The sequence below is a fragment of the Pan paniscus genome, chromosome 10 (assembly GCF_029289425.2).
Source record: "Pan paniscus chromosome 10, NHGRI_mPanPan1-v2.0_pri, whole genome shotgun sequence".
Lineage (NCBI taxonomy): Eukaryota > Metazoa > Chordata > Mammalia > Primates > Hominidae > Pan > Pan paniscus.
The window spans coordinates 38,840,215-38,912,303 of NC_073259.2; the positions used below are offsets into that span (position 1 = coordinate 38,840,215).

Below are 72,089 nucleotides of genomic sequence, written 5' to 3' on the forward strand. Positions count from 1 at the left end.
TCGAGGAATTTATCCATTTCTTCTAGATTTTCTGGTTTATTTGCGTAGAGGTGTTTGTAGTATTCTCTGATGGTAGTTTGTATTTCTGTGGGATCGATGGTGATATCCCCTTTATCATTTTTTATTGCATTTGTTTGATTCTTCTCTCTCTTAAGTTAATATTTCCCCCACTTTTTATATGATAGTCTTTGGAAAGAAGTCACTCTGAGAAACTTTCATTTAAGGAATGGAAGGTTATGTTCCACCTTCTTGGAGGTGTTGTGTCAACATAAACTACTCGGAATTCTTCTCCATGGGATTTTTTTTCTTCTTTTCCATGTATTTATTCAGTTATTTGTTTATATCACTGTGAAATACGGCTATTTATTTTTATACTGTGTGTTGTAAATGAATGCTACTTTATTTTGTTACTCAGTATATTCCAGCTTTGGCAAAAGACAGCTCTTTCAGTTGGATCCTGTGTTCCTTTGATATACAACCATCATTTTTTCATTGAGCACTTTCTCAGTTTCTGGCACAGTTATAGGTTCCAGTCTCATCCTGTTCATTTTTTTTGCCCCAGTTCTAGAATGATTTTAGAAGTCTTTCCAGAAAAATTTAGAAGCCATTTAGAACTTAGAAGTCATTTCTTTAGGGAGTCCTGGTTCCTTTTATTGGAAACTGGTAGAAGAAATCAAGATATAGGTGCTAAATGTGCTTGCTGCTACTGAGGTGTCATTGCCTCTAGGCCCTCTTAGCTAAAAGAGTCAGTAAATGCATACTTATGTATATACATATATCTATAAGCATTTCTCTATGTAATGATGCAATATCATATGTTTATATAATTATATATAAAGCTAAAACTAAGTTCATACTGATGTCTTCAACTTTAATCCTTTACTGCATGGATTATTCCAATCTTCTCCCCTTGGTTATCTATTACCTCTTATCCCACCGTTCTAAGTTCTCCCATACTAGGTTCTCATTTTGGAAGTCTCAGTGTTTAATGATATTATTCTTCTTAGTTGATTTTTACATTTGGCACAATCACATTCAAAATCTTAGCTGAAACTGTGTTTGTGGATGTGTTTTCATGTGTATGTTATGTTAATTTGACTGACATTGAGAACAGAGAAGAACCATGTTTTAGGATTTAGGAATATATCTTAGAACCAAGGGCTATTTTCTATGTGAAAAACTGAACTAACCCTCCTGTAACAAGCCCAAGTCTGTGTTGATAGGATCAAGATAATCTGCCAATTTAACTGCCTGCCAGTGCAGAAGTCAACATTTTTAGAGAACAATTGCCATCATTCAGCATGTTTAAATATCATTTATTCTAGCAATTTTACCCTAAGTATATACTCAACAGAAATATGTTGACACAAACGTCAAAAGAATTGTACACAATTATTTATAGAAGTGTTATCCAAAGTAGATGCAAATTGGAAATCACATCAATGTCTATTAACATTCGAATTGATAAGTAAACTGTGACATATTTCTCCATTGAAAGCTCTACAGGAACAAAAATCATATAGCTACACATTTACATATATATGTATATGTATTGTATATACACGCATATATGTATGTATAGATATATATACATATATACATATACGTATGTATGTATATACATATATGTATATACGTATATACGTATATATACATATATACATACATATATGTGTGTGTATGTATATATATATATAAGTTTCATAAACACAGGAAGCAAAAGACATCGGCTGAAAATATGATTTCAGTTATATTCATTGAAAAAGACAAAAGGAGGGTGGAGCCAAGATGGCTGAATAAGAACAGCTCTGGTCTACAGCTCCCAGCATGAGCGACGCAGAAGACGGGTGATTTCTGCATTTCCATCTGAGGAACACAGCTCCTCACCAGCAACGGAACAAAGCTGGACGGAGAATGACTTTGATGAGCTGAGAGAAGAAGGCTTCAGATGATCAAACTACTCCAAACTACAGGAGGAAATTCAAACCAATGGCAAAGATGTTAAAAACTGTGAAAAAAAATTAGACGAATGGATAACTAGAATAACCAATGCAGAGAAGTCCTTAAAGGAGCTGATGGAGCTGAAAGCCAAGGATCGAGAACTACGTGAAGAATGCAGAAGCCTCAGGAGCTGACACGATCAACTGGAAGAAAGGGTATCAGTGATGGAAGATAAAATGAATGAAGTGAAGCGAGAAGGGAAGTTCAGAGAAAAAAGAATAAAAAGAAATGAACAAAGCATCCAAGAAATATGGGACTATGTGAAAAGACCAACTCTACGTCTGATTGGTGTACCTGAAAGTGATGGGGAGAAGGGAACCAAGTTGGAAAACACTCTGCAGGATATTATCCAGGAGAATTTCCCCAATCTAGCAAGGCAGGCCAACATTCAGATTCAGGAAATACAGAGAACGCCACAAAGATACTCCTCGAGAAGGGAAGCCCATCAGACTAACAGCGGATCTCTCGGCAGAAACTCTACAAGCCAGAAGAGAGTGGGGGCCAATATTCAACATTCTTAAAGAAAATAATTTCCAACCCAGAATTTCATATCCAGCCAAACTAAGCTTCATAAGTGAAGGAGAAATAAAATCCTTTACAGACAAGCAAATGCTGAGAGATTTTGTCACCACCAGGCCTGCCCTAAAACAGCTCCTGAAGGAAGCACTAAACATGGAAAGGAACAACTGGTACCAGCCACTGCAAAAACATGCCAAAATGTAAAGACCATCAAGGCTAGGAAGAAACTGCATCAACTAATGAGCAAAATAACCAGCTAACATCATAATGACAGGACCAAATACACACATAACAAAATTAACTTTAAATGTAAATGGGCTAAATTCTCCAATTAAAAGACACAGACTGGCAAATTGGATAAAGACTGAAGACCCATCAGTGTGCTGTATTCAGGAAACCCATCTCACTTGCAGAGACACACAGAGGCTCAAAATAAAGGGATGGAGGAAGATCCACCAAGCAAATGGAAAACAAAAAAAGGCAGGGGTTGCAATCCTACTCTCTGATAAAGCAAACTTTAAACCAACAAAGATCAGAAGAGACAAAGAAGGCCATTACATAATGGTAAAGGGATCAATTCAACAAGAAGAGCTAACTATCCTAAATATATATGCACCCAATACAGGAACACCCAAATTCATAAAGCAAGTCCTTAGTGACCTACAAAGAGACTTAGACTCCCACACAATAATAATGGGAGACTTTAACACCCCACTGTCAAAATTAGAAAGATCAATGAGACAGAAAGTGAACAAGGATGCCCAGGAATTGAACTCAGCTCTGCACCAAGCTGACCTAATAGACATCTACAGAACTCTCCACCCCAAATCAACAGAATATACATTTTTTTCAGCACCACACCCCACCTATTCCAAAATTGACCACATAGTTGGAAGTAAAGCACTCCTCAGCAAATGTAAAAGATCAGAAATTATAACAAACTGTGTCTCAGACCACAGTGCAATCAAACTAGAACTCAGGACCAAGAACTCACTCAAAACCGTTCAACTACATGGAAACTGAACAACCTGCTCCTGAGTGACTACTGGGTAAATAACGAAATGAAGGCAGAAATAACAACGTTCTTTGAAACCAATGAGAACAAAGACACAACATACCAGAATCTCTGGGACACATTCAAAGCAGTGTGTAGAGGGAAATTTATAGCACTAAATGCCCACAAGAGAAAGCAGAAAAGATCCAAAATTGACACCCTAACATCACAATTAAAAGAACTAGAGAAGCAAGAGCAAACACATTCAAAAGCTAGCAGAAGGCAAGAGATAACTAAAATCAGAGCAGAACTGAAGGAAATAGAGACACAAAAAACCCTTCAAAAAATTAATGAATCCAGGAGCTGGTTTTTTGAAGAGATCAACAGAATCGATAGACCACTAGCAAGACTAATAAAGAAGACAGGAGAGAAGAATCAAATAGAAACAATAAAAAATGATAAAGGGGATATCACCACCGATCCCACAGAAATACAAACTACCATCAGAGAATACTACAAACACCTCTACGCAAATAAACTAGAAAATCTAGAAGAAATGGATAAATTCCTCAACACATACACCCTCCCAAGACTAAACCAGGAAGAAGTTGAATCTCTGAATAGACCAATAACAGGCTATGAAATTGTGGCAATAATCAATAGCTTACCAACCAAAAAGAGTCCATGACTAGATGGATTCACAGCCGAATTCTACCAGAGGTACAAGGAGGAATTGGTACCATTCCTTCTGAAACTATTCCAATCAATAGAAAAAGAGGGAATCCTCCCTAACTCATTTTATGAGGCCAGCATCATTCTGATACCAAAGCCTGGCAGAGACGCAACCAAAAAAGAGAATTTTAGACCAATATCCTTGATGAACATTGATGCAAAAATCCTCAATAAAATACTGGCAAACCGAATCCAGCAGCACATCAAAAAGCTTATCCACCATGATCAAGTGGGCTTCATCCCTGGGATGCAAGACTGGTTCAACATATGCAAATGAATAAATGTAATCCAGCATATAAACAGAACCAAAGACAAAAACCACATGATTATCTCAATAGATGCAGAAAAGGCCTTTGACAAAATTCAACAACACTTCATGCTAAAAACTCTCAATAAATTAGGTATTGATGGGATGTATCTCAAAATAATAAGAGCTATCTTTGACAAACCCACAGCCAATATCATACTGAATGGGCAAAAACTGGAAGCATTCACTTTGAAAACTGGCACAAGACAGGGATGCCCTCTCTCACCACTCCTATTTAACATAGTGTTGGAAGTTCTGGCCAGGGCAATCAGGCAGGAGAAGGAAATAAAGGGTATTCAATTAGGGAAAGAGGAAGTCAAATTGTCCCTGTTTGCAGATGACATGATTGTATATCTAGAAAACCCCACTGTCTCAGCCCAAAATCTCCTTAAGCTGATAGGCAACTTCAGGAAAGTCTCAGGATACAAAATCAATGTACAAAAATCACAAGCATTCTTATACACCAATAACAGACAAACAGATAGCCAAATCACGAGTGAACTCCCATTCACAATTGCTTCAAAGAGAATAAAATACCTAGGAATCCACCTTACTAGGTACGTGAAGGATCTCTTCAAGGAGAACTACAAACCACTGCTCAATGAAATAAAAGAGGATACAAACAAATGGAAGAACATTCCATGCTCATGGGTAGGAAGAATCAATATAGTGAAAATGGCCATACTGCCAAAGGTAATTCATAGATTCAATGCCATCCCCATCAAGCTACTAATGACTTTCTTCACAGAATTGGAAAAAACTACTTTAAAGTTCATATGGAACCAAAAAAGAGCCCGCATTCCCAAGTCAATCCTAAGCCAAAAGAACAAAGCTGGAGGCATCACGCTACCTGACTTCAAACTATACTACAAGGCTACAGTAACCAAAACAGCATGGTACTCATACCAAAGCAGAGATATAGACAAATGGAACAGAACAGAGCCCTCAGAAATAATACCATACATCTACAACTATCTGATCTTTGACAAACCTGAGAAAAACAAGCAATGGGGAAAGGATTCCCTATTTAATAAATGGTTCTGGGAAATCTGGCTTGCCATATGTAGAAAGCTGAAACTGGATCCCTTCCTTACTCCTTATACAAAAATGAATTCAAGATGGATTAAAGACTTACATGTTAGACCTAAAACCATAAAAACTCTAGAAGAAAACCTAGGCAATACCATTCAGGACATAGGCATGGGCAAGGACTTCATGTCTAAAACACCAAAAGCAATGGCAACAAAAGCCAAAATTGACAAATGGGATCTAATTAAACTAAAGAGCTTCTGCACAGCAAAAGAAACTACCATCAGAGTGAACAGGCAACCCACAAAATGGGAGAAAATTTTTGCAACCTACTCATCTGACAAAGGGCTAATATCCAGAATCTACAATGAACTCAAAGGAATTTACAAGAAAAAAACAAACAACCCCATCAACAAGTGGGTGAAGGATATGAACATACACTTCTCAAAAGAAGACATTTATGCAGCCAAAAAGCACATGAAAAAATCTCATCGTCACTGGCCATCAGAGAAATTCAAATAAAAACCACAGTGAGGTATCATCTCACACCAGTTAGAATGGCGATCATTAAAAAGTCAGGAAACAACAGGTGCTGGAGAGGCTGTGGAGAAATAGGAACACTTTTACACTGTCTGTGGGACTGTGAACTAGTTCAACCATTGTGGAAGTCAGTGTGGTGATTCCTCAGAGATCTAGAACTAGAAATACCATTTGACCCAGCCATCCCATTACTGGGTATATATCCAAAGGATTATAAATCATGCTGCTATAAAGACACATGCACACGTATGTTTATTGTGGCACTATTCACAACAGCAAAGCCTTGGAACCAACCCAAATGTCCAACAACGATAGATTGGATTAAGAAAATGTGGCACATATACACCATGGAATACTATGCAGCCATGAAAAACGAAGAGTTCATGTCCTTTGTAGGGACATGGATGAAACTGGAAACCATCATTCTCAGTAAACTATCGCAAGGACAAAAAACAAACACTGCATGTTCTAACTCACAAGTGGGAACTGAACAATGAGAACACATGGACACAGGAAGGGGAACATCATACTCCGGGACTGTTGTGGGGTGGGGGGAGGGGGGAGGGATAGCATTAGCAGATATACCTAATGCTAAGTGACGAGTTAATGGGTGCAGCACACCAATATGGCACATGTATACATATGTAACAAACCTGCACATTGTGCACATGTACCCTAAAACTTAAAGTATAATAATGATAAAATAATAAAAAAAGAAAAAGACAAAATAAATTATGGGTATGAAAATCAGAAAATGAGTTAATGTTAGAATGATGGGGAGGAACTGTGATTGGGGCAGCAAGAGGGAGTACTGTGGGGTCTAGCAATGCTGTATTTTATGATCTGGATAGTGGTTACATGCAATTATTTAGTTGGTAATGATTCATAGGGCTTTGTACTTATCGTATGTTCCTTCTTTTGTATATATTATAGCTCAATCATGAATTCTTACTAGGCAAGAAACACTCCACCACTATGAGGAGTTATATGCCCAGTAATGTTTAAAGTTCAGGGATTTTTTATGAACGAAATCCTGGCAGTCCTGCAAATGCTTATTCTTAGCCAATGCATCTCCTCCCTCAATACACACCTATATTTTGGGGAGAATTTCATTTAACCCATTTACCAGGAAGAAAAACAATTGAGCTTAGCTTGTAGATAATCTTTGAGTATATGCTTATCTAACCAGAAGTAAGTTAATAACCATGTACATAAAGTTTTCTTTCTGTGGATAATAGTCACTTTTCTTAGCTAACTACTCTGTTGTTTACTTAATTGGGAAAATAATAAAAACAGCCATGCTGATTCTTTAAGATGTTATTTACAAGCTCAAGATATGTACTTTGACAACAATACTGACTTTGACCATGATGCGGGCCTACTTTGTCCGAGAAAGTGACCCATCCTAAGAACTTGTTTTGGCATCATATCTGTAAAGCAAATGGGAAATATTTGTTTCTAAAACAAATTTTATTTTATATAGGGATAGGGGATATGATTTTTCTTCCTGTCATGTTATACCAGTACCAGTATTGATGAACTATCTATATGCTTTTCCACTGGCAACTTATCCCACATGAAACGTTTTTGATTAAGACATGTCTATTTCAGCAAAATAAATAAGGCAATGGCTTGGTGCCACATATATTCACTAGTGTTGTCATATACCATAACATATGGAAAAATTTGTCCTTGCAGAATGATGCATTGTCCTATTGAATATCAAGAGGATGGGTACATTATCTTCAATGTTGCCTTGTAGGAGATATACATAATGTTATGAACAAATAGCCTACGTATGCCCTAAATTTTTCATAGATAATATATGGGTCAGAGAATGAAGAATTAGAAGAAGGTGGCTGTGCTTTTCATGTTTTGCAACAATGACTCACCAACAAGTTTTCAGTTAGTGTGATGGTTAATACTGAGTGTCAACTTGATTGGATTGAAAGATGCAAAGTATTGATCTTGGGTGTGTCTGTGAGGGTCTTGCCAAAGGAGATAAACATGTGAATCAGTGGTCTGGGAAAGGCAGACCCACTGTTAATCTGGGTGGACACCATCTAATCCCCATTAATCTTGGTGGACACCATCTAATCATCTGCCAGTGCGGCCAGAATATAAAGCAGGCAGAGAAACGTGAAAATGCCAGATTGGCTTAGCCTCTCAGCCTACATCTTTCTCCCGTGCTGGATGCTTCCTGCCCTCAAACATCGGATTCTAAGTTCTTCAGCTTTTGTATTGGAGCTCACTTCCTTGCTCCTCAGCTTCCAGATGGCCTATTGTGTGACCTTGTGATCATGTGAGTTAATACTACTTAATAAACTCACCCTCTCTCTCTATAAATATATATCAAATTGATATATACTGTATATTTGATATATATGATATATACGTATATACACACACACACATATGTATATCCTATTAGTTCTGTCCCTCTAGAGAACCTTGACTAATACAGGGTTATCTATTTCTTTGTAACAAATTGCCACAAACCTAGAGGCTTAAAACCATACGCATGTATTATCTCACAATTTCTTTGGGTCGGGAGTTCAGGCATAGCTTAATTGGGTCCTCACAAATGAAGTCTCATCTTAGAGCTCTACTAGGAAAGAATCATTTTTTGGGTTCACATGATTGTTAGCATGATTCACTTCCAGGCTGGTTTTTGAACGGAGAGCTTAAGTCCATTGCTTACCGTAGGCTGGAGGTAACCCTCGGATCCTTGCCACAGGGGATGAGGCCTCTCCAACATGGCCACTTGATTTATCAAAGCAGGAAAGACAAAAAGGCAGTAGGGAACTTTTGCTAGCAAGATGGAGGTTGCAGTTTCTTGTAACCTGGTCATAGAAGTAACATTATATTATCTTTGTTTTACTTTATACGTTCAAAGCAAATCTCTAGTCCAGCCTTCACTAAAGAGGAGGAAATTGTACAAATGTGGAGATGTCAGAAGGCAGGGATCATTGGGGGGCATTTTAGAGTCTGTCTGCAGCAGTTAAATTTTACATTACTGTACTCAGCTGAGTAAATATTTTAATATCTGAAGGAGGAATGTTTTAAACAAAGTAACACTTGTTAATTTTTTTCACTTTTATGTTAGGTTTGGAGTACATGTGCCGGTTTGTTACATAAGTAAATTGTGTGTCATGGAGATTTGGTATATTTCACCACCCAGGTAATCAGCATAGTACCTGATAGGTAGTTTTTCTATCCTCATCCTCCTCCCATCCTCCACCCTCAAGCAGGCTCTGGTGTCTGTTGTTCTCTTCCTTGTGTCCATATGTACTCAGTGTTTAGCTCCCACTTACAAGTGAGAACATGCAGTATTAGGTTTTCTGTTCCCGTGTTAGGTTGCTTAGGATAATAGCTTCCAGCTCTATCCATGTTGCTGCAAAGGACATAATCTCATTGGCTGCATAGTATACTGTGGCTGTATATGTACCACATTTTCTTTATCCAGTCTACTGTTGATGGATATTTAAGTTTCAAAAGAAGATACATATGGCCCCAACAGGCATATGAAAACATGCTCAGCATCACTAATCATCAGAGAAATGCAAACCCAAACCACAATGATACAATTCCCCAGCAGTCAGAATGGCTACTATTAAAAAGTCAAAAGCTAACAGATGTTACTGAGGTTGTAGAGAAAAGGGAACACAACACATTGCTGGGGGGAATATAAATTCGTTCAGCCATTGTGGAAAGCAGTTTGGCAAATCCTCAAAGCACTTAAAAAGGAATTACCATTTGACCCAGACATCCCATTACTCGGTATATATTCAAAGAAATATAAATCATTCTACCATAAAGACACATGCACACATATGTTCATCACAGCACTATTCACAATAGCAAAGATATGGTATCAGACTAACATATGTTGTATGATGACTATTTTGAACATCTAATACCACTATATAAACATGCAAAAGAAAACAATGTGTTAAGCGGGTGACTTAATCTGATTATTAAGTTGAAATATATTTATTCACTACTACAGTAGAGCAGGAGGATATATGGATAAAACACGTGATAAAGATGTACTTAAATCAAGCATAAGCAAGATGAACAAACACTACTATTTCTCAGCAATAAAGGTTTTGGTCACCCAGCTAAGTATAAAAAGCTGAGAAAATGCTAGATGAAGGAAATTGTAATCTGGATAAGTAACATAGGAGGGGAAATATGAATAAAATATATGGACTTGTGATTAGGTGCTAATTTTTATCTTCTTTTACCTTTCTGTTTTATCCAATACTGGATTTGCTTAGGCATATTTTTGATGATTAGTTTCATCTGAAGTTTGCATAAAATTAAAATAGGATCATGAGAAAACCAGAGAAAGATTGAGCAGCATCTAAAGAGCATGAAATTTGGCCAGGTGCAGTGGCTCATGCCTGCAATCCCAGCACTTTGGGAGGCCAAGGTGTGGGGATCACTTTAGGTCAGGAGTTCGAGACCAGCCTGGCCAACATGGCAAAACCCTGTCTCTACTAAAAATACAAAAATTAGCCATGCATGGTGGCGGGTGCCTGTAATGCCAGCTACTCGGGAAGCTGAGGCAGGAGAATCACTTGAACCCAGGAGGCGGAGGTTTCAGTGAGCTGAGATCGTGCCATTGCACTCCAGCCTGGGTGACAAGAGTGAAACTCTGTCTCAAAAAATGAAACAAAACAAAACAAAACAAACAAAAAAGATCATGAAATTTGCATGGGCTGGATGAAATGTTTGGTAATTAAATTTTATCCCTTGGGGTAAAGACAAATGGATTCTTAAGCCTTCTCTGTCTTTCTGTCTCTGTCTCTTGTCTCTCTCTGTCTCATACACACACACACCCCCACATACCCACCAGCCGAAATATTCATTTGTGTTTGTACATACAAAATGAATGTACAAAAGCATACATTATTTATTTTCATTAGCTTCACAAAGTTGATGAAGCATACATTTTAAATATACATTTTGAATGTCCTTCTGTTACAGTCTCACCAATGCACCACAATTTAATAGTCTCTCCTGTGAGGTATTACCCGGAGTTCTTCGTCTCATGTCCAAGATGATTAAGGAGCACAGACACAAGGGTCAGGTTGGAGGAAAAGTTTAATAAGTGAAAGAAGAAAGCTCTGCACAGTGGTGAGGGGAGTCTGAGTGGATTTCCATTTTTACGGTTGAGTTCAGAAGCTTTTATAAGAAACTCCTCTCATCTCTGTAGCAGTTCAAGTAACTTCTCTTATCAGTAAAGCTGTCTGTGCAGCTCACTTTATCTTATGCAGCTGTGGGTACGTCTCTAGGCAAGCACAAAGCGCAGCTTTTTTTGTTTGTGTAAGTGTGGGTTTGTTTTAGGTAAGCCTGCCTCCTCCCTGTGCAAGAGCCCACAGAGCCCACTGTGTACCTGTCTGAAAAGAGAAGGAAACTTTTTCCTGGGAGCTTGTTAATCATACAAAGAACGAAGGGCTTGTATGCTGGACTTTGCCTGCCTGTCTGCCTATCTGTGGCTTATTTGTGCAGCTGTAGTCTGAATTTTCGCCAGGCTGATGTATTTTTGCCTGTAGCTGTAATTTTTCAGGCAGGCAGCTTCTCTAAGGACTGGTCTCTTAGTTGTTTACCCAAGTAATTTTTCCTTTCCTTCTCCCTCACTTTTACTACCTGCAAAACCCAGGGCATAGGTATGTGGTTTTAGATGAGCTAATTGGATTCTTAAAACTGGTACTTCAAATCTTAGTGAGTGATATAAAAATGAAGGAAGGTGAGATTAGATATTGTATTAGGCTGTTCTCACCTTGCTATAAAGAAATACCTGTGACTGGGTAATTTATAAAGAAAAGAGGTTTAATTGGCTCACTTTTCTGCAGGCTGTATAGGAAGCATAGCACTGGCATCTATTTGGCTTCTGAGGAGGCCTCAGGAAACTTACAATCATAGCAGAAGGCCAAGGGGGAGCAGACATGTCACATGGCCAGGGCAGGAGCAAGAGAGAGCAAGGGGGGAGGCGCTATACACTTTTAAATGACCAGATCTCACGAGAACTTACTATCATGAGGAAAGCACCAAGGGGTGGTGTTAACGTATTCATGAGAAATCTGTCCCCATGATCCAATCACCTCCGATCAGGCCTCATCTCCAACATTGAGGAATACATTTTGACATGAGATTTGGGTGAGGACACAGATCTGAACCATGTCATGTATTCCTACAGGCTTGCCAACATCTGGCTCAATGGCAACAGCTTCAAATGAAAGTTGTTTTTAGCAGATGAGAACTCTCGAGAGTATCTGTAGTCTTTGGGAAAGACCCTTCCTACTGCTCATCTCATCTCTGCTCATGATCACATTCTAGGCTTGCTTAATTAAATTTATCAGAGCATTTACATTTTGCAGTAAATTTCTTTTCTGCTTACCTTATTCTGGGCCAGTTTCTATATGCTACCCTTTGCTGCAGAGCAAACCATTTTAAAACTTAGTGGTTTAAACAGCCTTTTTTTTTTTTTTTGCTTATAATTCTGTGAATTGTCAATTTGGTCAGGGTTCTGCTGATGTAGTTCCTCTCTACTCCAAGGGATGCTGGCTTGGCTCAGTCAGGTATTACCAATTATTTAGTAAGTCAACTGAGGACAGATCTGTTTTGTGCAGTCCTACTCACATGTCTGGTGGTTGGTGTTGGCTCTGGATAGGCCACACATATTTCCAGCAGGTGAGCCCTAGCACCTTCACATAATAATTGTGTTCCAAAAGCAGAAAGACGGAAGGCAAGCTCAAATGTACAAGCATTTTCCACCTCTCCTTGTATCATTTTGCAAATGATACAGCAAGGGAACCATGACTCCCTAGTCCATTAATGAAACGATCTGTTATGACTTCTATTGTTAGTAACCCTAGGAAAACCCAAAGTGCTGTGGAGGCATGTAGGGTGACAAAGCTTTTGATTCAGCTAGAAATGTTTGGTTGCACGTATGAGACACCTATTTTCAACTTGTTAGAGATAATAGACTCTGTTGATTGATGTGAGACAGAAAGTCTGATGGTAGGGCTGGTCTTGGTACACTATGATTCAGAAATTCGTGTCACTTCTTTTTTTCTGGTTCCACCTCCCTAAGAATTTCTAGGTTCTACTCTTCTCAGTATGACTTTTTATCCTCATGCTGGCTCCCTTTATAGTAGCAATACTTGTGACAGCAGTTCTGCATATAATATCCTTATATAACATCAGTGAGAAGAAAGAAAGTAGTCTGGTCCCTAGGGTTTTCAGGAAAAATTAAGATCTGCTTGTTTTCGTAGGGTCATTTTCAAGGCACTACGGTAGCTAGACAAACAGAACATGCTATGTGAATAATCCTAGACTACATCATTTACTCTTGTAGTCAACTATAAGATAAACATGTTTTTTTGCTTGTCTATTTGTTTTGCCTTATATGGTTTATTATGAGAAAGGAGAAAAGGTGCTGAGCAGAATAAAACGAAAACTGAAACTAAAACAATGCATGTTTATTACAATATGTATATTTTTGATAGCCTAGTTTCCACAAGCATGCTTCTTCCTCTACATATGCTTTTTAAACATCTTTAATATTATATTTAAAATAAATTGAGATACAATTTATGTATCATAACATTTATCCTTTGAAATTGTACACGTTTTAGTATACAAGCTTTTGAAAATGCTCAAGGGTGCATAGAACATAATAAATAATTCTCAAAAGGCAAACCCAAAGTGCATTTTCCTTTAAGTCCAGGAATATTGGATAATGTTGAATTACTTTTATTAGTTGTAGGTGCATCTTTCCTCAGATATGGAAGTTATTATTAAATAACGTTGGCCACATCCAACACACCCAGTATACCATGGTAGAGAGAGAAGGTGATAATGAAAATGACTTCATTTCATTTCATTATTCCACGTTTGGAATAATAAGGAAAATAATGTATAGCAGTTACTAGTCTATAAATTGTGTCATGTTCTAATTGGAAGGCATAGCAAGAATTAATTGCCCAACTGGAGTGAATCAATTGGTGGCCAGTCCAGGTTCCTGTGGTTTTGAAATTTGGGAAATAGTCTTCATCTTGTCAGAGTGCACATACTTGAAATGGGCACTAAAGCTTTCCACCACAGGGATTTGTACAAAACTAACAGTTCACTTCTTGCTGAAAATGGGAGTGTATGTCTCTTGAGATTTTCTGAGGAGCTAAGCAATCATAAGCTGTTGGACAGACTTGGTGTTTCTTTGGCATTGGAGGAGCTTAAATTATTGGTATTTTGCAAAAGCTCAATACGTGCAACCATGAAAAGCTTTGTATTAGGTAATGTCACACAGTAAAAATAATAAGCATTATTTTAAAAATTAAGTTTGTGCAAAGCAATTCTAATAAAAATACTAGCACAGGTAAAATCTATGTTAAATTTTTAATAAATAAACACTATAGTAAATATGGGACTTTACCTTAAAAGGTAGTTGAATGTAAGGGTTGGTAGGAAAGGGCTGAAGATGCTGAGTTGTGGCGATAAGGGTAGTTTCAAGACAACATATGCCAAAATGAGCCAAGAGGAAGAATTCTGGATGAATCAGTCTGGTTTCACGATGTTATAATGCTCTATGGTTTCCTGCATTCTTCTCTGATAGTGCTCTTTGCTATTACTTGACAGCACAAAATATTACATGCTGGGAAAAAATGATAAATAAACTAAAGACTCCCATGTTATCTTGACAATATATCCCCATTCACTTATCATTTATGAGCCAAGTCATTACAGAAGCAAAGCTGAAGATATTTTCAAGTCAGATTCAGAAATGAATCTGAGGACTTGTGATATGACATCCAGCTCTTTTCCAGTGCTTTATTCAAACCTCTCATTAGTAACTGTCTTAGACTTGATCATGAACTGGAGACAATTCAAAGCAGTGGCCAGGTGTAGGGAAGCACCTTTAATCTGCCTTGTGTCTCCAGAATGGATCCCTCCTACTCTGTTGTAAACTGGAGTCAATCTTTACTAGTTGTAGCAGGGGATGCATCATGAAAATTATTTACTGTGGTACAGTGCCCGAGTAATAAAACCTATTGTTGAGTCCCATATCCCATATTATTTCTTACTAGAGTTCTTTATTCTAGACTTGCTTTCATTAACTTTAACTTGCAATATACAAAATTGACTTTTTCAAGCTTGCAAGGCTGCAGATTACTGATTTACAGGAATTCTGAGAAATAATTTAGTATCTTTTCTTTTTTCTGTGTGAGTCAGTTTCAAGTAAGCTTTATTTTTCTCTATTATATGACCATTTTGATGGCTATAGAAAGCTACTTAGAGTCAACCACCCTAAAATTTTTCCACTGTGTCCCCTAATCCTGTAGTTTTGCTAGACACAAATCCTGCATTCTCAACACAAGCCTGGTGGCAGTTTAACCAATTTGTTCACTACAGTATAAGAAATTTTTCCTTTCTTACATTGGTTTGTACAATTACAATTTTTAGATCTGTCACCTCTTTCTGCTACTCTTGGTAGCAATTTCTCATGAATAAGTATCTTTTACTGGCAAGTTACCAAAAAAACCTATGTTGGTGTAAGAAATACATCAATATACATACAAATACTCCAAATAAATTATTGACTGAGTTCATATAACTTGTGGAATTAACCTTTCTCATAGTTTGATCCAGAGGTCCATGAGGCAATAAGGGTACTGTTTCCATCTCTGTGTGACTCACTGAGCTATGTGCTCTAACCTTATCTGTGTGCTGGCCTGGTACTCAGGGTAGTTCCTTCTCTGATAGAAACTGTAACCATAGCAGTGTTAGACGTTACTTTTTCACACCATATCGGAGAAAGAATGTACAATGTATCCGACTTCCAGAAGAAGTCTTGATTAACTCTGATTGGCCTGATTTAGATCACAACCCTGAATTAAAAACACTGTGGATTGGTTAATAGAATGCAATAATTAACTTTTGGGGGGTTTTGAGGTTCTCCACTGAAATTAGGAATGGAAACAACTTTCCTGAAACATTCAATTTGATAAAGTTGTTCAATGGGTGTTTTACCTTCAACCCCAAAGATTAATGTAGGCTGAGAAACAAAGCAAGAGGCATTTGTCAAATATTACCAATAGAAACAAATGACATGGGCTTAGAGAACAGGTGAATATTCTTGAATTTTACATCACTCACTATTATCCCAAGATGAATGGTGTAAACTGTACAGTGTGTTTTTACATTTCATTTCTATTTACACAGAATAATTTATTCACATATTCAAACTTTCGTACAGGCAATTATTCATTAGTTCATTCATTTATCAAATATGTTCTGTGCATTGTGCAGCAAGATTATTGTATTTGGTGCTCGTGGTGTGGGAAAGGGATGACTAAAACGTGTATTATCTATCTTTATGCATTTATGATCAACATAGGATTTTATTTTTCCTAAATGGCATAATGATGTATGTATTATCTTGCAAATAGTTTAAAAACAATTTTTTTTTTTTTTGAGTCGCAGTCTCGCTCTGTCGCCCAGGCTGGAGTGCAGTGGCATCATCTCGGCTCACTGCAAGCTCTGCCTCCTGGGTTCATGCCATTCTCCTCCCTCAGCCTCCCCAGTAGCTGGGACTACAGGTGCCCACCACCTCGCCCAGCTAATTTTTTGTATTTTTAGTAGAGACGGGGTTTCACCATGTTAGCCAGGATGGTCTTGATCTCCTGACCTCGTGATCGGCCCGCCTCGGCCTCCCAAAGTGCTGGGATTATAGGCGTGAGCCACCGCGCCCAGCCAGTTTTTAAAATTTTTAATATCCTTCCATTATAAGATCAAGTTCTATATCATTTGATAAGTACTACATCTTATGCTGTAATTCCCTAATTGACTTACACATTGCCAAGTGATGTTCATTTGGTTATTTTCAATCTTTTACTATTACAAAATGACTGCAATGAGTATAATAATTGGCAAGTAGATTCTGGCATAAATCCCTAGATGTTGATTTCTAGATGAAATCTTATATGTACTGTTAGTAAATATAAATTCCAATGTTTTCAAGTAAATTGTGCATTAAGGTGTATGTTTTACTTTAAGTGTTAGCATACTGGCTAATATTGAACATACGAAAAATTTAGTTTGTGCAAATATGATGGGTGAAATGTATATCATGACTTTAATGTTTAAATCTGTGGCTAATAGTGAAGTTGTGCATCCCTTCCTATTGCTATAGGTAATTTTATTTTTTAGTAAAATAAATATCTAATATTTTCTTGGTATTTATAGTAAATTTGTTGCCTGTTTTGATTCATAGAAACTTCCTACATGTTTATTATATTAAGCCTTTCATGTTAACTGTACCATAAAGCTATTCTTTTACTTATGTTTTCTCTTTAATATTTTTCCTTAAATTTTCTCTTTTTGCTGTAGATATTTTAAAGTTTCTTACTTAAATCTGACTTTTTTTCAGCGAGGGAAGGAATTTGTATCTTGATTAAGAGTGAATTCTCATAGACCAGGTGCAGTGGCTCACGCCTGTAATCCCAGCACCTTTGGGAGGCCGAGGTGGGTGGATCACTTGAGACCAGGAGTTTGAGATTAGCCTGGCCAACATGGTGCAACCCTGTCTATACTAAAAATACAAAAATTAGCTGGGCGTGGTGGCGCATGCTCTTAGTTCCAGTTACTTGGGAGGCTGAGTCATGAGAATTGCTTGAACCTGGAATTTGGAGGTTGCAGTGAGCCAAGATGGCGCCATCGCACTCCAGCCTGGACAACAGAGTGGGAATCTGTCTCCAGGGGGGGAGAAAAAAAAAAAGAATGACTTCTCATAGAAGTTGGGAAAAAAATAACTTCACACCCATATTTTAAAATTATCAGAGAAAATCAACTGGAAAGAAGGAAAAAAGAGTGGTTTAATCCGGTTAAGGATTAAAAGTGATATATTTTGTCTATCATAGAATATTATTCAATAATTAATTTCTCAGTACATAAATTAATAAAAAATTAATGATTAAATGGCTATGCAGTCAACTTGATTGCTCTATAGACTAAGAATTTACAAAGTTGGTTATTGGCTTTATGAAAAATATGAAGCAGATCTTTTATACTGATTTATCAACTTAGGTACACTTTACTTTTTTAAAAGAAATGCAATTTTTTTGAGTGAGTCATGAAAGCCTTGTTTAACTTGCTCATTCCTAAGAGTATATATGAAAGAATTCAACATAGGTGATATGGATGAAATAAGCACTGACACACCTTTATTAATGTTTACCTCTTCTTTTGCAGATGGCTTGATATAGATGAAGATGCAGCTGCCATAAGTGATGGAAACCACAGTAATATGTGAAGAACAGGTAGAAAAGGCTTTTTTCTTTTGTTGAACAGAAGGGAATTTTAGAATTGTTCTTATGATATATGTGTAGGACAGAACTACACATACAAGAGTGATAATAAAGGTTAATACAGAAGAGGCTACAACCATCTGCTCAATTAATGATGTGTCTGAGCATGGTATTTTCAGAATAGGCAATGCATCACAGCCAAAATGATTGATGACATTAGAGTCACAGAATTCTAGATGAAAACCTAAGCTAGGTGGTGGGAGGATAATCATAAGTGCTGCCATCCAACAACAAATAACCATTGTTTTGCACACTTTGTTGCTCATGATTGCCATATAATGCAAGGGTTTGCAGATGGCCACATAGCGATCATATGACATGGTAGCCAAAAGAAAAAATTCAGTTACCCCAAAGAGGTCTGCAAAAAATAGCTGAATGACACATGCATTATACGTTATTATTTTGTTCCCAGTTGAGATACTGTATAAGAATCTTGGAACACAGGTAGCTGTAAATGAGATTTCTAAGAAAGATAAATTTTGGAGAAAAAAATACATGGGTGTTTTCAGGTGGGGATCCAACAAGGTGAGGGTGATGATGGTCAGGTTCCCTGTTACACTCAACATGTAGGTGATAAATAGAAACATGAAAAGCAGAACCTGCAGCTGAGGATCTTCTGTCAGTCCCAGAAGGATGAATGTTGTTATTGCTGTGTGGTTTCTCATTACCGACTTCTGCATTTTTCCAAAACTACATGTAAATGTCAGAGAAATTTGAACTGCAGCATTCAATAAAAAAAAGCAGCTAATGATGAACACTCTCATGCATGTTTCATTTATCCAACATCATAGGTTTTACTTGTTGATCTGCAGAAGTTTATAGTGAGAATATAAATAACATATATGTACATGTTTTAGTACGTTGAGCCCCCTTGATCTATTTATACAAAATGGCCAAATAAGATTATTTTATAAATTTTAGTCAACGAACTATAGAATAACTTTTCCTTATTAATCTTCTATAGTAATTAATTTATAGTGTATTAAACATTTTAACTCATTCTGAGTTGTGCCTTTTTATTGGATTGCATTATTTTTTGAAATATGACTGTTTTTTATGCTGCCAAATGTTTTTCTGCAACTCATAAGCTACATTAAAATAATTCGCTTTAGTTTCATCTCTGTTTTAAAATTTGGGAATTGTAAAACCCTAAAATAAAACGTACATCAGGTTCCAAACAAAACATTTCAATTCCCTCTAAGATGTATGTTTATTTGCTTTTTGACTGCTTTTTAATTGTTGGTTATTCATTTTAAGAGAAAACCATCTTTTGACCCTAAGGCATCCACGTTTATAATTTTACTTATCTCTTCTAAGTTTCATTATCTAAATCTTATATCTACTCCCTGGATAATGCTGTGTAGTATAATCTGATTATTTTTCAGTGCCCTTTTATCACAGTGCAAGACAGTTTTGATTATAATAAACGAACTGCTGAAAAATATAAAAACTATGTCTTCCTGTGTTCAGTTAGCTACTCAGATTAGAACAAGTTATACAACATGGATAAAAGTCAAGACAAAAATTGCTGAATATCCTCGCCATGACACAATATTCTCTCCTTTTTCATTTCCTTCAGATCTACATTCTTTGACTCTATTTCCACAGTACGCATTCGTTTCTCAATCTGTTACTCTCTTATTTTTCACCTCACCAGATTTTTAAAAGTGCTTAATCAGTTAACTTCCTGTGACTTAACCCAGTATAATCATAATATGACAAACACAAATCTCTTGCTATGCTTCAGGCAAATCTCTTGCTATGCTTCAGGCACTCTTTTAAGTATATTACATATATAATTAATATAATCCTTAGGACAACCTGTGAAGTAGGGAGGTATATTATCTCCACTTAAAAAATGAAAAAGCTGATCGACAAAGAGGTAAAGTATGTGGCCCTCGTTTCAGGATAGTAAGTGGCTAGAGAAACCCCAGAGTCCCAGTTCTTTAATCACTGCACTGTGTTTGTGGTGAACATTTTACCTGAATGTTTTAATTTCATGAAGATAATATTCTGTCTATTGGTAATTGAAACAAAGCTGGGGTTACTACATAATTTATTATCTAAACCAAGATACTTGAGAAGCAAAGCAGGGGCAGTTAATAATTACGTTGATACAACTGGTGTAAACAGGGCTATCAAGAGCAAAAACTAAATGTGTGCCATTCTCTATACAAATACTTACTCCTCGATTCAGGTGTAATATTAGGGCTAACAGGGATTAAAATTTGCCAAAGGGCAACTGGCTAATTTTCCCCATCTTATTCTTTATTTCTTTTAGTATATTGATCCCTCAATGTTTCCTCAATATTTCTTTCAGTGAAATAATAAGACTGAAGACTAGGGACTCTGTTATTCTGGGCTAAGTTCAATAGCTAGGTAGAAGTTGCTGTTATGTATTCTCAATCATATTGTTAGATATTCACAGGTTTCTAATTTGTAAGTAATGTCTTAAGAGCTTCAAATTTTCTTACCTTTATTAAATGCAAGAGAGATATAAAATAAGGCATTTTCTTATGGTTTTAGAACATTTCACTCAGAAAGCCCTAATGCATCTACTACAAGAGCTTTAAACAATCAGTATTTTTCTCTTTTTTGTCTAATCAAGTAAGCACTGTCTTCTGCTAGTATACACCCAATATACTGAGCAAAATCTCCATGGTAGAGGAACACCATCACAGGGCAGACATCTTAATCTAGGCTCAGGGTAGATAAAGCTTGCTAGGAAGCTAATGCCCTTTTGAGGGAACATTATAATCAGAAGATGACTCTGTAACTCACACTTAGAACCTCTGTCCTGTTTTCTTCTTTTTCACTATTTCAATTTACCATTCAGTAGTTCTCTTGGTATTGGATTCAGCTTTGTTTGGGTCTTAAGACTATCTTTCATTTTTGATATTTTGCTTTCCCTGAATCCAGTCTTGCATAAATATTAAATATTTAACAATATCATCATATTCGTATTGACTCAATACTGCTTTGCATATTTAATTTCCAGAAAGTATTTCAATTTGGCAAGAGATCAGAAATTCATAATAAGATCTCATGTAATATTTCAGTCTGCTGCTATTATGCACACTGTGCACTTGAATTTATATATTTTTTTGCATACCTGTGTGTGTGTGGCAGGGGGGAGTTTTATTTCTGAATATTTCCCGCCCAGAATTGATAATGATTTCTAGGCTCATCATTCTAGAAAAAAAAAAGGCATTTCATAAATGATTGTAGGATCTTTCCATCAAATGCTAACATAAGTATTCAACATATTGATTATTTAAGCCTAACACTTTACTTAAAGAGAGAAATATATCATTACACTTCCCACTCACCTCTCTCTTCCTGCCAGTATATATGCAACTGTACACTGAAATACACTGAAAATAACTTAAAGTAACAAACGTGTTCACACTTACCCTTTAAGCAGTAAGTTATTTCATGAAATCTGTTGACAGTTTATTTGCAGAAGCTCACGGTAAGAGAGGCTGAACAGGAATACGACTGTGGAGTCATGTGAATGCTAAGTTTTCTCAGGAACCAGAAAAGGCCCTGGAAGTGCCCAGGGCCCTTTTTCACAGATTTTTTTTTCCCCTGAAAGGGCTTCTGCCATTTTAATCTAAGAAGCCATGTTTTTGTTCTCTCGTTATCTAAAATAAAGAAATACCTGGTGTAAAGTGCTGGGGATACCATGAGCTATTGGATGATAAAGGATAGTTGATCTTCTGAACTTATCAGTCAGAAAAACATGTTTGGCCTTAAATATTCATTTATAAAAGAAGTCAAGAGTCAACAAACGATAGAGTCTTTGGATCCCAGGTTTAAAAGTCACTAAGGAATCTTTATTGTAATCACTTTTGGCAATCAACCTCATACAGGCAACAATGGGGACAGAGTCCCTGGGGACAAAAAAATGCAACATGAGACATACTGTGATCAGACTGGACAATATAAGTCAAATAATAAGGTGTTTGTTTTTTTCCTTGTATTGTCTAAGGCAATAAAACTGGTATCGGAACACTTGGATATCGTGAAAAATATGAAGATTCAAAAAAGACACATAGATAACCGTTCAAATATTAGCACATAAGTAAACCTGTAAAAACAGTTGTAATCTACTATTTTTGTTTATTATAGCTGTTTTTAATGATCATGTTTAGTGACTGAATTTATATATTTTAAATCTCAATTTGATAATAAGTACCACCAGTTTGGAAACTTAAATTGTTTACATTTCTTCTTCGTAATGAAAATACTGCCCTGAAGTTTTTATATAATTATCTTTGCACACATAACTGTTTATATACCAGAGCATTCTCATAGGAGAAATTCTTAATTGTAGGTAGAAAATTTTTGCATTTGTATTTACACATTAATATTCCTCCTTCTTAGTAAAACATACAAATATTTTCTCTGTTTTATTTAATCAATATATGTCCTGAGGACCATGCTACAACAGTGTATATCTCTCATCCCTTCTACAGCTGCAGTGTATAGCTATAGTACAGTTTATTCAAATTCTTAAAGACATTTATCCAATTCTTAAGATATTGGAAATGAAAAATGCAGCCCTACTGTTGCAGACTGTCTGGTTGGTAAGAGAAATGGGGATTTCAGGAATCTCAGGCCTCAAAATATGCAGAGAACAACCTATTCCTTGATAAGGGCTAAGTTTTTCATCAGTAATACAGTCCACTTCCCACAACTGTATTCTTTCTAAACTGCTGTAATAATTTATGGTTGAAACGAAAGTGTCCATATGTATAGGTTCTGTCCAATTTCCTATTACAGACTTCCTTTAAATAAAGCTTGTTTGTTAAGTAAGATCAGTATAGAAGTTTAGCCTGGGAAATGACCCAAACCTAGCTATCTGAAGGTAGAGTTATCCATTCAACACCATTGTAAAATGTCTGTATATCAGTAGATACCTATTGGGTAGAAACCTGTAATATGAATTAAATGTTGAATGTCTACAAGCACTTCCAGAAAGTGAAAGCTTATTTGGAAGACACTAGAGGAATTATACTGTTGGTTATAACTATGTAACTTATACTTGTTTCTAAGGACAATAATATATTTGAATTGTTTTGAGCTGTTAATCTGTTAGTTTGGAACTGTCAACCCAGGATGAATGTCACCCATGCTCTGTCACCCAGGCTGGGTGGCATGTGCTTGGGTTCAGTGGTGTGATCTCAGCTCACTGCCACCTCTGCCTCCCAAGGTTCAAGTGATTCGCCTGTCTCAGCCTCCTGAGTAGTTGGGATTACAGGCACATGCTGCCACGCCCGGCTGATTTTTGTATTTTAGTAGACACGGGGTTTCACTGTGTTGCCCAGGCTGGTCTCAAACTCCTGACCTCAGGTGATCTGCCCACCTCGGCCTCCCACAGTACTAGGATTACAGGCATGAGCCACTGCACCTGGCCTAAAAAGACTTCTTTTTGTGGGTATTTTAATGGTGTCTCTGATGGAAGTCTGGCTGCATTATCATCCAGGCCCTCTATGATAGTTATCTTTTAGATTTCTTGTATAATACTGTGAATGAACTCTAGTTACATGAGTTATTTTTTTTTTATCTCTCTCTTCAAAAAGTGCCTGACAAATGAATGCTAATCTCTCTATTATGGACAAGCAAAGTTTATAGCAATAAGAATCTAACGGTGTGATTATGTGTTGCAAATGTGGGATCACCTATCTGCATATAAAGAACACAATGGTTGAGTTATTATTCTTTAGAATCTAAGCACTTATTCCTGGTAATCATACTGATTACTTTCTAACAAGTCTAAAATATTTCTAAATCAATTACCATAAAGAATACAAATATTTCAGACTGGTCTTCAAGCAATTCTATAATTTGTTTCTGGCTAAGTACATGTACATATCCTGTTTCTCAGTAACAATATAATATGCACCAATGTCAATATTCCAAGGACTCTCTTACCTCTCTCGTTTAAAAATTCCAAAATTCTGTAATTATTTTTCATATCAATCATGTTACAGCATAATGAATTTCTCAATATTTTATAATCATACAATCATCTTTATCAGGTTTCCATAGATAACTCTGAGTAAAATTTTCTCCTCCTCATCTGTTACTGAATTTAGTTTATACATCTTTTCAAACATTGATGATAATGTCATTTAGTTTTAATTTTTATAAATGCATCTGTCAGCTGTCAGCTATTATTGGCCTGAAATCCTAAAGAAATAAAAATTTTTAAAATTTAAATCTGAACATAATTGTAGATGTACTATATGTAAAAATAACAATAGAAATAGTCGTTACTATGTATTGTTAGCTCATTATGTTACATGCTTTACAGATTGATTTCCATTCTTATAGTAACTTACTTAAGATGTTATGCCTGGTTTACACATGAGAAAATATGTGCTCAGAGGGCATAGAAACCACAGACTTGCAATCATTTTTCTTGTTTAACATGAAAATGTTATTTCTAATAGGAAGTAATAAAATTAAGAAACCATTTCTATCTTCTGTTTAACATTTTGAATTCATTTCAGTTTTCTTTGACTTTTTTTCTATGCAAACCTTATTCTTAGTCTCCCAGTTGAATATATTGCACAAAAATCTTAAGGAATTTTGTATCACTGATTAGAATGATAATTTTTCTATTACTTAAAAATGTGGTCTATAAAATTTATAGTACTTTTTAGTATCATTAATTCTTATTTCAGCTTTTGAAACCATGGGCGCAGACACACACACACTCATCTTGCTTGCATATTTTAGACATTTATTAATATGTTAAGTACAAGGAAGCAAAATTTTAACAGATAAAAATCATAATTTTAGATATACTAAAAAACTTTTGCTTTTTTCTGAAGCTTTTATTTTCTATAAAACTAAACTTTAAATAATTTTGTTCAGGTATAAAATAATTTGGATACATATCGTGTTTTAAACTAGTCTAAAATTTAAGAAGATTTACATACTACTTTTAGGTAATGATAGAAAGAAGCTTATTTTCCACTCACAGAAAATTAACATATGTTAGGAATATACTATATATTCTCTATGTTTGACAAAACCTATGTATGTATTTGTATATGTGTCTATCCATCATCTGTCATTCTACAGAGAGAATATTATGGGATTCACAAATATGGAGCTCTACTTAGCACTTATAACAAAAAAGTATATATTGATAATGGTCTAGGCTCCTTTATTAATAGATTAATTTCACCAACATACCTAATTAAAATGAGTAATGAAATTTTTTTTGCTTTTCAAATGAATTCACTTACATTTTTAAAAAATTATATTGTATCTTTCACATATTTCCTAGAACATCAGTAGCATAGTGAAGGGAATTTCTATAAGAATAAATTAAAATTATAAAACTATATGTTCTGTGTATAACAAGTAGAATATCATATTGATATTTATAAAGCCATTCCAATGTATCTAGGTATAATTTTATTTCTTGAAGTAAACTGAAGAATAATTTTAGTTTTCAAAATATTCTTGAAGAGTTTGTAATTTTACAAAAAATTGTTCAAAGGGGGGGTGTCAGGAAGACACAAGAAAATTATTTTAAGTCAAATGAGAAATATATTAAATAAATATGCTTGCAAACTTTTAGGGAGAAGAAAATGATGCAGAAGACTGCAAGGAGGCCATTTTGATTGAAGAAGCTACTGAAAATTCATATTGTCCTTTCCTGTGCCTCTAATTCATCACACCATACCATTTCATGTGCTTGTGAAAAATACAGTCTTCCTTGCCATGTTAATTAAAGCTTGCTTGACTTGCTGATTTCTTAGGCTGTAAATAAAGGGGTTCATCATGGGGGCTACTGAGGTGTTTAGTATTGCCACTCCCTTGCTCAAGGACACTCTATCTTTTGCTGAGGGTTTAATGTACATAAAAATGCAGCTGCCATAAGAGATGGAGATAACAACCATGTGGGAAGAACATGTGGAAAAGGCCTTTGTCCTCTGACTAGTAGAAGGAATTCTCAAAATTGTTCTGACAATGTGTATGTAGGACAGAAATATAAATGCCAAAGTGAACATTAGAGTAAACGCAGCACAAGAAAATCCCATCACCTCTAAGAATTTTGTGTCTGAACAAGCAAGTTGCAGCAGTGGAAAATAATCACAGGTAAAATGGTCAATAATATTAGACCTACAGTAATCAAGCTTTAAAAGCAACATGAGTGCTGGGAATATGATTAAGAATGAAACCAGCCAAGAAGTAAAAACAAGCAGTGTGCAGACTCTTCGATTCATGATACTCAAGTAATGCAGAGGCTTGCAGATGGCCACATAGCGGTCATAGGACATGGCAGCCAGAAGGTAAAACTCTGTGACTCCCAAGAGAATGAAGAAAAATAACTGAACTATGCAATTATTAAAGGAAATGGTTTTATCTCCTGAAATAATGTTACCCAGAAACTTGGGTATACTGACGGTTGTGAATGAAATTTCTAATATGGAGAAATTTCTGAGGAAGAAATACATGGGGGTCTGCAGGTGGGAATCCAGCAGGGTGATTGTGATAAGGGTCAGGTTCCCAGTGATGCTGAGCATGTAGGTGATGAGCAGGAAGACAAAGATTACAACCTGAAAATTTGGGTCATCTGTTAATCCCAGAAGAATAAACTCTGTTATTTCTGTATGGTTTCTCATTCTTCAGTTGCTTTCTTTTTTCCCCTGCCAGACCTACAAGAGAAAGTACAAAGAACAAACTTGAAGAGTTATCGATTAACAAATATCCAAGTACGGAGCCAGAGTTTGGTTGATATAGTATGCCATTTCTACTTCAAGGGGAAATTTAACGCCACCCGATAATAACAGTGGTCCTTTAATTTCCACTCTTTTACAGGTGAAAACTCTTCACATAAGACAGGTTAAAAATTAAAGTTTGTTATCACAGTTGGAAGTGGTAGGGGAGGAATTTGAAACCAGACTTTTCTGACTCCACGTAATACCTGTTATCTTTCAAAGACATGCCTACAAGTTTCCTCCCTAATCAGAACCACCTTCGTATCCTTGCACAAATCCCTATACAAGTTTCCTATTTATGTAAAAGTTTGATTACTCTGATAGTTCTCAATATGGAGAAGATACTTGAGGTTGTTTTTTTTGAGGTGGAGTCTCACTCTGTCACCCAGGCTGGAGTGCACTGGTGCAATCTTGGCTCACTGCAACCTTTGCCTCCTGGGTTCAAGCGATTCTCCTGCCTCAGTCTCCTGAGTAGCTGGGATTACAGGCATGTGCCACCACGCCTGGCTAATTTTTGTATTTTTAGTAGAGATGGGATTTCGCCATGTTGGCCAGGCTGGTCTTGAACTCCTGACCTCCAGTGATCCACCTGCCTTGGCCTCCCAAAGTGCTGGGATTACAGGCATGAGCCACTGCACCCGGCCTAGTTTTTAAAAGGTGAGTGCTTTGTCCTTAGCCATCGTGAAAGTTGATTGCATGGATTGGGTTGGGTCATTTTTGTCGTACCCAACCAACACAGGGTCAAGATGCCAGGGGGGGAAAAAGCACACAGGGCACATGGCATTGCTCTAAGAATGTAATTCTGTGTAAGCCTGACTGCTGAAACTGCCTGCTGTAACCTGAAATCTGTGTTATCTAAAAGCTGCTGAAATCACCTGCTGTGATCCTATGGGTAACCTATGGGTAGTTTTACTCATTGCCTTAACTTACCAATCAAAACTTGGCAGCTCCCCTAAACCTTTCCAGTGTCAATGAACTTTCCTGAAGAACAATACGTAACATTTCTCTTTTTTATACAGATTCTAACTTTCTCTTCGTTCTTTGGACATACTGAAAAACCACCTGGTCTGTGTGTATGCCTTGAATTGAAGTTTTTGGTTACCACCTAAGATGTTTTAAATTTTAGAGATTTGTCTCTGTATTTTATTTAACCTTAATGCCATCGATCAACTTTTGTGAATATTCAGATTTTCCAACTCCTATGTCCACTTTATTGAAAATCAGAAATACTTAAGCCATTACCATGAACAACTTCAGATGTTTGGAATACAGAAGAGGAAGAAGTATAGAGTAATGTAAGCTGGAAGAGCCCAAAACTGAAGTTTATTGCATGTGAATCAATATTTCATGATATTTCATGATATTTCAGCCTACCTATGTGTCATTTTATAACTTTTATTCCTGTAGAAGCCATTTTGCTTTCTAATTGAAATAAATAAGTAAATAATAAAATATTATTAATTTGAGAAGGATGCCCTCAGTTAAAGAGATGATAGATAAGTATTCTCCAAGAAGATTTGCTTAATTGTGTATTCATACTTTGAAATAGCAATTTTTAATTCTTTCTTTTTAAAAATAAAGTTCAGATGATATTGTCATAAACATTTCCATAGAAAAGAGTGAGGTTATCTAGTTTTGAATCCAATCCATTTACTACGTCTGAAAATCACTTAACACTTCTGTGTCTCAGTATCCTCACCTATAGTTTCTTCCACTGTATGCAAGTCTGTCTCATAGAGTTTTTGTGAGCATTAAGTTAATATATTTAACTTAATAACTTTCATATAACAATATATATTAGCTTACTTATAACTTTTCTAAATTCTTTATAAATATGTGTATTTGTATAATTTATATTTATATTTTTATATAAATAAATTTATTATATATTGTATAATATATATTTATAAAGCATTTAGAAAAGTGCTTAGCATTTAGCGAAAGCTGTATGAGGCTTTGTTCTATGGAGAAAGTATTTCCTAACCATTGAGCTGAAAATCTCTGGAAATGGGATGGTGTCCTGTCCAAAAGGTTATGTCTTAAATAAATAGTAATAATTATATTTGGCACCAAGAGAGTCACATGAGAACAATAACAACAAAGCAATAGGAAAAAAGTCACCAGGTTTCATAGTACCTGTCAGACACTCTAGGCAAGTAAATCTTTGCTATTCCTTGTCTACATGGTGCTGACCTCTCCCACCACGGTATAGCTGTCTCTTTCACCTCATAACCACCACCACCACCACACACACACACACACACACACACACACACACACACCTCTTATCTTCAACCAGGATTTGATCACTGTGATGTTCATAGCTTGTCAACATTGCTACTCACAGCCAGTTATTTTCTCTGCTCTTCATTAGTAATAACCCTTCTAAAAGTGATTGAAGCTTGCAGTAAATTATATGTGCATATATATTATATATACATATGTGAGTGTGCATATGTATTTATGTGTGTGTATATATGTGTATATATATGTGTGTGTATATATATATGTGTGTATATATATATATTAGCATTGTGGGTAATACATTGTAATGACATCCCAAATTACCTTTGTTCTTATTTCTACAACACTAGGTTTAATACCCATTGTGTGCATTGCATGAGAATATTATGCTCATCCTTCCCAATTCATCACACTTACAACAGGCTGAAATCTCCTGTTAACTCCTCTGTTACTCTGTGCATTCTTGAGAGTTAGAACAGGATTTTATCTTCAAAGCTATTTCAACATAATCCAGTATTTAGTATAGTTGTGGTAGGCTTAAAGGAAACACTCATCTAGTTAATTAATTAATTAAAGTTGAATTTGTTATTGAATCACACACTGCCATCAGTGCAGTTTGCTATTTTATGCTGATATTCTAGCCTGGATCTTACTTAGTTTTTTATCTTTGTTTTACAAGATGTATTTTCTTACATGTCTTACCTTGTGAGCTGTGTTTACATATTTGGATCAAGTTCACTGTATTGGCTAAATTTAAAACAAAAGATATGAAAAGGGAACCACATTTTATTGATACATAAGTTTAAAGAAAACTTCATGAAACATTATTTCTGAATTACTGGGTTTAAATTTTTTTTACAATTCATCCTTTCATTTCACTTTACTCCAGCTCCAGCAACATCATCCTTATTTCATCAGGGTTTATTTTTCATTAAAAGCATGAGCTTTTCATAACACTGTGAAGTCACAAAATACATTCATACCAAATATAACAAGATTTGGATTCAATCTGAAGATTCAATTTTATTCAACAATTTACTGACATGAGAGACTCAAGTTTTTAAAAAATATATATTATATTATTACTGGTCTATAGTGAATAATGTATCAATGCACTGTATTATTCACCTTATTTCAACTTTTTTTTTGTATATCTGTTTTCCTCTTAAATTCCCTGCTAATTTTTTTTAACACTTTACTCAATAATAATACCATGACTCATTCTTTTGCTTCAGATGAAAGCTGTGAGGGAACATAGGAAAAGCTGTGAGGGAAGATATAAGTTGTTATTTGAAGGGTTCATGAGAGACTTCACAAAAAAAATAGACACTTCCATAGCTGGTCTTCAAAGACTAGGGAAACAGGCTTAAAGAAACTCTAGTAGTATGTGATCCAATAACAAGAACTGGGTGTGGTATATCATGCTTTTATGTAGAAATGTTTATGAAAGTTTAATGAATTGTATTCAGTTGCCAATATAAAATAAGCTTGATAAAAATTATCAGCATCCGTAGTCCTTTGAGAGGATTGAACCTCAATGTTTAACAAGTTGCAATGAATTCCTAGAGAATTAAAAGATCTCAGGACATATTTATATAGCTAATGAGGAATAGGTCCAAGCATTTAATTAATTATCTTGGATTTTTATATCTGAATGCAAATCCATATTTTCTCCTGGAAAAATATGGCTTAGGTTGTTTTCATTTCCTTCCACCATTTCAACAAAATTACTTACTTGTTTTCTAAAGATTCCTGCAACAAATTATTTGAGCCATTTAAAATGAAAATTAAGGGTGCTATTTAATATTTACTAAATAAAATGGTTACAAAGCATCTTCAGAGCTTTCTAGAAACAACCCTATATCTTGCTCTGCCATCAAGTAAATATTAACGATGACCCCTTAAATAAATTAGGTTAAATATTGGCAGTTATTTGATGTGCCTGGTAAGAAAGGGACTGTTAGAGACTAAATCAGTTTGAAGAATCTAGGTATGTGCTTTTAAGAGACTGAGATAAGGGACTGACTGGCTCTATTTTATTATTCTCTCTCTCTCTGTGTGTGTGTGTGTGTGTGTGTGTGTGTATATGTACTTTTTAATAAGGTATTAAATTACACTGAGTTGAGACCTCCCTTAGTAATGCAAATACTTTGAAAATCTAGTTTTTAAATTTTTCTGTGTTTACTCAGTTCTTTCTTCTTCACCTTGATAGAGATCACTGAAAAAATTTTGCAGAGCGTATCTTCAAAAACTATATTGCTCATATAACTCTGTGTTTTTTTTCAACTTTAGAGCTTAGGTTAATACACTAATGAAAAAGAAAATTATTTAGCTCAATGTTGTGGGCAATATATAGCTCAGTTTTATAATTATGCTGAAGTACACTTTGGTACTGCTCGGTTATTCTAGGCTGTGGGCCATGACACAAGGGTTACTTTGAGAAATTCTGTAGGCCCGAATGAAACAGTGGCTCTTCAGGAAAATTCATTGAGTGCTTGAAATAATTATTTTATTAAATTTGTTTTTTACTGTTTTTATAATAATTTTAGATGACTATTTCCCTGGAGAAATAGGAATAATTTATATTTCTTCCTTTCGATAATGATGGGCAGGTTTAATTCTCAACCTTCATACAAGTGTGTATAGAAACAAATCAAGGGAAAAGAGGTGTCACCAAATCACACTTAATTTCATAAATAGTAACACTCATTTCTGTAAAGGTTTCTGGAAAATAAACACTCATAACCTCATTCCTTCAGTTCATTAACTAGCCATTTATAATTTTAACAAGATAGGAAAAGGACATAAATTAACAGAAAACTGTGGTATTAACACACTGTTAATTTCTTATTTATGACCTATAAGGCCAATTTATTATCACAGAAAGTATATAGGCTTTAACGTTAGAGAGATATGAATGAGACATTTAATGGATTTGTGACTTTGGGTGAGTTAATTAATGTCTTTAAATTTCAGTTTCCTCTGTTTAAAACAGAGTTGAAATTTCAAGGATGTTTCTGGGAATTAATTGAAATACTATAAATAAGTGTTCCATAAATCATGCAGCATTTAGTAGGTTCTAGGAATAGTTATATTATTTATTTTTCCTTTATTGGAAATTAATTTGGGAAAATATTCATTGTAGTTGTGATTTATTAAAGGCAGTATCTATTCTGAACTAGGGACTTTTTTTCTTTATCTCATTTAGACTTTATAACATAACTGAAGATTTTATCCTTATTCTGAAAAGAAGAGCTGAGGCTTAGAGAAATTATATAACTTAATTCATATAGCTAGCAAACATTAAGTATAATTCAGACGACTTAGCCTCTTCTCTTAAGCACAGTACTATATAGCTATATTTGATTAAAAACACAGAGACAGAGATAGTGATTTCCTGCTTTTAATTATTAGAGAATGAATAAACTGGTATAATAGGACATGCTAATCCTTTTTATACATTTTATTATGTGAAGTTTCAAAGTATAATACCTATTTACTTTGATTAAAAGTTGAGCTGTTAAGTAATGATTCAATGCTATGATTTGAGAGACTTCCATTGCCTTCTACAGGTTTTACTTACCTCTGATTTTCATATAGTTTCACTAACATTCAGAATGGCTGGAATAGTAGAGATATTAGCAAATGCCATTGCTATCCAGTAAAACCAGGATTTCTGAAAACATTCACTTTCTCATTGAAGAAATTTTCTTCCTATTTTCAATCTTTTGTCTTAATTTTCCCATTTTATCCAGACGGGACATGTGTCTTTGATAGTAGAGAGTGAGAAAGGAGCAAAAATATAAAATAGGGAAAGTATCTGAAAGTGTTTTAGAACTGTCTGGCATGGTTTCTACATAGATACTAGATGCCACGAGGTACGTAATGTTTCATCTAGTCTGTCTGCCACTGGCTCAAGGGGACTAATTCAGTGAATCAAAATTGCCAGAAGAGAAATGTACACAAAACACTAGGGAATATAAAACATAATACACATTAGTATTTAAATTGGAAAAGGAAGCTTGGGGCACAGTGTCCAATGAGACAGAAAAGAAAATAACAACAAACAAAAACAATACTAAGTGTGAAGATTTTTTTCCCTTGACATTATATGGCATATAGAGATAGCAATCAAATATCTTCATTCTTAATGCAGGTCTCTCTACTCAATACTCCATGCCATTTGTAAAACTGGGAAACTACTACCCCATTATTTTTAATCTGCCTTCTAGTAACTTTTACTACTGTAATACTGCTCACACTTTTCTCTGCTCACTGTATTGCTCACCAGCAATGGCAGTTGAAGAGTTTCTTGTTTTGATTGATTAATGTTACAATTTATATACCAAATATATTTTTAGGAGTTAGTGTCTGTCTAGACTATAATAGTATAATCATGCCCAAATGAGATAATGTAACTGAACAAGACAATAAAATTGTGCAGATTCTTAGTAAAAGCTATGCAAAATTTGCAAGTCCTTGCAGAGTTTCCAATATGTGTAAAAATAGAGCAAAGACTAGTTTTTTGGTTTGTTTTTTAAAATATACTATTATATTGTGTACTATAACTCAGTTACCTTAGGCAAATTACACAACTTTTCTGAGTATCAATGTACACATTTATACAAAGCAGATAACCATGTCTATTTTGCATGTAGCTATAAAGATTAAATGAGATATGAGATAGAACATACCTACCCCAGCATATGGAACAGAGTAAGTACTCTCTACAGAGGAGCTATTATTATTTAGGAAGTTTATATCAGACTCTCAGGGTGCCTAAGAGCAATGATGGCTGCCTAAATATTTATCTTTTTATACATTTTCAAAAACAAAGACATGATGAATAAGGAGAACATATAAATTAGACATAGTGTGTACCTTCAGCATAACTAGAAAATAGAGTATATTATGAACTTCAAATTACTTGTGAGTAGGAAAATAAATACCCAAGTCCATCAGATGAGTAGGAAGAATTGGACGGATACTGCATGCAAAAAAGGTTTGTTGCAGATAGTAATTTATTTCATATATCATATATATAGAACATTTGAAAAAATTGTTATGTGAGTAACCAAGAAGAGAAATTTTAAGAGTAAGTTGATTAAAAGAGTGTTTACTTCTTTAAGTAACCATGGTATGAACCATTTGTATTGTTCAGAATAATCAACAAGGTGATTTATGTTTATAGCCACTGGTTTTTTAACCAAAATTGGAAATCAGTGGTTACGTGGAACCTACAGATAGTTTTAAAGGAAGGCACAACACAGTCACTTTCAAGTTAAAAAGAAAACTGAAGCAAATGAACTCAGCATTTCTGGTAGCTTTGAGATGGGCATAGGAGGATAGTGGACAAGTTAAAACTTCACTTTTCCTTTATTGAATCTTTACGATGACATTCATTCGTGTTAGTACATACTTTTCATTTGTTTCTATAAAACACTACTTTGTGAGCCAAATCTTTAAAAGCTTGTTTTACTTGCTGGTTTCTCAGGGTGTAAATAGAAGGGTTCAGCATGGGGGCAATTGAAGTGTTCAGAATAGCTACTCCTTTGGTCAATGATGCTCTTTCTTTTGCTGAAGCCTTGACATACATGAATATGCAGCTTCCATAAGAGATGGAGATGACGATCATATGAGAGGAGCAAGTGGAGAAAGCCTTTTTCCTCTGACTGGCAGATGGGATTCTTAGAATAGTGCAACTGATGCATACGTAGGACAGAATTACTAATGCCAAGGTGATCAGCAGAGTAACAAAGGCAAAGTAAAAACCAATAATCTCTAAAAGCCATATGTCTGAGCATGAGAGTTGTAAAATGGGGAAATACTCACAGGAGAAGTGATCAATGACATTGGAAGCACAAAAATCTAATTTGAGGATAAGCGTGAGTGGTGGAAAAATGGTCAGAAATCCTCCCAGCCATGAACTTAAAGACAAGCAGGGTGCAAATTTTCTTGTTCATGATGGTGGTGTAGTGGAGAGGCTTGCAGATGGCCACATAACGATCATAAGACATTGCAGCTAGAAGAAAAAATTCAGACGCACCCATGAAGATGAAGAAAAATAATTGAGCTAAACAGTTGTTATAGGAAATGGTCTTGACCTTAGTAATAATTGCCCCCAAAAATTTGGGGATGGAAACACTGGTGAATGTAATTTCTAAAAAGGAGAAATTCCGGAGGAAGTAATACATAGGAGTCTTTAGACTAGAGTCTGTCAAGGTAAGGATGATGATGGTTAAATTGTCAGTTATGCTTAATACATAAGTTATAAATAAAAAGATAAAAATTACAATCTGAAGCTCTGGGCTGTCTGATATGCCCAAGAGTACAAACTCTGTAATCGTTGTGTGGTTTCTCATGCTGAGATTTTTTTCTTTCAAGAAGATCCGCTGGCGAAAAATAAAACACACAAAAAGAATAAGTGAAATGTAAAGGAATTAAAATTTAAATATTTGTAATAACTGGCTTCAGTGACATGAAGCAATAGATGTCTTTCCTTGTAGTAATTTTTGTAATATCCACTTATTCCTATTAAAGCAGAAAAATTCTACATAGCCTCTATTAAAATGAAAACACGTATTCACATATATGAAAAGTCTTCTTATTGGTGACTTTATATAAAACCTCTTCATCTAATAAAATCTTCTACATGTGCAATATATCTTTGAATTACAGATCTCTACAGCAATATTTTAAAATTATATATGTCATTTTTATTTTTACATATGGTTTTTCAGTTTCCAGTGTTTTTAGGACTGAAATATCTGATTTTTAGTTTGAATTCCAATGTTATTTACAAACATAAATTTTATTGGTATAAATTTATTACCTAATCACAATTTCTGAGCTTAATAGTAGCTATGATTATTTTTATCCTTAACTTATATTCTTTTAAATATGATCAACAAAAATAAATGTGTTTGCAGTCATAGAAATATAAGACTAGAGTTGCTGTGGTTGCAAACGAAAGTTTTTAACTTATGGGAAAGAAAACACAAGCCAGAGAAATTGATTGTCACATAGATGGAGTTCAATAATATCGTTCTACAACATACTGATGATCCATGTATATAATTTTCATGTTTGTTATTTAAAATAAAAATTGACTTAAAAAAAACTATATTAACTTAATCTTTTTAATCTTAAACTTGCCTGATGACAAGAAGCAACTCACAAGGGAGTTTTTCTGATGCCATAAAATCACATGGTCTCCTTTTTTGAAGACTAAATAATTGAATAAATTTTACGTAGGATTTTCTTTATAGAAACCACAAATCTCTAAAATGTGATCTACATGACTTTTATCTGTCTTATTCTCTCCTTATCCTTAGCAAATGGCATTCTGTCTGTGATATGAGTTCTGAATATTTGTTGTATTACCTTCTTTCTGTAGCATGAACTGAACCACTCAGGAGATGATAAGTATCAAAGCTGTTACTGTGCATTTTTCCCTACTTTTTGTTTTATTCTTCTGTGAATTAGCATTCTTTTCTTTCAAGAAAATACACACTTGGTCATTAGCATATCATCAAAACTGGCAGATCAAAAGACAGAGATTGTTACTGTGATTTGAACAATGCTGAAACATATTAAATGTAAAATTAATAGTAGTAAAGATGTTAAAGTGATAATTTGGGAATTCCTGGTATTTATTCCAACAAAATTAACTTTTGGATACAAAAGATAAAAATTTGTCTATTTATTGACAAATAAGAAAAATACTTTTTGGTAGGTCTAATTATGTAGTCATAAATATAATTATAGATTTTTCTTGTTTTATTTAAAATATGAAATATAATGCATTTATAATACATTTCAGGAGACTTTTTTGTCGTTTAGTTTACCCTTGTCTCCATTACATAAAAATCTCTCACATTGAGAAAACATAGGCTGAATTACATGTAAGATTTTTAGCAGCCTCTGTTATTAGTAAAAATAAATTTATCTTTTATCTTTGCATACAAATGTACATGTTGCTCTGGCCTGAACTCCAAGAAGCTACTATTGTAATTCTGAGACTTTAAGTAAATTTTCAGGGAATATTTATTTAAGAAATTGGAAGATAAAACCATTCAAAGTTCTCTGAATAAGATAAAGATTGAATAGTAAACAAAGATATCACAATTTTACCTTCTCTGGTGACCGTATAAATCCCTGAGAGACTAGAGTGAAGAAAGGAAGGATGCATGGAGAGATACATTCAAGAGAAGTAATGAGTCATCACATACCATTCTGGAAAGCCAAGCAATGTAACAAGATAAAAATGTGCCAATCAGCTTATACAATGAACCTGCTTTCCTTTTGGCTATGCTTAATTTTCCTAAACGCACATGGCACTCAGAGTCTACACTCAGGAGATAATTTATTCTCTATTCGTTTCGGGGCTGGTTAATTCCAGAGCTGAACTACTCAACAGTGGACCACTCTTTGAGGGTAGTACCAACAATGCTTTATTCATTCATACATCTCTATATGCATTGAGCAGAATGAATGACTAAATAAAGCATTTTAATATTATAAAAATCATAAAAGTATTTAAAACTTCAGCATTTCATTTTTAATCTTAAAACTAATTTATGATTAAGATTATGAGAATCAAGTGTCACAGGAGTATATCATGATACATGGAATGGCCTTTATGTTTCCACCCAAACCTTCATTTTCAAATAAACCAGTATTAAACATTTATAATATGTTCTACCAGGTATTGTTCTGTATATTCATCAATAAACAGTCACAGTAACACATTCAGAGAGAAGAGGTTTTTTTGGTACAGTTATGCAATTTTTATTACAGAAAATATTGTGTATTTTTTTCTTTTTTTTTAGTTAACCAGAAATAATGAATGTCACTCCTTCTCAAGTTATCTAAACAGTCATCCTTTTGTATCAATTGCATAGAATACCAGAGAAATACTTGTATGTAATTGAACAATATTATTGATTAAAATTTAGGGAATTTTATTGTTACTATTTTCATTAGTTACAATGCTACAGGACATTCTTTTTTTCCTGGGATACGTGTGCAGAATGTGCAGGTTTGTTACATAAGTATACATGTTTCATGGTGGTTTGCTGCACCTATTGACCCATCATCTATGTTTTAAGTCCTGCACGCATTAGGTATCTGTCCTAATGCTCCCCCTCCCCTTTCCCACCACCCCCTGACAGACCCAGCTCTGGTGTGTGATGTTCCCCTTCCTGTGTCCATGTGTTCTCATTGTTCAGCTCCCACTTATGAGTGAGAACATGAAGTGTTTGGTTTTCTGTTTCTGTGTTAGTTTGCTGAGAATGATGGCTTCCAGCTTCATCCATGTTCCTGCAAAGGACATGAACTCATCCTTTTTTATGGCTGCATAGTATTCCATGGTGTATATGTGCCACATTTTCTTTATCCAGTCTATCATTGATGGGCATTTGGGTTGGTTCCAAGTCTTTGCTATTGTAAATAGGGCTGCAATAAACATATGTGTGCATGTGTCTTTATAGTAAAATGATTCATAATCCTTTGGGTATATACTCAGTCATGGGATTGCTGGGTCAAATGGTGTTTCTGGTTCTAGATCCTTGAGGAATCCCCACACTGTCTTCCACAATGGTTGAACTAATTTACACTCCCACCAACAGTGTAAAAGTGTTCCTATTTCTCCAAACCCTTGCCAGCATCTGTTGTCTGCTGACTTTTTAATAATTACCATTCTAACTGGCATGAGATGGTATCTCATTGCGGTTTTGATTTGCATTTCTCTAATGACCAGTGATGATGAGCATTTTTTCATATATTTCCTGGATGCATGAATGTCTTCTTTTGAGAAATGTCTGTTTATATCCTTTGCCCACTTTTTGATGGGGTTGTTTTTTTCTTGTAAATTTGTTTAAGTTCCCTATAGATTCTGGATGTTAGACCTTTGTCAGATGGTAGATTGAAAAAATTTTCTTCCATCCTTTAGGTTGCCTAGGTTCACTCAGATAGTTTCTTTTGCTGATCAGAGGCTTTTTAGATTGTTAGATCCCATTTATCAATGTTGGCTTTTGTTGCAATTGCTTTTGGTGTTTTAGTCATGAAGTCTTTCCTGAATGGTATTGCCCAGGTTTTCTTCTAGGGTTTTTATGATTTTGGGTTTTACATTTAAGTCTTATTCCACATATGGCTAGCCAGTTTTCCCAGCACCATTTATTAAATAGAGAATCCTTTTCCCATTGCTTGTTTTTGTCATCTTTGTCAAAGATCAGATTGTTGTAGATGTGTGGTGTTATTTCTGAGGTCTCTGTTGTGCTCCATGGGTCTATAAATCTGTTTTGGTACCAGTACCATGCTGTTTTGGTTACTGTAGCCTTGTAGTATAGTTTGAAGTCAGGTAGTATGAGGCCTCCAGCTTTGTTCTTTTTGCTTAGGATTATCTTGGCTATGTGGGCTCTTTTTTGGTTCCTTATAAAATTTAAAGTAGTTTTTTCTAATTGTGCAATGAAAGTCAATAGTAGTTTGATGGGGATAGCATTGAATCTGTAAATTACTTTGGACAGTATGGCCATTTTCACTATATTGATTCTTCCTATCCATGAGCATGGAACTTTTTTCCATTTGTTTCTGTCCTCTCTGGTTTCCTTGAGCAGTGGTTTGTAGTTCTCCTTGAAGAGGCCCTTCACGTCCCCTGTAAGTTGTATTCCTAGGTGTTTTATTCTCTTTGTAGCAATTGTGAATGGGAGTGTATTCATGATTTGGCTCTCTGCTTGTCTATTGTTGCTGTACAGGAATCCTTGTGATTTTTGCATTGCTTTTGTATCCTGAGACTTTGCTGAAGATGCTTATTAGCTTAAGGAGTTTTGGGGCTGAGATGATGAGGTTTTCTAAATATACATTCATGTCATCTGCAAACAGAGACAATTTGACTTCTTCTTTTCCTATTTGAATACACTTTATGTCTTTCTCTTGCCTGATTGCCCTGGGCAGAACTTACATGCTGAATAAGAGTGGTGACAGAGGGCATCCTTGCCTTGTGCCAGTTTTATAAGGGAATGCTTCCAGCTTTTGCCCATTCAGTATGATATTGGCTATGGGTTTGTCATAAATAGCTCTTATTATTTTGAGATATGTTCCATCAATACCTAGTTTATTGAGAGTTTTTAGCATGAAGAGGTGTTGAACTTTATCGAGGGCCTTTTCTGCATCTATTGAGATAATCATGTGGTTTTTGTCATTGGTTCTGTTTATGTGATGGATTATGTTTATTGATTTGCATATGTTGAACCAACCTTGCATCCCAGGGATGAAGCCAACTTGATTGTGGTGGATAAGCTTTTTGATGTGCTGCTGGATTCAGTTTGCCAGTATTTTATTGAGGATATTCACATTGATGTTCATCAGGGATATTGACCTGAATTTTTCTCTTTTTGTTGTGTCTCTGCCAGGTTTTGGTATCAGGATGATGCCAGTCTCATAAAATGAGTTAAGGAGGAGTCCCTCTTTTTCTATTGTTTGGAATAGTTTTGGAAGGAATGGTACCAGCTCCTCTTCATACCTCCGGCAAAATTCGGCTGTGAATCTATCTGGTCCTGGGCTTTTTTTTGATTGGTAGGCTATTAATTACTGCCTCAATTTTAGAACTTGTTATTGGTCTATTCAGGGATTCAATTTATTCCTGGTTTAGTCTTGGGAGAGTGTATTTGTCCAGGAATTTATCCATTCCTTCTAGATTTTCTAGCTTATTTGCATAGAGGTGTTTATAGTATTCTCTGATGGTAGTTTGCATTTCTGTGCTATCAGGGGTGATATCCCCTTTATAATTTTTAAAGTGGGTTTATTTGATTCTCTCTTTTCTTCTTTATTAGTCTAGCTGAAGTCTATCTATTTTGTTAATCTTTTCAAAGAATCAGCTTCTGGAATCATTGAGTTCTTTTAAGGGTTTTTCATGTCTCTGTCTTCTTCAGTTCTGCTCTGATCTTAATTATTTCTTGTCTTCTGCTAGCTTTTTAATTTGTTTGCTCTTGCCTCTCTAGTTCTTTTAATTGTGATTTTATGGTATCAATTTCAGATATTTTCAGCTTTCTGATGTGGGCATTTAGTGCTATAAATTTCCCTCTTAACACTACTTTAGCTGTGTCCCAGAGATTCTGGTACGTTTTCTGTTTGTTCTCATTGGTTTCAAAGAACATGTTGATTTATTTCTGCCTTAATTTTGTTATTTACCCAGTAGTCATTCAGGAGCAGATTTTTCAATTCCCATGTAGTTGTGCGGTTTTTAGTGAGTTTCTTAATCTTGAGTTCTAATTTGATTGCACTCACTGTGGTCTGAGAGACTGTTTATTATGATTTCTGTTCTTTTACATTTTCTGAGGAGTGTTTTACTTCTAATTATGTGGTTGATTTTAGAATAAGTGCTACGTGACCCTGAGAAAAACGTATATTCTGTTGTTTTGGGGTAGAGAGTTCTGTAGATGTCTCCAGAGCTGAGTTCAAGTTCTGAATATCTTTGTTAGTTTTCTGTCTCATTGATCTGTCTAAAATTGGCAGTGGGGTGTTAAAGTCTCCCACTATTATTGTGTGTGAGTCTAAGTCTCTTTGTAGGTCTCTAAGAAAGTTTGATGAATCTGGGTGCTCCTGTATTGGGTGCATATATAGTTGGGATAGTTAGCTCTTCTTGTTGCATTGATACCTCTATCATTATTTAATGCCTTTCTTTGTCTTTTTTGATTTTTGTTAGTTTAAAGTCTGTTTTATCAGAGACTAGGATTGCAACCCCTGCTTTTTTTTGCTTTCCATTTGCTTGATAAATATTCCTCCATCTCTTTATTTTGAGCCTATGTGTGTCTTTGCACATGAGATGGGTCTCCTGAATACAGCACACTGATGGGTCTTGACTCCAATTTGCCATTGTGTGTCTTTTAATTGGGGCATTTAGCCCATTTACATTTAAGGTTAATATTGTTATGTGTAAATTTGATCCTGTCATCATGATGCTAGCTGATTATTTTGTGTATTAGCTGATGCAGTTTCTTCATAGTGTAATTGGTTTTTATGTTTTGGTGTGTTTTTGTGGTGGCTGGTACCGGTCTTTCTATATTTGTTCTTCCTTTGGGAGCTTTTGTAAGGCAGGCCTGGTGGTGACATAAATCCCTCCACATTTGCTTGTCTGTAAAGGATTTTATTTCTCCTTCACTTATGAAGCTTAGTTTGACTGGATACGAAATTCTGGGTTGAAAATTATTTTCTGCAGGAATGTTGAATATTGGCCCCTACTCTTTTCTGGCTTGTAGGGTTTCTGCAGAGAGATCCACTGTTAGTCTGATGGGCTTCCCTTTGTAGGTAACCTGACCTTTCTCTCTGGCTGCCCTTAACATTTTTTCCTTCATTTCAACCTTGGAGAATCTGACAATCATTTGTCTTGGTGTTGCTCTTCTCATGGAGTATCTTAGTGGTGTTCTCTGTATTTCCTGAATTTGAATGTTGGCCTGTCTTGCTAGGCTGGGGAAGTTCTCCTGGATAATATCCTGAAGAGTGTTTTCCAACTTGGTTCCATTCTCCCCATCACTTTCAGATATACCAATCCATCGTAGGTTTGGTCTTTACACATAGTCTTATATTTCTTGGAGGCTTTGTTCATTCCTTTTCATTCTTTTTTCTCTTATCTTGTTTTCACACCTCATTTTAGTAAGGTGGTCTTCAATCTCTGATATCCTGTCTTCTGCTTGATTGATTCAGCTACTGATACTTGTGTATGCTTCAAGAAGTTCTTGTGCTATGGTTTTCAGCTCTATCAGGTCATTCCTGTTCTTCTCTAAACTGGTTGTTCTAGTTAGCAGTTCCTGTAACCTTGTGTCAAGGTTCTTAGCTTCCTTGCATTGGGTTAGAACATGCTCCTTTAGCTCAGAGGAGGTTGTTATTACCCACCTTCTGAAGCTTGCTTCTGTCAATTCATCAATCTCATTCTCCGTCCAGTTTTGTGCCCTTACTGGAGAGGAGTTGTGATCATTTGGATAAGAGACTTTCTGGTTTTTGGAATTTTCAGTGTTTTTGCACTGGGTTTTCCTCATCTTCATGGATTTATCTACCTTTGATCTTTGAGGCTGATGTTTTTTGGATGGGGTTTCTGTGTGGGGGCCTTTTTTGTTGATGTTGATGTTGTTGCTTTCTGTTTGTTAGTTTTTCTTCTAACAGTCAGGCCCCTCTTCTGCAGGTCTGCTGCAGGTTGCTGGAGGTCCACTCCAGACCTACAGGGCATTCTTATGCATTCATTTGCATATGTACAAGTTTTGGTATAACATACAAATAAGTACTAAATTTTGATGGATACTTCAACATTTCCCTCCTATAGACATGAATCAATTCTTTTCAGTGCATCCTAACCAACACTGGATATTATAAATCACTTGAAAGTTTTACAAGCAGAGGCATAAAAATGATATCACAATTCATTTAATGATAAAGATGGTATCATAAAGTCCAGATCATAGTGCCTGGGTTTTGAGGTTAAAAAGAACAAATTCCTTTTAAAGTTGCAAAATTTATTTAACCATTCTGAGCATCAATTTCCTTGCCTATAAAAGGGGAAGACCAATACTCCAAGGTCATGGAATATTATAGAGTTTGAATGAGATAATGGATAAAAGTGCTTAGCAAAGTAGTTATGGTACAGCAAATTCTTGGTATATACATGTTATATATTTTTAAATTTCATATTCACCAATTAATAGAGGTTGAATATTTTTAATATTTGTATTTCTTCCTTAGGAGTTGCCTATTAATAACCCGTCTTCACTTTCCATTGGATTGATTGTCTTATTTATGAACAGGAGATACTTGTGTATTATGAATAGAAACTATTGGTGTGTCTTATCCATTGCAACAGGTTTTCAGAGCCTATCCTTATTTTTTAACTTTTTAATTATGTGTTTCAACACAAAAAGTTTGGACAGTTTGTCATGAGTTCTTGGTGGCCTATTTTTCTTAGGACATTCTTTCCTACTTACCTCAAGTTTATATGAATATTATTTTACATTTAATACAAATGAAATATATAACTGAGAACTGGGGAAGTAGTTATTTCTCCTTTTATGACTGTTAGGGAATTAACTATGTGCATGATATATTTTCTAGAGCATAGGCTTTGTGCAACCTTTGCTCCGACCTCATCAAATTGTTCACCATTTCTTGTGACTGTGAGGCATTCTGTTTGTTTCCCTGTCTCTCTCTCTCTCTCTCTCACATACACACATACACACACACGCACACTCCAACCCATACTCACACAGTTTTCTTTAAAGTTTCATCTAAATATCAGGTAATCTATGAAATATTCCCTGTTTGCAAAGCCAGGATTAGTCACTCTCTTTTCTGCTCTTCTAAATTCCTACTGTCACCTTACTCATTTGCAATTATTTCTACATATTTTCATTTCTATTAAAAAGCTACCTAACTCTGACAAGGGCCTTGGTTAATTCATATTTATATATGCAGTTTCACATAGAGATGTTGCAACACAAAACTTCACTTTGATGCATTATCCTTTTTACAAATCACTATACTTGAATTATTGATCAAAAAGTTTTTTATTTTATTATTACTATACTTTAAGTTTTAGGATACATGTGCACAATGTGCAGGTTAGTTACATATGTATACATGTGCCACGCTGGTGTGCTGCACCCATTAACTCGTCATTTAGCATTAGGTATATCTCCTAATGCTATCCCTCCCCCCTCCCCCCACCCCACAACAGTCCCCAGAGTGTGATGTTCCCCTCCCTGTGTCCATGTGTTCTCATTGTTCAATTCCCACCTATGGGTGAGAACATGCAGTATTTGGTTTTTTGTCCTTGTGATAGTTTACTGAGAATGATGATTTCCAATTTCATCCATGTCCCTATAAAGGACATGAACTCATCGTTATTATGGCTGCATAGTATTCCACGGTGTATATGTGCCACATTTTCTTAATCCAGTCTATCATTGTTGGACATTTGGGTTGGTTCCAAGTCTTTGCTATTGTGAATAGTGCTGCAATAAACATAGGTGTGCATGTGTCTTTATAGCGGCATGATTTATAGTCCTTTGGGTATATACCCAGTAATGGGATGGCTGGGTCAAATGGTATTTCTAGTTCTAGATCCCTGAGGAATCGCCACACTGACTTCCACAATGGTTGAACTAGTTTACAGTCCCACCAACAGTGTAAAAGTGTTCCTATTTCTCCACATCCTCTCCAGCACCTGTTGTTTCCTGACTTTTTAATGATCGCCATTCTAACTGGTGTGAGATGGTACCTCACTGTGGTTTTGATTTGCATTTCTCTGATGGTCAGTGATGGTGAGCATTTTTTCATGTGTTTTTTGGCTGCATAAATGTCTTCTTTTGAGAAGTATCTGTTCATGTTCTTCACCCACTTTTTGATGGGGTTGTTTGTTTTTTCTTGTAAATTTGTTTGAGTTCATTGTAGATTCTGGATATTAGCCCTTTGTCAGATGAGTAGGTTGTGAAAATTTTCTCTCATTTTATAGGTTGCCTATTCACTCTGATGGTAGTTTCTTTTGCTGTGCAGAAGCTCTTTAGTTTAATTAGATCCCATTTGTCAATGTTGGCTTTTGTTGCCATTGCTTTTGGTGTTTTAGACATGAAGTCCTTGCCCATGCCTATGTCCTGAATGGTAATGCCTACATTTTCTTCTAGGGTTTCTATGGTTTCAGGTCTAACGTTTAAGTCTTTAATCCATCTTGAATTAATTTTCGTATAAGGTGTAAGGAAGGGATCCAGTTTCAGCTTTCTACATATGGCTAGCCAGTTTTCCCAGCACCATTTATTAAATAGGGAATCCTTTCCCCATTCCTTGTTTTTCTCAGGTTTGTCAAAGATCAGATAGTTGTAGATATGTGGCATTATTTCTGAGGGCTCTGTTCTGTTCCATTGATCTATACCTCTGTTTTGGTACCAGTACCATGCTGTTTTGGTTACTGTAGCCTTGTAGTATAGTTTGAAGTCAGGTAGTGTGATGCCTCCAGCTTTGTTCTTTTGGCTTAGGATTGACTTGGCGATGCGGGCTCTTTTTTGGTTCCATATGAACTTTAAAGTAGTTTTTTCCAATTCTGTGAAGAAAGTCATTGGTAGCTTGATGGGGATGGCATTGAATCTGTAAATTACCTTGGGCAGTATGGCCATTTTCACGATATTGATTCTTCCAACCCATGAGCATGGAATGTTCTTCCATTTGTTTGTATCTTCTTTTATTTCATTGAATATTGATCAGATTTTGTCAAGAATTTTGTGATCTATGCTCGTGAGAGATATAAGGCTATAGTAGTTTCCTTTTCTTGTAATTTATTTTTCTACTCTCAAATTAGGGTAATGCTAGCCTCAGAATAAGTTGGTATGTTTCTCTACTGTTCTGTTTTTTGGAAGATGTGTGTACATATGTTTTAATTTTTTCCTTAAAAGTTTGGTAACATTAATCAGTGAAATTATCTGAGCTTCATATTTTATTTTTGGAAGGTTTTTAACTACACATTCTAGTTCTCTAATAAACTCAGGGATGCTGAAGTTACTATGCATTCTGCAGTGAGTTTTAGTCTTTATATTATTAGGAATTGGTCCATTTCACGTAAGTTATCAAATTGATGGGCATGCATTGTTTGTAATGCACTGGGGGATCATAGCTATGCCTTTTCCCTCCTTCCTGATATTGGTGTATTTGTCTTTTTAAGGTTTTTCTTACCTAGTCTTGCTAGATGTTGATAAATTCCCTGGATATTTTTTAAAAGCCAGATTTTGGACTTATTATTTTCTTTATTGTTTTTCTGTTTATTAATTTCTGTTGTAATGTTTGTCATTTCTCCCCCTCTGCTTGCTGTACATTTAATTTGCTCTTCCTTGTTTAATTTTCTGAGGTGGAAATAATGTTCTGATTTCAATTGTATGCATTTAATCATGTGTACACACATACATATGCATGTGTGTATATATATGTATATGTCACTGTATAATTTAATTTTCCCCCAAATGTGCATTTAATGCTGTAAATCTATCTCTCTAAGCACTGTTTTACTTCTAGCTCCAAATTTTTGATATGGTATTTTTTTATTTTCATGTAGCTTAAGATAATTTTATTTTTCCCTTGAGACTTTCTTTTTCATGCATAAGTTATTTAGAATTGTATTGTTTAATTCCAAATATGTGTGGATTTTCTAATGTATTTGCATTATTGATTTCTTGCTTAATTTTATTGTGGCCTGAGAATGCAAATTGTCACTTTATGGTCCAGAATTTGACCTATTTTGGTGAATGCTTCATCTTCCCTTGAAAAATATTAGTTGCTTGACTACAAAAGTGAGACATGAAGATAGAGAAAGCGTTTACCATCAAAAATATCAATCTTGGAGAACCTATAATAATGTAAATATAATCAATAATCCATAGGAGCAGAAAATATGGGAGGTAATTTTGCTTACTTTAGATACACTAAAATTGAATATTAGTATTTAAGTGAGTGCCATTATCCCTAGTATCAGGCAGAATCAGTATGTTAACCCAAGTTCATTGACTGAAAGTCCAGGGTTGTTTTTATTACAATCAAATATTTTGGTGAAATGGTAGGATGTACACTGCTCTTTGTATTGTTCAAAAAAGGGTTATATGTTCATGATGGTATTGTGTAGAATCATATTCCTAAATTCACAGTGACTAAAGTTCTAAAATTTATTAAAATACAAAAGGGAAGCTGACACATTATTCTTATCATTACAATTTCATTATAGAAGATTTCATCCTTGATTATTTATTTACTACAAAAACTCATAAAAATTTAGGATATGTAGCCTGTCTATAAAAAATAGAAAATATTTTTCTTCTTTTGGCCATTCCCTTGATGCTGTTTTGCATAAGGATTATCGACTAAGATAATTTATTTGTTTGCCCTTACGAAGAGTTCCAACTTTATTCAAAATATAACATGTAAAATCAAACAAATCTTGTTAGTCTACAATTTCAAACTTATTTGGCCCATTCACTATATAATAAACTTAACATCACTATCTCTTATATACACAAGTAAAAGCACATATACATTATTTATCATAAGGTCATATAGTGTATGAAATTAATACATAACTTTGTTACTTTCCCTTCACTCTGATTTTATTCTATGCTATTTGTAATGGCTATACATATACATATATGTATAAAATAAAAATCTTCTGCACAGGAAAGCAAACAATCTATAAGGTGGAAAGGCAACCTATGGAATTGGAGAAAGTATTTGTAAATTTTAAAACCCCGATGAAAGATTAATCTCCAAAATATAAATGAAACTTCTACAATTGAATAACAACCTTAAATTTAGGTAAACAACCCTAAATAATAACTCAATTAGAAAATGGGCAAAGGTCTTGACTATACATTTCTCCAAAACACACACACACACACACACACACACACACACACACAGATAACAAAGAAGCATTTGAAAATATCTTCAGCATCACAGTTATCAGCAAATGCATATCCAAGCAACAATGAGATACCACCTCACATCTGTTAGGATGGCTATTATCAAAAAGCAAAAGATAGTTCCTTTTGCTGTGCAGAAGCTGTTTAATTTAATTAGGTCCCACTTGTCAATTTTTGTTTTTGTTCCAATTGTTTTTGGTGTCTTCATCATTAAATCTTTGCCAGGGCCTATGCCCAAAGTGTTATTTCCTAGGTTATCCTCCAGGGTTTTTATAGTTTTAGGTTTTACATTTAAGTCTTTAATCCATCTTGCGTTGTTTTTAGTATATGGTGTAAGGAAGGGATGTGGTTTCCATCTGCATATGACTAGCCAGTTATCCCAGCACTGACCTAGCAATCCCATTATTGGGTAAATACCCAAAGGAATACAAATTGTTTTACCATAAAGATATATGCATGTGTATGCTCATTGTAGCACTATTCACAATAGCAAAGACATGGAATCAACCTAAATTCCCATCAACGTAGACTGGATGAAGAAAATGTTGTACATATACACCATGAAATACTACACAGACATAAATACAGAGCAAGATCATGTCCTTTGCAGCAACATGGGTGGAGCTGGAGGTCATTATCCTAAGCGAACTAATGCAGGAACAGAAAACCAAATACCTCGTGTTCTCACTTATAACTGGGAGCTAAACATTGAGTACACATGGATGCAAAGAAGGTAACAACAGACACCAATGCCTACTGGAGGGTAGAGGGTGGGGGGAGGGTGAGGATTGAAAAACTGCCTGTTGGGTATTATGTTTATTGCCTGGGTGACAAAATAATCTGTACACCAAGCCCCCATGAAATGCAATTCACCTATATAACAAACCTGCAGATGTACCTCTGAACCTAAAATAAATGTTTTCCTTTTAAAATAAAAGATATTGTTCATGAGAATGTGGAGAAATTAGAACTATTGTACACTGTTGTTGGGAATGGAAAACAGTGCAGTCATGGGGAAAAACATTAAAATGGAGCTATCATAAGATCCAGCAATCCCACTTCTAGGTACACATCCAAAAGAATTGAAACCAGGATCTCAAATTGATATCTGCACTCCCACGTTCAATGCATCATTGTTGATATAGCATGTATACAATCAACTCTCTTCTCTGTGTCTCCATATATTTCTATTTATATCTATATCTATATATCTATATCTATATCTAATATATATCTATCTTATGGGCCAGTGTAGACCTAAGTAGTCTTCTAAATAGCCTGTTAAAAAAGAGGCAACTAATATCGAAATAATTTTAATGGTTAATGAATGAGTTTGAATTCAATGAAAAAGTTCACCTTTTGTGGGTACATCATTTGATGTGCTTTGCCAAATATATATAGTCATGCAATTCCCCCACAATCAAGATACAAAACACTTTCATCATCCTAAAAAGTTCCCTTCGGGAACTTCTGCAGCTAATCTCTTCTGTAGCTAATTTTCTGCCTCTGGAACTACTGATCAAATATCTGTTCCCGTAGTTTAGTCTTTTCCAGAATCATATAAATGAAACCATATAGTACTTTTATATGATTATAAATCATTTGTATCTGTTTCTTTCACTTAGCATATCATTTTTAAGATTCTTGTTTTTTATGTATCAGTAGTTTATTCCGATATATGTGTAAACCAGTTTGAGATGGTCCGATGTTGCCCTGGACAGTGAACTGCTGATGTTACTGTTAAATATCTCATTGATTTTTCTAAATCACTTACAATACTCCTCTGGGATACTTTTTCTTCAGCTAAAGTAGCCTAGAGTGGTGTCTTTTATTGCTGATAATTAGTGCTTCTGTAACACTGACCCCCAGAGAAAAGTTTGTCTTTGTTTTATTTCAATAGATTCCCTTGAGTCTATAGTAAGTAAAAACGATAAAATTGCAGCATTTTATAAATGCACAATTGGTAATATAGAATATCTCTTTCTTGCAATAATTGTTTATCTTTCATCAAATAATTTCTTGATTTTAATTTTCACTTCCCAATCTTATTTTATTTCAAAGAATATATATCTATCTTGTTTGAGGCTTTGAGTGTTGTCAATCTCAATTGTAATAACAAAATTTCACAAAGTTTAAGTTACTTGGAATGAAAGATAGATGTCCATTAAAATTATTAATACCTGAGTATCAATCTTTATAGTGAGGATGAAGTTGAGGAAATGTGGAAATTCTCTACAGAAACACAATACATACACATTGCCTCTCCCCACAAAAATCATTGGTAATAAATGTGCCTATTGGATAATAAAATGTGGTCATAAAATGAGTAGAATTGTCACTAATTATGTTAGCATGCATCTCTTCCATGCACACAGAAAGAAATGAATAATAGATCCAAAAAAGGTAAGTCAACTATAATTTTAACTTAGTCTAAAATCAGAAATTAAGGCAAATGTACAGTAAGTGCAGCTCATGGAGTTAGATTTGGCTACTGAATTTTTGTGCTTTATAAATGTGTTTTAATAGTACATTAATTTTATAGTTATATACTAATGAGTGTTGTAATCTGTTTTATTCATATACTGTTGTATCAATATAATGAAGTAGACTGACGCATTTAATATAACAGAAAGGTAGTACAAACTGGGACTAAATAGAATTCTTATATGTAGAAAGGATAGAAAGTAATATTTCTTCAGGGATTTTCAATGGTGTTATAAAGAATATGGAGGAAGTAAAAAATAGCCGAAATTATGTAGTCACACTAATAAAATGATATTTCAAAAAGGTTAATTGAAAAGAAGACACAATTTTTTATTAAAATATATAACTTCTTTATTTTATCATGTTTTCATTTATTTGTCCCATAAGCTCTTAAACGACTGTTGATTTGAATATAGAAAAGTGCCAATAAAAATAATGTTAATAATATGGTGTATTCTCAATGCAAAGAAAATATCAAAACTATTGAAATGAGGATCTTTAACTATTTATTGCATCAATGCTGCCATAGTCATTGATCAGTACAGGAATTATAATTTAACCCTAAATCCTGGTTTTGAAACATCATCCTCATACTTGTTACAAAAAGACAAACTAACAGTATAATTTGTACAGATATGTTAGAAATAATAGAGAAAAAAATTTAAAATATTAATATGATTTTGTTTAAATTACAAATGCAGAGTAGAGTTCATCTGAGAGTGACAAGCTAAAATTCATATTTACCAAAAGTATATATTATTCAAGTTCTGGAAGAAACTTTGTGAGGAATATTATAAAGAGAACTAGTAGATTAGAGCAAATTTTGAATTCACCTGTGGCATGTAATTATGTGTCATCTACAATTTCAGGCTGGAGAAACCATTTGCACATGGATAAATTTAAAAAGATATATTTTTTCTGCTTTATAAATACATATATGTATATATATGTATAAATTTTGTTTTTCCCTTTCTGTGTAGATTTGATAAGGATCACAAAAGAGAAATGAAGAACAAATCAATGGAAATAGAGTTCATTCTCCTAGGATTGACAGATGACCCACAGTTGCAAATTGTGATTTTCCTGTTTCTATTTCTCAACTACACCTTGAGCCTGATGGGGAACTTAATCATCATCATCCTCACCCTGCTGGATCCCCAGCTCAAGACGCCAATGTATTTGTTTCTCCGTAATTTCTCCTTTTTGGAAATAATATTCACAACAGTGTGTATTCCTAGATTCTTGATAACCATTGTGACTAGAGACAAAACCATTTCTTATAATAATTGTGCAACTCAATTATTTTTTATCCTTTTACCAGGAGTTACTGAGTTTTACCTCCTGGCTGCCATGTCCTATGACCGCTACGTTGCCATCTGCAAACCACTGCATTATCCAATCATTATGAGCAGCAAAGTCTGCTACCAACTTGTACTTAGCTCTTGGGTAACTGGATTCTTAATCATATTTCCCCCATTGGTCATGGGACTCAAGCTGGATTTTTGTGCTTCCAAAACTATTGACCACTTTATGTGTGAAACTTCTCCTATTCTGCAGATCTCCTGCACAGATACCCATGTCCTAGAATTGACGTCTTTTACCTTAGCTGTGGTGACACTTGTGGTCACACTGGTATTAGTGATTCTCTCTTACACTTGCATTATTAAGACCATTCTGAAATTCTCTTCTGCGCAGCAAAGGAACAAAGCGTTTTCCACCTGTACTTCCCACATGATTGTTGTCTCCATGACATATGGTAGCTGTATCTTTATGTATATTAAACCATCTGCAAAAGAAAGAGTGACTGTATCCAAAGGTGTAGCTTTGCTCTATACCTCAATTGCCCCTTTACTAAATCCCTTCATTTATACTCTCAGAAACCAGCAGGTGAAAGAAGTCTTCTGGGATGTATTACAAAAGAATTGGTGTTTTTCTAAAAGACCATTTTAAGAATCTGCTACAAATTACAACTTTACCATAAAAACTGGAAAACGGCCTGGCATGGTGGCTCATGCCTGTAATCACAGCACTTTGGGAGGCTGAGGAGGGTGGTTACCTGAGACCAGCCTGGCCAACATGGTGAAACCCCGTCTCTACTTAAAAGTACAAAAATTAGCCGGGCGTGGTGGAGAGTGCCTGTAATCCCAGCTACTCAGGAGTCTGAGGCAAGAGAATAGCTTGAACTCGGGAGGTGGAGGTTGCAGTGAGCCCAGATGGTGCCACTGCACTCCAGCTTGGGCGACAAGAGCGAGACTCTGTCTCAAAAAAAAAAAAAAAAATAAATAAATAAATAAAATATTAAAAAAGTTGGATTAAGGAATCGAAGAAAGTTAGAGTGGAACTGAGCCATAAAGTTCTTCAAGAGACTATCCTATAACTGATAACTGATAAGGAAGAAAAACTGGGAAACATGTTTTATACATTTATTTTGATCATGTTCTCCCACCTAACCTGCACAATGTGCACATGTACCCTAAAACTTAAAGTATAATAATAAAAGGAAAAAAACCTTAAAAAAAAAAAGAGTTATCTCACATAGGATAGTCTCTTGAAGAACTTTATAGCTCAGTTCCACTCTTACATTATATTCTTTCTCATGAAATGTTTCACACTACTACAATCACTTTCCTCGATTCTTTAATCCAACTTTTAAATAACACCTCTTTATGGCATATCACTTTTCAGAAACCATGACTTTGAATAAAATATGCCTTGTATAAATGTAACTTGGCATATGTAATTTGATAACTAATTCACCATATATTTATTGTAATCTATGTTATTGCAGACATTGTGAGGGGTTCAATCGGTACGTTTAAGAAGCTTTCATTGTTTAAAGGACATAAACACATAAACAAAATAGGATCGTGCATTGCTTAACAATGGGGATACTTCTGAGAAATGTATCGCTAGGTGATTCTGTTGTACAAACATCCAAGTGTACTTCCAGGAACCTAGGTTGTATAGCTTACTACACACCTATGCCATATAGTATAGCCCTTGTTTCTAGGCTGCAAACTGGTACAGCATGTTACTGTACTAAATACTGTAGGCAATTGTAACACAATGGTAAGTATTTATACATCTAAGCATATCTAAACACAGAAAAGGTACAATAAAAATATGGTATTATAATATTATGGGGCCATCATTGTACATGCAGTCTGTCATTGACCAAAATGTTATTACGTGGGACATGACTGTATTGATATACAGCATCTAATTAGTGTTGTAATAAAGATCTACAAAAACATTTATGGGGCAGAGAGGATGGCTTCCATGGAATTTTGGAGATAAGGGAAGCCTTTCAAGAGAAAGTAATAATTATGCTAAAATATGCATGAGGAAAGATGACTGAGATATAAATATATGCAAATAACACAGAGGTATTAGAAAACCGCATGCATTTGGAGAATTAGTATACCTCATTATTAGAAAATGGCTTCAAGATATTCAGTTAGGTTCAGTAAAAGCTTTTCTACACACTCTGGAACACTGCGCAGATCATGCACACTTTTTATGTGTTAGTTTCTCCATATGTAAAGTGGGAGAAATGTACCCCATACCTCATTGCTCAGTAAATATATGCTATTAGAACTATTTACCACTCAATAAAAGATAGCACTTAAATTTTTGAACAATTCAAGAATGTGGTATAACTAATATTTTTGTGTGTTGATGAAAGTAAAGTCAACAATAAGTTTGAGGAGGTTGAAGGGTGAAAGCATAAAGGGCCCTGTTTGCCAGGATAGTATTTTGGACTTAAATCTATCATATCAGTAATTTTCAAAGGTTTGACTTTCAAGAATCACCCAGATCAGGAGTGTCCAATCTTTTGGCTTTCCTGGGCCACAGTGGAAGAAGAAGAATTGTCTTGGGCCACACATAAAACACACTAACACTAATGACAGCTGACGAAGTTTAAAATAATCACAAAAACATCTCACAATGTTCTAAGAAAGTTTACAAATTGATGTTGGGCCACATTCAAAGCTGTCCTGTGCCACATATGGCCCATGGGCCGTGAGTTGGACAAGCTTGACCTAGATATTTTGTAAATGTAATTTCGAGTTATCATTTTTACTGCTTCTGAGTCAGTATTTCTGGGATAGAGTTAATGTAGCCTATGTTTAATATGCACCCCAGGAGGCTGGGTGCGGTGGCTCACACTTGTAATCCCAGTACTTTGGGAGGCTGAGGTGGGTGGATCACGAGGTCAGGAGTTCAAGACCAGCCTGGCCAACATGGTGAAACCCTGTCTGTACTAAAAATACAAAAAAATTAGCTGGGCTTGGTGGTGGACACCTGTAATCCCAGCTACTCAGGAGGCTGAGGCAGATAATTGCTTGAACCCGGGAGGTGGAGGTTGCAGTGAGCTGAGATCACACCACTGCACTCCAGCCTGGGTGACAAAGTGAGACTCCCATCTCAAAAAAAAAAAAAAAAGCACCCCAGGTTATTGTAGATAACCTGCATGGTAAATGTCAAGTAAAGGCTACAATCTCATTGACATTTCCAACTAGAGAGAAGTCATTGAAAGTGTATTTAAGATGAAAAATTTAATGTTAACTTCTTGTTTTTAGGGAGATTACTCTTGGAAATGATATGGAATATGGGCTGTCTTATAATCAGGGTGCAGGTGAGGGGGCCTTTATTTTAAACTATTTATAAATTTTAAATCTTAGTGTATAAATGTGACAGTGGGACTAGAATACAGGTAAAGAGTCAAAGATATTTACAAGAAAGAAATTAGAGATTTTAATAAACTTTTGGATTGTGAGAATAATTCAATGGGAGGGTTTGGGTTTAATTCTCTATTTTCACTCCCAACCACATATACAGTAAATGATTTTAAGGAAGTTCATTTTACTCCACAGCATACAGCAATTCTGACTATTGCATTTTGGTTTTGAATTAAGATAATCCTTTCATGTCCTTCAGATAAACAATTTGCCCACAAGTTTTAATCTGATTATATTCATGCATCTGGATAAAAACAGTGTGGGGAGAGATAAGGAGAGAGAGAAAGAGGAAGAGAGTGTGAGAGAGACACAGAGGGAGAGAGAGAGAGAGAGAGATTTGATCCCAACTAAACGAGATTTATTTTTTTCAGGAGTTCTGAAACAACCTAATACTTAGACATTAATTCTTCTCATTCTGTATACAAATCTCATCTCCACTTTCTGAAAATCTAGACTATATCTTCATAATATAAAATTATAGTATCACTTGATTTTCAGTCTGAAAATATCCTTCCATGTATTCATTTATCTCTGAGGAGACTCAGGACCCATGATCTCAGATAGCTTTCCTCAGATAATGTAATTGGTTAATGGTGTAAGACTTTCATCCCCAGGACCATAATTGTGTCATTTTCATCTTTTTTTGTCATTGTCATCATTGTCATCATTATCATGATCACATATCTAAGACATTCAAATGTATGAACAGAACTGATTTATATTTCTTATTGACGTAGGAATGTTATTATCATCTTTATTCATTCTCTGGTTTCCTGTATGTAGACAAAAGCAGGCAAAAGCTATTCTTGTTTACCACAGTACTATATCAAATCTTAATTTATGTTAAATTCCTTTATTTTAATAATGCATTGCTAGCAAATTATGAAGTGATAGCTATGATATCATCTTAAGCATGTAGATGACAGTTAATAAAGTATTTTTATGGTTCTGTTTCAATCAAATAGGCACCTCGAAAATTAAGAAAAAATTAAATATTCAGTTGTAATGTTTCTAATGATTCCAAATATAACTTTTTCATATAACAAATTATCAGTTTTGAAAGGGAATGGTTATTGTACAAAATCAAAATTGCTAAGAATGAAAGCATTAATAGCAGATGATCTGTAATTCTCTCACTCTATCCTTGATGATGCATGAGGTAGTTTTGATTTAGATTAGACCTTGCAAATGCTCAGATAGAATTTACTAGTTGAAAGACAACCAGCTACTTGGGAGGCTGAGCCATGAGAATAGCTTGAATCCGGGAGGTGGAGGCTGCAGTAAGCCGAGATTGCACCACTGCACTCCAGCCTGGGTGACAGAGCAAGACCCTGTCTCAAAAAAAAAAAAAAAAAAAAAAAAGAAACTGTTAACATAGGCAATAGTACGGACGAATCTCAAAATAATTAGGCTGGGTGAAAGAAGCCTAGTCAAAAAGAATACTGCATTATTCCATTCCTATAACATTCTAGAAAATGTGATAGTAAATAGAAATGTAATCTGTAATCTACAGTGACATAAAGCAAGTAAGTGATTCCTGAAGTATAGTGACAGAGGTATAGTAAGCAGGGATACAGTGTTGCATTAGGAAACTTTTGGTAGTGCTGGATATGTTCAATATTGTACTTGCAGTGATGAGTTCAGCTTTATATAATTCTTAGAAAATATAAAATAAGGCTGGGCACTGTGGTTCACACCTGTAATCCCAGCGCTTTGGGAGGCCAAGGTGGGTAGATCATTTGAGGCCATGGGTTTGAGACCAGCCTGGGCAACATGGCAAACCCAGTCTTTACTAAAAACAGAAAAATTAGCCGGGTGTGGTAGTGCACGCCTGTAATCCCAGCTACTTCAGAGGCTGAGGCAGGAGAATCACTTGAATCTGGGAGGCGGAGGTTGCAGTTCATGCACGTTGAGATTGTGTCACTGCACTCTAGCCTGGGCAACAGAGCGAGATTCTGTCTCAAAAAAAAAAAAAAAAAAAAAAGAAAGAAAATATAAAATATTTTACACGTGTCGAAGCTTATATTATATACTTTAAATCTATGCAGTTTCTTCCATACCACCTCAATAAAGCTTTTAAAATGTGTATTGACTCAAATGAATCACTTTGCTGAATAAATACTGCATATAATAAATATGTGCTTTTTGTATATAAGACCCAATGGTTTTATAAAATTGTTATGAAAACAAATCTAGAGTTGTTCCTTATCAACATAATGTCATTAAAACCACTGGTTAATATAAGGTTTATCTCAAAGTCTTTTTCTCAATTCTAGTTCCTTTTCTACGTAGCAAATTTATGTTAAGTAATTCTGATCATGGGAAATAATGCAGTCTTCTCCTTGAGCAGCACTAGTGTGGGTCAGCACATTCAATCATTCAGCAAGCTTCCAGCCAGGAAAAGAACAATTTCTTTGTGTAGGTATTTCAACTTGGCTTCAGGATGGTAATCGTGCCACATTTTTTCTTTTCTCTATCCCACTCCTCTTGTTTCTGGTTTTAAGATCAATACTTCCAGCTCTTTGTAAGCATGACAGAAATGCATCTACTTCCAGTTGTTGGTGACAGTCTTTAGACGGGCATACAATGCCTTATATTTTGAACGTTTATAACAATTCATGAGCAAAATGAAATTCTCATTTAATATCCAAATTTGCAAGCTACTTTTATTTATTACCAAAAGTGTGATTACTAGTATTATCACTGAATGATTCCGAGACTCTTAAATTATTAAAAATGTTTTTTTTCCATGTTCTACTCCTAGAGCCCTATTTTCCATTTCTTCTGAAAGCTTCATCTTTAGGTATTTCACACCCCACTACCCCTGAAAACAACATTATTGTTTTGATGATTAAAAGAGTAATCCTGCATTGAAACACTGTATTCATTTATAAGGGTCTCACTATTAAAATTAGTTAAAGTATAACTACAGAGAATGTTAAAAAGTCTGCTTGGCTGGGCCCCATGGCTCACACCTGTAATCCCAGCACTTTGGGAGTCCGAGGCAGGTGGATTGCCTGAGGTCAGGAGTTTGAGACCAGTCTGGCCAACATGGTGAAACCCCGTCTTTACTAAAAATATACACAAAAAATTAGCCGGACGTGGTGGCGTGCGCCTGTGATCGCAGCTACTCAAGAAGCTGAGGCAGGGGAATTGTTTGAACCAGGAAGGTGGAGGTTGCACCGAGCCGAGATAGCACCACTACACTCCAGCCTGGGCGACAGGGCGAGACTCCATCTTAAAAAAAAAAAAAAAAGAAAAGAAAAGAAAAAAGAAAATAGAAAAAAAGAAGTCTGCCCATAGTCTGTAATCAGTGAAACTATAAACACTTAATCGGGGATAAATTGAATCCAAATTTGGATTCAACTGTAAAAACGGCAACCCATTTTGGCCTCCTTTTTACTGTGGAGAACTTTTTTTTGCTTATTAAGCTTTCGCTCCAACCTCACCCTTGTGTCCACACTTATTAATTTTCTTGGTTGTGAGACAATGAGCTCGGATAACACTTCAGACAACGAGACCATTGACCCTAGACCATTTCAATTTCTCCTAGCATGTCTCCAACACTGATATCACTCTGGGTAGAGCCAGTGATAGAAGCAATGATTTGATATTTCTGAAACCATGGCTTTGGTTGTTTCAAAGAAGCTACTTTGAATTCTATGTTGCCAACTGAATACCACATATGACTCTTTTTTTTCAACTTTTATTTTAGGTTTAAGGGTATATGTGCAGGTCTGTTACATGAGTGAATTGCATGTTGCTGAGGTTTGGGGTACAACTGATCCCATCACCCAGGTAGTGAGCACAGTATTTGATAGGTCATTTTTTTTTTTTTTTTTTTTGAGATGGAGTCTCGCTCTTTCGCCCAGGCCGGACTGCAGTGGCGCTCTCTCGGCTCACTGCAAGCTCCGCCTCCCGGTTTCATGCCATTCTCCTGCCTCAACCTCCTGAGTAGCTGGGACTACAGGCGCCCGCCACAACGCCAGGCTAATTTTTTATATTTTTTAGTAGAGACGGGGTTTCACCGTGTTAGCCAAGATGGTCTCGATCTCCTGACCTCGTGATCCACCCGCCCCGGCCTCCCAAAGTGCTGGGATTACAGGCGTGAGCCACCGCGCCCGGCTGATAGGTCATTTTTTAACCATCACTTCCCTTTTCCTCTCTAGTAGTCCCTAGTAGCTATTGTTCCCATCTTTATGTCCATGTGTACCCAATGTTTACCTCCCACTTGTAAGTGAGAATATGCAGTATTCGGTTTTCAGTTTCTGCATTAATTTATTTAGGATAATGGCCTGCAGCTGCATCCATGTGGCTGCAAAAGACATGATTTAATTCTTTTTTTATGATTGTGCAGTATTCCCGTATTTGACCTTTTTCATTGTTCTGTAAATGCAGAGGAGATACCGGGAGGCCATTTTTCAGAATCCCCTGATCACTATAGTTCTATCTCAAAGTTTTTCAGTGAGAGTAATTTGCTCAAAATTTGGAAATTGTAAGAGAAGCAGAGGCTGTTATTTTCCAGAGGTATTTATAGTCAAACCGGAGAGCAAGGTGAGATCCATAGTAACTTCTCACTAACTGTTTGAGAACTACATACTTTACTGCTAAGACTATTGGTTAGAACTTTCTCAAAAATTACTGAAAGTCACTGCCATTTCCCACTGAGCTTTCCTGAATCATTCTCTGTAGGGCTTGGAGCTGAAATCTCTAGTTCTAGTTTCCTCAAGCTTCATCTCTGGTTCTCAGACTTTTGCTTCCCTTCCATTCTTCAAAAGAAGGTTGAGTCTTGGAGCCTACTGCATACAAAAGAGTATAAGTTAATTTGGGGTTGAAATGGGTCACTAAAATGAGCAACCAAATGAGGAATTGAGATCCTCCATGTGTATCCTTTTTCTTTTCCTTTAGAGACAATTTTTGAAGCTCCTCTGCCTTGGAGAATAGGATTGAGAAGTAGAGTCACCAAGACATAGGGCAAAAATTCCTTCCAATTAACTCCCATTTGTTGGATCAGCTTATTTCTAAAAGACATTATAGGAAGATAGAGGCCTTCAGGGATTGGCAATTCAGAATATGGAATGTAATCAGGTTTCACACTGATCAAACTAAATGGTTCAGTTATGTGAAGATATTCTTCAGAGAATAAAAATACCAAAGTATGGGATAAAGGAGATAATGCTGGCTGTCACAAAAGGACACTAGATATTCTGCTAAATTCTATCAACAAAAAGGAATTAACTATGAATGCATGCAATAGCATGAATGAAACTCAAAAAATATTATCCTGAGCAAAAGCAGCCATACATAAAGTTCACACAGTATGCCCTCTTTTGTAAGAAATTCCAGGCTGAGTACCATGGTTCATGCTTGTAATGCCAACACTTTGAGAGGCAGAGGCAGGAGGATTGCTTGAGCTCAGGAATTTAAGACCAACCTGGGCAACACAGCAAGACCTCACCTCTACAAAAATTAAAAAATTAGCTGGGTGTGATGGTGTGCACCTGTAGTCCCAGCTACTTGGGAGGTTGAGGTGGGAGGATTGCTTGAGCTCCGGAGTTTGAGGCTGTAGTGAACCATAATTATGCCACTCCACTCCAGCCTCTGAGACACTGTCTTAAAATATATATATATAAAATAAAGAAATTTCAGAAAAGACAAAACACATCTGTAGTGACTGAAAGAACACCAGTGAACACCTCAATCCAGTGACAGATGGGGTTAGAGGTGGGAGATGGAGAATGACTGGAAAGAGGCAAAGGAAACTATTTAATATGTTGTAAATGTTTTCTATATTTTTACATGAATATGAATATTTGTCCAAATGCATTGTTTTATGTATGCTATTGTATAAAAGATATACTTAATTAATTTGGTAAAAATTTACACAAGCAGAATTGATTAGAAAGCTTTTAGTTTATGAATTATTTAAAATACATGAAAAGTTTCCCAAACTCAAATATAAGTAAATTATACCTTGAATTTATTTCATGGGTTACTATCACATGTAGACTTCAGAGATTATAAGACAACATAAACAATTCGAACCAGGGCCTTAAGTTAAATTATTAATTAATTAATTAATTAATTAATTTATGTTTGAGATGGAGTCTCACTCTGTCGCTGAGGCTGGAGTGCAATGGCACGATCTTGGCTCACTGCAACCTACGCCTTCCGCGTTCAAGCGATTCTCCTGCCTCAGCCTCCCGAGTAGCTGGGATTACAGGCGTATGCCACCATGCCCAGCTAAGTTTTGTCTTTTTTGGTAGAGGTGGGGTTTCACCATATCAGGCTGGTCTCAAACTCCTGACCTCAGATGATCCACCTGCCTCAGCCTCCCAAAGTGCTGGGATTACAGGCATGAGCCACTGCACCTGGCCCAGTTAAATTATTTTTATCCCCCCAAACAACTGAAAATGTTTACAAATATCATATTCTTAATATTCTTTTTTTTCACATGGCACATGTATGCATATGCAACAAACCTGCACCTTGTGCACATGTACCCTAGAACTTAAAGTATAACAAAATATATATAAAAAAATTTTAATATTCTTAATCATTGTAACTCTCCAGGTGAACCTTCTACAGTAGACTAATTTATTTGCATATTTTATACTCTGATTACAGCATCCTAGAATCTTTAATTTTTTTCTTCATCTTTCAAGTCCATCATAAGCAATGATCTCTTGTGGGGCTACTTTGATCTTTAAAATTAATCAGATTTTCTACCTCGTTTTTATCACAGCATCAATTACATAACATAATAATTATCAGATTCTGTGTTTTTGACTGTCTTAGGAACGCAAAATACTTAAGAGCAGATACAATACTTAGCAATTAACACACATATTGAAGTAATTGTCTCAGTATATCTAGCAATATTCACTGGTACAAAACACTCAGTATATAAAACTATTATTTCTGGAAGAGCTATTTCTAGGCACAGAGGAAATTTAATATTCTGGATTGAAGAAGGTAGTTTATCACTAGAGAGTAGGAAGAGCTACTCAGAAAGAACAACACAGAGGGCTGCAGAGAACACAGAGATGTAGTAAACCGAATATGATATTATTCAAGTGGAGAAATGGAATAACTGAACGAAGGTAATTTATTGAAGACTGCATTCAATTTTCCCATCCATGTTCCAATAGTATATTATTTATATTCAAATTTTGCCTTGTTTCAAAAATAGCAAAATCTTTGAAGCATGTCCTTGAGAGCTTCTTTCACCTTCTGGTTCCTTAGAGTGTGAAAGGGTTGAGTAAAGGGGCAACAGAGGTATTGAGTACAGATACTCCTTTAGTTAAAGTCACCCTTTCTTTTGCTGATGGTTTCATATACATAAAGATACAACTCCCATAAGTAATAGAGACAACAATCATGTGTGAAGAACAAGTGGAAAAAGCCTTGGTTTGTTGTTGAACAGAAGGGAATTTTAGAATGGGTTTGATGATGTATGTGTAGGAGAGGATCACTAACAACAGTGTGGTGATGAGTGTCAGCACAGCTAAGATAAAAGCCATTAATTCTATAAAACTTGTATCTGTGCAAGAAATCTGTAGAATAGGAGAAGTGTCACATAAGAAGTGATCAATAGTTTGGAAGCACAGAAATCCAGCTTGAGTCCCAAGACCAAAAGGGGAAAGATGATTACGAATCCAGCTACCTAACAGATGATTACAAGTTGGTAGCACGCTTTGCTGCTCATAATGATTGGATAATGCAGTGGTTTGCAGATGGCAATGTAGCGGTCATAGGACATGGCAGCCAGGAGGTAAAACTCAGTAACTCCTAATAAAAGAAAGAAGAATAATCGAATTGCACAAGAATTGTAGGAAATTGTCTTGTCTCCAGTCAGAATGCTTGTCGAGAATCGTGGAATGCAAACAGTTGTGAATGAAATTTTTAAGAAGGAGAAATTTCGGAGGAAGAAATACATTGGAGTCTTGAGCCATGGATCCAGCAGGCTGAGGAGGATAATGGTTAAGTTCCCTATCAGGCTCAGGACATAATTAAAAAATAGAAACAAAAATATCACAATCTGTAGTAGAGGGTCGTTTGTCAGTCCAAGCAGAGTGAACACTATCCCCATTGATTGGTTCTTCATTTTTCTTTTGTCCTGTGAAATCTGCAGAAAATAAAAACTAATACCACAAGTAAGAAAATACATTACTTCATTCTCAGCCATAGACAATTTCGTATTTAATTACCCATGTGCAGATATTTTCACAAATCAACTTAGAGTTCATAAAAATGAACATATCCTCCAATTCATCAGTCATGTTTATAAGAATGTTGAGAGATTCTTCTCTTGTCCAGAGTTAAATAAGTCCTACTTGCCACATTACTGAAGGTTTTTCAGTCATTTGAAATAAGTTTCATACTTTGGTTAGTGTTAAATTTGATTCATCTTTCAAGCACTTTATCCCAAAAGGCAGTTTAAATGTTTAGTAGTTTGAAATTTCTGAATTTAGCTAACATCTCAAGTAACTTGTTACTTAAGAGATTCATTTATTCATCAAGTTCCATTTTATATTTATTCATTGATATATGTTTATCCATCATCAAGTTCAATTTTATATTTTATTTACTTAGTTTTTGTGTTTCCATTCCTACAGTTTTTCTAGCTCCACTTACATGCCTATTCGTACTTTATCAATTGCCTTTAGATTGACCACTTTTCCAGTAAGTCATTAACAGTGCCTCAATTCTGTATGACAGAGATATATCCAACAGAAAAACTAAAACTAGTCTTTCTATATTTTATCTTCCATTTTTCTTTAATCTATTTATAATGGTTTCTTATTTCTTTCTTTTGCAAATACAGTAAGAAGCTATATATTGTTTTATTTTCAATGTAAAATGATTTTAAGTACTAGTTGCAGGTCTTCTTACTGACTAGTATTGCAGTTATATTCCATAGTAACTGATTATAATTTATTTTTCGTTAATTATTTTTGCTAAAGAAAGGCTGCTTCGTCTTAGCCAATTTTCAGAATTCCCGGGCAATATTCAAAAGGGTGTTTTTTCCATTTTCTGGCTTCCTTTTATAACATGCAAGCTATAATAAAAAAATCAAATATCATGCAAGTTATTTTTCTTTTTGATTAAAATATTTAATTATTTCTCTGCTTTTTTACATAGCTTAATATTCTTTTATTTATATATATTCATTTTAAAATTACTGAATCCCTATAAAACCTTTGGTTTTAATTAAGGAATCCTTAGAATCTTTGTTTTAAACAATGATTGCTCTCTAGTAATCTTAATTTGTGTGTCTTTCATAAATAATAAGTTCATGCATAATAGTACTTGCAACATAAAAATATTTCTATTTTTGTTATCTCTTGGGTTTTTCATTAGTCACTCCTTTTCTAGTATAACAAAATTTACATGTAGTTTACGTGTATATGTATTATAATACATATTTTACATATAACTACATATTACATGTAACGTAATAAATAGAAATTTACTTTTTTCATGTATTATCTGTGAAATTTTTATGATGTGGTAGACTAAGTATAATTAGTGAAGATTTTTTAAAAATTTCGTCATTGTTCTACTGATCAAAATCTGGGCTTTGTTAAACACAATAGCTATCTTTAATCTTAAGCTGGATGTAAATGTGTTTGTAGATTTTCTCAACATGTAAATAGCTGCTTTCTAATTTCCTCTATGATTCATTCAATGCAACTACAAGCTCATAGAGATAGATTAAAAAATTAATTAGAGTAACAAACCTGCACATTCTGCACATGTACCCCAAAACTTAAAATAAAAGCTGAAGAAAAAAAATTAGACTCATTTGTATTTTTAAAAAATGTATTCTATTACATTATATATAAGATAAATATAAGAGGTAAAAATATGAAAATATAGCTGAAGAAGTAAAAATTTCTTATATATAATAGAAATATATATTAGGAATTTTTAATATATCTATAAATATATAACAATATATATTTAATGTCTATATTAGAAAGTTTTCTTCTTCATCAGAAAGAATAAAGCAAATAGGACAATTTAAGGGCAAATTTAATTCCCTGACTTGGATTTCCAAAGTTGTGCCCTAACTTTTGTTGCACAAAAAGATAAGTTAAAAATGGTGTTACCTTACACAGGGTATATTGGATTTGTTTTTATATTATGGTACATGATAGAATGCAAAGGCTAACTAAATTAAGGATATTTATAATCATTTCAATACAATGTCCCATTATTAAAGAGATATTAAATACCTAGTTTTCTTCAGAAGGATCCGTGTAAAGATAAAATGAGAGAATATTTTGTTTAAATATTTTCCACTTTCACTTAAGTTCATATTCACTACACATCTCAGGATTCAGACACACACACACAAAATTCTAATGTATCTCTATCATTCTCTACAGTCTGGTTAAATTTCTAAAAGTTTTCATTAATACTTAACTAGACTTGTTACACCAAAGATGAAAGCCTAGGAAAAAGAACAGACTTTAAGTAGAGAAATGTCACGTATCCCATTAAGCTAGAGTTACAGTTTTATCTTTTTGCTCAGTAAAGACACAAGGGAATCTATTGAAACTACAAAACAAAAGAAAATAGAGAAAAAATTCCTTAGAGACTGCTGTTCAAAAAGTTTATTTATGCATATAACAATCTATACTGTCTGTTTTTAAAATCTAGGCAATATGCAACAAAACATCAATTGTTCTCTCTGTCATGAGGCAACGTGAGAAAATCTGCTGGGCTAGTTTTTTCAAATAAAAAGATTTTTCTGTTACTTTCACTAAAAAAAAAGAAGAAATTCAAAACAAGTGTACAGCAGGCTTGAATATTGCAAACAAATTCAAACTTAAAATGAGGTTTCAGTTGTGTACTGGCAGGACACTGGGTATGCAAGGGTAATGGGTTTGATTATTTTTAAAAGTGTCCTTTTTATAAATTTGGAAAAAATCAATAGTATTGCATTTGGTTTGTGACATGCAGGTGCAGGATAATTTGAATATCTGAAGCCTGTGAATCGTGTTAATATAAAGACTATACTCAAAATGAGTAAAAAGGATTGGTCGTGTATACTGTCTTTGTTTTTTTTTTTTTGTTTGTTTTTGTTTTTGTTTTTTTTTTAATTATACTTTAAGTTTTAGGGTACATGTGCACATTGTGCAGGTTAGTTACATATGTATACATGTGCCATGCTGGTGCGCTGCACCCACTAACTCGTCATCTAGCATTAGGTATATCTCCCAATGCTATCCCTCCCCCCTCCCCCCTCCCCACCACAGTCCCCAGAGTGTGATATTCCCCTTCCTGTGTCCATGTGATCTCATTGTTCAATTCCCACCTATGAGTGAGAATATGCGGTGTTTGGTTTTTTGTTCTTGCGAGTTTACTGAGAATGATGCTTTCCAATTTCATCCATGTCCCTACAAAGGATATGAACTCATCATTTTTTATGGCTGCATAGTATTCCATGGTGTATATGTGCCACATTTTCTTAATCCAGTCTATCATTGTTGGACATTTGGGTTGGTTCCAAGTCTTTGCTATTGTGAATAATGCCGCAATAAACATACGTGTGCATGTGTCTTTATAGCAGCATGATTTATAGTCACTTGGGTATATACCCAGTAATGGGATGGCTGGGTCAAATGGTATTTCTAGTTCTAGATCCCTGAGGAATCGCCACACTGACTTCCACAATGGTTGAACTAGTTTACAGTCCCACCAACAGTGTAAAAGTGTTCCTATTTCTCCACATCCTCTCCAGCACCTGTTGTTTCCTGACTTTTTAATGATTGCCATTCTAACTGGTGTGAGATGATATCTCATAGTGGTTTTGATTTGCATTTCTCTGATGGCCAGTGATGATGAACATTTTTTCATGTGTTTTTTGGCTGCATAAATGTCTTCTTTTGAGAAGTGTCTGTTCATGTCCTTCGCCCACTTTTTGATGAGGTTGTTTGTTTTTTTCTTGTAAATTTGTTTGAGTTCACTGTAGATTCTGGATATTAGCCCTTTGTCAGATGAGTAGGTTGTGAAAATTTTCTCCCATGTTGTAGGTTGCCTATTGACTCTGATGGTAGTTTCTTTTGCTGTGCAGAAGCTCTTTAGTTTAATTAGATCCCATTTGTCAGTTTTGGCTTTTGTTGCCATTGCTTTTGGTGTTTTAGACATGAAGTCCTTGCCAACGCCTATGTCCTGAATGGTAAGGCCTAGGTTTTCTTCTAGGGTTTTTATGGTTTTAGGTCTAACGTTTAAATCTTTAATCCATCTTGAATTGATTTTTGTATAAGGTGTAAGGAAGGGATCCAGTTTCAGCTTTCTACATATGGCTAGCCAGGTCGTGTATACTGTCTTTGTAACCAAGCTCTAAAAGGTATTAAACAAAGCCCTGTCTAAGGACCACAAAACATGACTCAAAACAAATGTCACCAAAAACAAATCCAAATGACTAGTTACTAATGTTTAGACATGAAAAAAATGCTCACTGTCATCCATTCTTAAGAAAGCATCAGATCGGCGGGGAGGAGCCAAGATGGCTGAATAGGAACAGCTCCGGTCTACAGCTCCCAACGTGAGCGACGCAGAAGAAGGGTGATTTCTGCATTTCCATCTAAGGTACCGGGTTCATCTCACTAGGGAGTGCCAGACAGTGGGTGCAGGTCAGTGGGTGCGTGCACTGTGTGTGAGCTGAAGCTGGGCGAGGCATTGCCTCACTTGGGAAGTGCAAGGGGTCAGGGAGTTCCCTTTCTGAGTCAAAGAAAGGGGTGACAGACGGCACCTGGAAAATTGGGTCACTCCCACCTGAATACTGCGCTTTTCCGATGGGCTTAAAAAACGACGCACCAGGAGATTATATCCCGCACATGGCTCGGAGGGTCCTACGCCCATGGAGTCTTGCTGATTGCTAGCACAGCAGTCTGAGATCAAACTGCAAGGCGGCAGTGAGGCTGGGGGAGGGGCACCCGCCATTGCCCAGGCTTGATTAGGTAAACAAAGCAGCCCGGAAGCTCGAACTGGGTGGAACCCACCACAGCTCAAGGAGGCCTGCCTGCCTCTGTAGGCTCCACCTCTGGGGGCAGGGCACAGACAAACAAAAAGACAGCAGTAACCTCTGCAGACTTAAATGTCCCTGTCTGACAGCTTTGAAGAGAGCAGTGGTTCTCCCAGCACACAGCTGGAGATCTGAGAACAGGCAGACTGCCTCCTCAAGTGGGTCCCTGACCTCTGACCCCGGGCAGCCTAACTGGGAGGCACCCCCCAGCAGGGGCACACTGATACCTCACACGGCAGGGTATTCCAACAGACCTGCAGCTGAGGGTCCTCTCTGTTAGAAGGAAAACTAACAAACAGAAAGGACATCCACACCAAAAACCCATCTGTACATCACCATCATCAAAGACCAAAAGTAGATAAAACCACAAAGATGGGGAAAAAACAGAACAGAAAAACTGGAATCTCTAAAAAGCAGAGCACCTCTCCTCCTCCAAAGGAATGCAGTTCCTCACCAGCAACGGAACAAAGCTGGATGGAGAATGGCTTTGACGAGCTGAGAGAAGAAGGCTTCAGACAATCAAATTACTCTGAGCTACGGGAGGACATTCAAACCAAAGGCAAAGAAGTTGAAAACTTTGAAAAAAATTTAGACGAATGTATAACTAGAATAACCAATACAGAGAAGTGCTTAAAGGAGCTGATGGAGCTGAAAACCAAGGCTCGAGAACTACGTGAAGAATGCAGAAGCCTCAGGAGCCGATGAGATCAACTGGAAGAAAGGGTATCAGCAATAGAAGATGAAATGAATGAAATGAAGTGAGAAGGGAAGTTTAGAGAAAAAAGAATAAAAAGAAACAAGCAAAGCCTCCAAGAAATATGGGACTATGTGAAAAGACCAACTCTACGTCTGATTGGTGTACCTGAAAGTGATGGGGAGAATGGAACAAAGTTGGAAAACACTCCGCAGGATATTATCCAGGAGAACTTCCCCAATCTAGCAAGGCAGGTCAACGTTCAGATTCAGGAAATACAGAGAACGCCACAAAGATACTCCTTGAGAAGAGCAACTCCAAGACACATAATTGTCAGATTCACCAAAGTTGAAATGAAGGAAAAAATGTTAAGGGCAGTCAGAGAGAAAGGTTGGGTTACCCTCAAAGGGAAGCCCATCAGACTAACAGCAGATCTCTCGGCAGAAACCCTACAAGCCAGAAGAGAGTGGGGGCCAATATTCAACATTCTTAAAGAAAATAATTTTCAACCCAGAATTTCAAATCCAGCCAAACTAAGCTTCATAAGTGAAGGAGAAATAAAATCCTTTACAGACAAGCAAATGCTGATAGATTTTGTCACCACCAGGCCGGCCTTCCAAGAGCTCCTGAAGGAAGCACTAAATATGGAAAGCAACAACCAGTACCAGCCACTGCAAAATCATGCCAAATTGTAAAGACCACTGAGACTAGGAAGAAACTGCATCAATTAACGAGCAAAATCACCAGCTAACATCATAATGACAGGATCAAATTCACACATAACAATATTAACTTTAAATGTAAATTGACTAAATGCTCCAATTAAAAGACACAGACTGGCAAATTGGATAAAGAGTCAAGACCCATCAGTGTGCTGTATTCAGGAAACCCATCTCGTGCAGAGACACACATAGGCTCAAAATAAAAGGATGGAGGAAGAGCTACCAAGCAAATGGAAAACAAAAAAAGGCAGGGGTTGCAATCCTAGTCTCTGATAAAACAGACTTTCAACCAACAAAGATCAAAAGAGACAAAGAAGGCCATTATATAATGGTAAAGGGATCAATTCAACAAGAAGAGCTAACTATCCTAAATATATATGCACCCAATACAGGAGCACCCAGATACATAAAGCAAGTTCTGAGTGACCTACAAAGAGACTTAGACTCCCACACATTAATAATGGGAGATTTTAACACCCCACTGTCAACATTAGACAGATCAATGAGACAGAAAGTCAACAAGGATACCCAGGAATTGAACTCAGCTCTGCACCAAGCGGACCTAATAGACATCTACAGAACTCTCCACCCCAAATCAACAGAATATACATTTTTTTCAGCACCACACCACACCTATTCCAAAATTGACCACATACTTGGAAGTAAAGCTCTCCTCAGCAAATGTAAAAGAACAGAAATTATAACAAACTATCTCTCAGACCACAGTGCAATCAAACTAGAACTCAGGATTAAGAATCTCACTCAAAACCGCTCAACCACATGGAAACTGAACAACCTGCTCCTGAATGACTACTGGGTACATAACGAAATGAAGGCAGAAATAAAGATGTTCTTTGAAACCAACGAGAACAAAGACACAACATACCAGAATCTCTGGGACACATTCAAAGCAGTGTGTACAGGGAAATTTATAGCACTAAATGCCCACAAGAGAAAGCAGAAAAGATCCAAAATTGACACCCTAACATCACATTTAAAAGAACTAGGAAAGTAAGAGCAAACACATTCAAAAGCTAGCAGAAGGCAAGAAATAACTAAAATCAGAGCAGAACTGAAGGAAATAGAGACACAAAAAACCCTTCAAAAAATTAATGAATCCAGGAGCTAGTTGTTTGAAAGGATCAACAAAATTGATAGACCGCTAGCAAGACTAATAAAGAAAAAAAAGAGAGAAGAATCTAATAGATGCAATAAAAAATGATAAAGGGGATATCACCACCGATCCCACAGAAATACAAACTACCATCAGGGAATACTGCAAACACCTCTACGCAAATAAACTAGAAAATGTAGAAGAAATGGATAAATTCCTTGACACATACACTCTCCCAAGACTAAACCAGGGAGAAGTTGAATCTCTGAATAGACCAATAACAGGATCTGAAATTGTGGCAATAATCAATAGCTTACCAACCAAAAAGAGTCCAGGACCAGATGGATTCACAGCTGAATTCTACCAGAGGTACAAGG

At 35.6% G+C, this 72,089-nt stretch overlaps 4 protein-coding genes and 1 pseudogene across 4 annotated transcripts; 1 reads left to right on the plus strand and 4 right to left on the minus strand.

Moving 5' to 3' along the window:
• Nucleotides 1-18,222: 18,222 nt before the first annotated feature.
• LOC100991104 (olfactory receptor 6C68) lies at nt 18,223-19,161 on the minus strand. The gene has a single exon (XM_003807551.4). It carries the CDS (start codon nt 19,159-19,161, stop codon nt 18,223-18,225), a length of 939 nt encoding a protein of 312 aa, XP_003807599.3.
• A 6,220-nt stretch (nt 19,162-25,381) lies between these two features.
• LOC100991415 (olfactory receptor 6C1) lies at nt 25,382-33,324 on the minus strand. Its single transcript, XM_003807552.5, has 2 exons — nt 33,068-33,324; nt 25,382-27,177 (listed from the first exon to the last, which is right to left on the minus strand). The coding sequence occupies exon 2, from the start codon at nt 27,142-27,144 to the stop codon at nt 26,206-26,208; it is 939 nt and encodes a 312-aa protein (XP_003807600.1). The 5' UTR covers nt 27,145-27,177; nt 33,068-33,324; the 3' UTR covers nt 25,382-26,205.
• Nucleotides 33,325-34,906: 1,582 nt separating this feature from the next.
• Nucleotides 34,907-35,846, minus strand: LOC100977845 (olfactory receptor 6C3). Its single transcript, XM_008959737.3, is given in 2 exon segments — nt 34,907-35,416; nt 35,418-35,846. Coding segments are annotated over 2 exon segments (939 nt in total).
• A 15,223-nt stretch (nt 35,847-51,069) lies between these two features.
• Nucleotides 51,070-54,265, plus strand: LOC100991769 (olfactory receptor 6C6). The gene is made up of 2 exons (XM_003807553.4): nt 51,070-51,320; nt 52,382-54,265. The coding sequence occupies exon 2, from the start codon at nt 52,407-52,409 to the stop codon at nt 53,349-53,351; it is 945 nt and encodes a 314-aa protein (XP_003807601.2). The 5' UTR covers nt 51,070-51,320; nt 52,382-52,406; the 3' UTR covers nt 53,352-54,265.
• A 9,060-nt stretch (nt 54,266-63,325) lies between these two features.
• LOC100978189 (olfactory receptor 6C6-like) lies at nt 63,326-64,250 on the minus strand (annotated as a pseudogene).
• Nucleotides 64,251-72,089: the final 7,839 nt, after the last annotated feature.

Excerpts from the sequence above, each read along its gene's own strand:
- LOC100991769 (XM_003807553.4), top strand. The coding sequence starts at position 52,407 with ATGAAGAACAAATCAATGGAAATAGAGTTCATTCTCCTAGGATTGACA.
- LOC100991104 (XM_003807551.4), bottom strand. The coding sequence starts at position 19,161 with ATGAGAAACCACACAGCAATAACAACATTCATCCTTCTGGGACTGACA.
- LOC100991415 (XM_003807552.5), bottom strand. The coding sequence starts at position 27,144 with ATGAGAAACCATACAGAAATAACAGAGTTTATTCTTCTGGGATTAACA.